At 44.1% G+C, this 72,089-nt stretch overlaps 2 protein-coding genes across 2 annotated transcripts; both read left to right on the plus strand.

Moving 5' to 3' along the window:
* The first annotated feature begins 2,132 nt into the window (after nucleotides 1-2,132).
* Nucleotides 2,133-4,924, plus strand: LOC147849130 (RPM1-interacting protein 4-like). The gene is made up of 4 exons (XM_087337762.1): nucleotides 2,133-2,268; nucleotides 3,562-4,089; nucleotides 4,188-4,418; nucleotides 4,733-4,924. Exons 1-4 carry the CDS (start codon nucleotides 2,263-2,265, stop codon nucleotides 4,775-4,777), a joined length of 810 nt encoding a protein of 269 aa, XP_087193888.1. The 5' UTR covers nucleotides 2,133-2,262; the 3' UTR covers nucleotides 4,778-4,924.
* A 28,993-nt stretch (nucleotides 4,925-33,917) lies between these two features.
* Nucleotides 33,918-39,676, plus strand: LOC147849131 (uncharacterized). The gene is made up of 8 exons (XM_087337761.1): nucleotides 33,918-34,226; nucleotides 34,909-35,360; nucleotides 35,529-35,601; nucleotides 36,805-36,885; nucleotides 36,973-37,036; nucleotides 37,562-37,649; nucleotides 39,316-39,400; nucleotides 39,487-39,676. Exons 1-8 carry the CDS (start codon nucleotides 34,122-34,124, stop codon nucleotides 39,520-39,522), a joined length of 984 nt encoding a protein of 327 aa, XP_087193887.1. The 5' UTR covers nucleotides 33,918-34,121; the 3' UTR covers nucleotides 39,523-39,676.
* The last annotated feature ends 32,413 nt before the right edge of the window (nucleotides 39,677-72,089 follow it).

The following is a 72,089-nucleotide window of genomic DNA, read 5'->3' on the forward strand; positions in this document are numbered from 1 at the left end:
GTACAACGGGATAAAACTAGCTAAATCTTTGATAAATACTCCACATTTATGAGTTGTAGGTCATTTAATGAACCTATATGTATGACATGTCTTCCAATGGAATGGTGCAAAAGGAGTATGCATTTGACCCCATTCCTTGTTTGCTTGTGTCTCAACCTAATGGGAGCCCACCAATCATGATTCTCCATATTAATACCTTTGTGCAAATTTGTAAATGGGAATGTTAACCACATTACATTATTTGCCACCTCTCTCTCTCTCTCTCATCATCATCATCATCATCTCTCACACCACTTTTCATGTGTTCATTTATTCGTCATTATTTGTTAAATGTTAATGCCAAGAAATGTACATATTCAAAGCTATTTCCTTTATTCAAGATGTCTATCTTGCACATCTACGGTGCCATATTCTTAAGAATTGATCTCATCTTTCATTCAATTATCTTCACTGCTCGTAGTAATCATTTGTTACAATGGGATGGTTGAGTCAAGAACAAACAAGACATTACATGTTGATCATATGCATGATTTTTGAAACAAGCTTACATATTTTTGTTTTATAAGCAGTATTCCCCAACAAAGTTGTCTAATTATGTTATGTAAGTACAAAAACCCAACAAGTTTCACAAAATGAGTTTAATTACCGAACCATAATTCAATTATGAAGTGTAAGGTTTTACAATAAAGGTTCAAAGAGGCATCACAAATAAACAATAGACTAGCCTTGTTCATAAAAAAAAAACAGAGCATAATTGCAACCAACAACTACGTGAAGGAAATGACTGGCCATTAACTAATCTAGCAAAATAAGTGGTGGTGGTAAAAAGAGCAAATAGCTTTTCAAACTAATCTTCTTTAGAAAATAGTAGAATTCCCTCGTGAATATACTTTGGACATGAAAAAAAAGGAATGAAGTATGTGTAGTTCCCAATAGCAACCAACATCATGACAACGACAACAACACGTCTACAAACGTGTAATTATGGTCTTTGGTCAACGAACTAATCCAACGAAAGAATTGCTAAGGGTAAAAGAAGACGCATTTCACAACATATGATGGTCCCTAGGTTGCCCGAAACCTACAAAATGTTTGTTGGTGCGACTTAATGTGATACAAAACAAAGTGCAACCCAACATAAACTTACAACACATGGGCCAAATGACCAAATTGATGTACATAGGAGCAAAAAAATGACGACAAGAAGAAGAGGAAGAAGCAACACGTGAAGAGAAGGAACAGAGTTCAACAACGAGTGTAATAGATGAGGTTGAGGATTCAAGAGACAAACATGAGCACCTCACCACACCGCACAACCTGCCACCACTACCAGCCATCGGGGACACTTGTACATATATGGACCAGGGAGATAAAAACAACGGCCACAACAACAGGTGTGTGTAAATGAATGGCACTCTAGTGTGGTTCCCATGAAAGAAGGCCTTAAAAAGGTAAAGAGAAGGAAGGGGTGATAACTCTAAGTGCGTATGTATGTATATATTTATTATGTATGCATGTATGCATGTATGTGTATTGGCCAATGGCCATTGTATGTATGGGTGGGTGGGTGTTCACAAGAGAGAAAAGACAAGCCATTTAACACACACCCCCCCCCCCCCCCCCCCCCCCCAAAAAAAAAAAAAAAAAAAAAAAAACAAACAAATAAATAAATTTGGGTGGTTTTCATTTCAAGCGGTTTTCTATACTCCCCTACCCAAAAAGACACAAAAGGTTGTTTTTTTTGGAAGGTGGTTTCTGCCCTGCCCTGTTTGTTATTGGTATGTATGTATGTATGTATGTATGTACATACATACTTCAAAGCCCCCCCCCCCCGCACGTGCGGACCTCCCTCTCTGCTTGCTCCTCCTGCTCTTTTCTGGTTTTGCTCTTCTTCTTCATCTTCATTCCAGTGAAGTGGGTCGCCTCTGTGAAGTAGTAGAAGACGTGAGAGAGATATGGCTATGGCTATGGCTATGGCTATGCCTACCCTCCCCACCTCCTCTGTATTATTCATCCCGCCCTACTACAAACCTCCTCATCACAAATCGCCTTAAGTTCCATCCTTCATCGCCACCACCACTTCGTCTCTCATCCATCATCCATCATCCATCATCCATCATCCTTCATCCTTTCATTATCTTCATCCTTCATCCTTCGTCAATCAGCATCATTATCATCGATTTGCTAATCAATCATCCATTGCCGATCATCTTCTCTCTCCTTCATCACAACCTCCGTTTTCAGTAACAGCGCAAGCCAGCCATGCCGGTGAGTTTTAGTTTGATGGCCTTAGAAAATTAGCATTTTGACCCCTTAGTGTTGCTTTCTTTTTGTAGCCCTGTTTCTGCTCTACTCTAATCTTAATTTCTGTATGTTTTATACGATATGCTCACCCTCGTTTCTTTGGATTTAATTTAAGACAATCTAAGCGACTTTCACATGTACAAGAAGGCATGCAAGAACGCTATCTTTGTGTCAGTTTTTGGAAGTATTGTGATCAAAGAGTGAGTGACACAGACTATCGCAAAGTAGTAATGAAGACGCTTGAGTACTTTGTTTTGTGTCGGATTCTGGTTGTATATGATCAAAGAGTGTGTGAATCAGGAACCATCAGAATCATGAGCTGCTTAAGAAGGAACAAGATGTCATTGCATCGTTTTGGACAGAGCATTTTCAAGTGGAAAATCAATCTTTTTTGTGGTGACAATGGTCTGTTGTGATCAGTATGTAATAGGAGGCCATTATAATCATTCACTAAATTCGGAGCTTTTTGGGAGCATGTGGACTTATAAATATCTATGGGTTTTTTTAGTGAGTTGAAGAACAGGCTCACGAACTCTTGGCAATGCTTTTAACAAGGCTAAATATGAGTCTTAAAAGAACAATGTCAATCATTCGACTCTCTTTTAGGACGTGTTCGAAGTCCGGTATTGTTGTGTGGTGCGAGATGTGAAAATGAGCCAATTTGATGGAAAGTAATTCGTGATGAAGATAAGAGTATCCATCCATAGGTTTCTCTGTCATATGTAGCTCTCGACAAACATAATGGATGTACTACTATATCGACCATTCGGGGCATGCATCCCTAGCAATTTGTCTGTGCCGTTGTTTCAATGGTGTTTGCACAAGGGAAGAAATTTTGGTACCACCATCTGAAGAATATAAGTTTGTGATAACATGGCTTTTGACTAGTTTTTCCCTCACATTTCATCATCATCTTTTTTGTGAACTTGGAAATATGCCATACGAAAGAGCTTTTCTTGGACATTCCATTTGTATCATTTGCAATCTTTTCCCAAGGTAGTGTGTTGTCAGCATGGAATCTTGTGACACATCACATAAAGGCAAGACCCATTGCCTAACTAACGTTTTACTTATTTTCTTTTCTCATTGAGTATGGCCCTGGATTATGTCCTGTATGTGTTCTTGCATTTAGATCACTTCTGGTTGCATACATATATAGTTAGTGGCAGTACATATAACTTGAAAGTGCTTGTTTCTGTGAGAGTGACATGCCAAATTTTTTGATTTGTTTTTCCTTCTTCCTTTGTCACATAGCAGTGGCCAGATGTCACAGTCCCAAAGTTCGGGAACTGGGATGAAAATGGTGACTACAGCATTGTTTTCGATAAAGCCCGAGCTGATAAAGAGAGGTTTTTTCCTACGTACAAAGAAGATCACAAAGATGCTTCAACACATCAACAACATAAAGTTGATGTTCCTGACCCAACAGCTGCAAGAGTACTACATCAAGCATCATCACATAATAAGACTCGAACTACTACAGAACATGGATATAATGCGGTTGATATGCCATCTGGTGGAAAAAAAATATTAGGAGATCATCATAGAATCAATAACATTCATGGAAATCACTGGCCCTCGTTGGGTAATGGGTCTACTTACAATAATAATATACCGATCTCGTCTTTGGATCAACAACAGCCTAGAACAAGAGGGATACAACATACAAAACCAGCGATTTTATTTGGAACTGGAAGACAGCATTTTGTTGATGGGATTCCATCATCTGCAACGATCTCTAGATCGCAACGAAGCCATGAAGGATCAGGAAGAGCTAGTGATCCGGTAGAGAAGATTTACTTATACAAAAAAATTGAGTGAAAACAAATCAAAAGAACAGATTCTAATAGCTCATTTTATTCCTTCTTTATTTTGTAAAAAAGGTTCCTTTCCAGCCTGAGAAAGGTTCTGTTTTGCCGAAATTTGGTGATTGGGATGCTTCTAATGCAACATCTGGGGAAGGTTTTACAGTGATTTTTAACCGAGCACGTGACGAGAAGAAGTCACAATTCACACCAGAAAGCACATCAAAACCTGTCTCTCCTTTACGAGGACAAGGAGACGAAGATTTATACCAAAACCGAAGATCTCCCAACGTGAAGAAAAAAGGAAAGGTAAGAAATGGTAAAATACCAAATCATATTTGTTTTGATCGAAATGACATTGTGTTACTATAAAGAAGCTATAGATAATTCTTTTCCCTCAGATTTTATATAAAACTCGGAAGAAATCAGTTAATTCTTCTCTCTTAGATTTAATATAAGAAGTCGGAAGAAATTGAGATATTGCCACTAGCGACATAACATCCAGACCTTTTTTTTTGCTGAGCGTCTCACCTAAATTCATACTCTAACTCGGCGTATTTTTGCTGTCGTTGATTGTATCAAGAGACACATGAAACTGATGGATTCTTCTTTGGATTTTGTAGGGATGGTTTAACACCTTTTGTTGCATTGATCCCACTCAGCAATGACAGGATCCATCTACCATTTTTTCACTTATTTATTTCGTGTTCACGAAATATGTTGTTACAAATATGCCTTTCCCACATGTTTTTTCATGTTCATGAGATGTGTTATAAATATGATATCATTATCAATATGATCTGTCTTCCTTTTTACATGCTTTTTCATGTTCATGAGTTTTGTTGTTTGAAAACAGAGTTCCCTTGATTAATTGATTTGAAACAACAGCAGGTATTGCAGTTACAACCTTCACAAGGAATGAATTTATGAGAGCAATGTTAAAAGTAATTCTCTTTTCTCCCCCTTCCATATCAATGTCAAACCTTGTTATTTTCAATCGGAGCCTTTTTCTTTTCTTTTTGAATGATGTGAATTGCAATATTCAGCAAATGATTAATTTTCTCTCTCAGAGTGTTGATGCTATAGAACATAAGAGCTAAGTTAATATTTTCCTCTCTAAGAAGTTTATATGGTTATTGAGGCTGGGGATAATGTTGTTTCACTAAGTTTGCTATGGGTGCTTTCCCCGGATGATTGAGAATGATCGTTGAAAATCAACTGCTATCGCTACATGGAATTTAGTTACTTCAATGTACACATTGGCATAATTTCTGGCATTTTTTACTTTTTATAGGATTTTGATTAGGAGCATTCATCTGCTTTGACCTTTCATAGTGGAGGAAGTTTTATGGCTATTGTAGGGAGTGAGTGCCATTTGAAGGGAAATGGTTTATCAAAAGGTGTCATTATCTCTTCTCATCGTGTTGGGGATATGCCGTAGGACTATGGTTGTATTTGAGCCACCAGAGCATGTAGATATGGTAATTTGCTTCACATACAATTGTCTCTCTCTCTCTCTCTCTCCATATATATATATATATATATATATATTCCTCATTGGCACAGGAATATGGTATTTTGTAAACGCTACTACTATGGCCATTAAACATCTAGAAAACCCATGAAGGGCTCTACTCTCCAGACACTATTTTTTGTTTTAAGCACGTGAAAACAACCAAAGGAAATGAAAGCCTCTTGTGTTTAAAACTACTTCACATACTAGTACATTGAGAGGTGAAGAGATATTGTGTGTTATAAAAGGCATTCCATTGTACTAGTCCTCGCAGTAGAGCGTGAGAGAACGATGAGCTGAGCCATAGGTTGTAATAGATATTATGAATCAGTCGATCACCCCATTCCACAATAGCCTCTATGAATGGAGAATGAGAACAATGTTTGTGATTCTTGGGGATCTTGTTTGTCATAATGTTGCTAAAGCAGAAGTGAAGTACATAAGTGCTTAGTTCACTATGGCAATGATTGGGTCAATGAGCTCTCGATTATATGGTGAGAGGGCCAAGGAGATAATTTTAATGTACATGCATTAAACCATGACAATCCCCAAGCATCAAGGTAATTGAACCCATGATATGAAACATAGATACATGAGTAATGGGAAGATGTTGAGAGTATGGACATGTCTATTGCCTTCCAAAAATGAAAATGCTAACGTAAAGTTTACATTGGAAAGTTATGGGGTCTAATCTAATTTAAGGAAAGGAATTTATATTCAATAGGGAATTACTATCCCAAGACAACTTTATTGTGTGAATGCATGCCAATTTTATTCTCATTGTAGCATGAAAGTTGTGCATGCCAAAGACCCGCAAAAAAGAACAACTAAGGTTGGTAGAAGGTGTGAGAACAAAATATGATGTGGTGTAGTGTAAAAAGGGAAAGGTGAACAAGAAAGAGTGTGAAGTGGATATCATTTCGAGTTTTTAATGAAATATTGAACATAATATCATGTCTTGTTAAATGTAGACATGACAATTCTGTGTTAAATGTATGTGCAATCCCTTTTTCCATGACAATGATATTAAACTTGTCAATTACCATCACATAGTATTTGTATATAATCATAAGACAATGAAAACATAGTGACATGGAAAAAAAAATATGGTGAGTATATGGTGTCAACAATGATTGAAAGGTGTCCAATAGTATTTTTAATATATAGGTAAAGTTAGAGAGAGAGAAATAAACCACACATATGGGGATCATTTAGATTAGGGAATTGATCATACGAGGATCTTCACCTTTATTTTGTAAATTAGATAATAGATTCTGGAATTTGTCATACAACAACAAACTTCACCTTTGTTGTGTTTGTTATAAACAATGTTGACTTGGAGGATATTTGCAAAAGATCATATAAAGAATTTCCTTCTATTGGGTCATCACAGTGTGTTATGCTAGCGAAAAGTTTCGTCTTCGACTACTTGAACTACCCATTTGAACATTGGCATGCATACCCAAGACCATGATATTTTGAAGGGGAATTTGAACTAGAACTAGAAAGTTTTAAAGCCCACGTTTTACTACTTAGCCATCATGTGAATGACAAAATTTCCATTATTATTAAAACACATGAAAAAACATGACCTCATTTGATGCAAAAGTCCATATTTTCAAGGAAATTACATCGCAAGAACAATCGTATTTAGAATGCTATTTATCTCAACCACTTGTTATAATGTGTTAGCCACGGGCTCATTTATTCTATAAAGATTAAAATTGTTTGCTCTACACAAAAACATAGAGAGTTGAAAGATGCCGCAATAGAATTATACAAAACCAAATAATGGAAACATTGAATTACGAATATTAATTATCAAGAGAGTAAACGGATGTTTCCAAGTAATGCTCCACACATACACACTTATGATTGTGCCAACAAGCAATCAAATGGTAAATTGGTATCATGTACGATGTCCTTCTCAACTTCAAGACGAGATCACTATATAAACAAACTTCACAAAATCATATAAAAGATGAAGTGATATGGAGGCAAAGTTCAAACACACTACTCATATGATACCCTTACAACTTTAAAATATGTGGCAAAGTTCAAAAGAATATTTGCGGAAGTGAAGACACCACACAATGAACAAAGAGGTGTTTTTTTGGAAAAAAAAGAAGAAAAAAAGAAGAAAAAAGAGATGTGTAATAGCTAAAATATTGCTTTAAAGTAGCTTGATGTTAAAGCATACCAAACATATGTTGGATAGAAATATTTACTTAAGAAAATGCCAAATTAGATACCAATGTCGGAAACAGGTATGATCTATTTCACAATAACAAAGCACCAACTTGCAACATATTATAAGGAACAAACATGATAAAAAGAAAACAGGATTACAGGTTGAAAATAAATACAAATCGGAGACATAGATTCTTCCCTTGACTCCATAAAATAGCTTGATGTTAAAGCATACCAAACATAGGTTGGATAGAAAAATTTACTTAAAAAAGTGCCCAATTAGATACCAATGTCGAAAACACCTATGATCTATTTCACAATAACAATGCACCAATTTGCAACATAATATACGGATTCAGGAACAAACAGGATAAAAAGAAAACGATGGATTACAAGTTGAAAATAAATACGAATCAAAGACATAGATTCTTCCCTTGACTACATAAAATTGAAGACCGAGAACACAAAGATACTACATCAAGTCGATATATCATCTCAAGGAAAGAAATGGTCCTAGATTTATTGATATTATGAGTAGCAAGTTATCCCATATCTTTTATTTCTCTCTCTCATTTTCTCTAAGGAGAAGATCTCTCTCTCTCTCTCTCTCTCTCTCTCTTTCATCGTAATTAGCTTACCCTAGTTGTAAGTCGATAACACTACAAGCACTGTGTCTTGCGTTCGAAACCCAATTTCTTGAGCTACACCCATCTGGGCACTCTCTCTCTCTCTCTCTCTCTCTCTCTCTTCAAGTTTATTTTAGCCATTACTTTGTCATACAAGGTTCGATTTTGACAAACTATGGCTTGAATCGAAGCTCACAACAAGATCTATGATATGATCTAAGAACTTTAGTTTTGTAATCAACTAAAGCTAACAGGTTTCAAAGGTATTCTTCTCGTAGGGTTTGGTCCTACAATGGCAAACACTCGTAAGGCAGCCACAAAGTTTGGGAGTATGATCGATAATGAGCCACAATCACCAACGATTCTTGATGCCAATGCAATAAACTCAATCACAATGGACAAAATGCTTATGAGTCACTTGATTTCTCTTCAAGAAACTAAAAATAACTAAGGCAAAGAGATTAGGACACTAATGAAAGAGAATGCTAAGCTCCAAATTGTTCATTGAGAATGAAAGTCTTAAGAAAATGGTTGCAAGATTCCAGAATGTAAGAGAACTTCTTTCGAAATAAATGAGTGCCTTAACAAAATTGAGTTAAAGGAAGCATTAAAAGAAGAAAAATTGGACAAGATTTAGCGAGATGTAAGTGAGATGAAAAATATATGCATGATGAAGTCATGGGCTAATGTATGTGGTATCCAACTCATATATTATGCATGTGATGAGTCAAGAGAAGAATATAGAAAGTATAGATGTCTGAGAATGGAAAGAACGTGAACGACGATCAAAGAACATTGTTATCCGTGGGATTAAAGGGGGAGAGTATAAAAACACCTGTATCCCTCGGAAAGGCCATTGGTGAATTCTTTAGCATACATTATGGTATGTCGGATGTCAATGTATATGGGGCACACAGAGTTGGGAAACATGGTGTTACTCGCTCCGGAGAAAGGACTATTGTATGCACAATGACGGATGATACAAAGAGGAGGATCATACAAGAAAATAGTTGGGTATACCTCAAAGGTATACAATGCTTTGTGAGTGAAGATCGTACTATATCACAACAAAATGGTCGTTGTAAAACATATGAAGAAAATTTGAGAAATAAGGTTAAGGATGTGCCTAAAGACGAAAATGTAGGCAAATAGGGACACATTGTCGTGAAGTTGACACTTCACGATGTGAAAACAATGTCAAAAATCTATAGAAGTACATTTCCCATCTGGAGCTTATGACAAGGAGCATGAAGGAATTTTCGGTTCGTGAATCAGAGTTCAGAAGCCCAAGATACAAGCTTTGGAAGGATTAATGTTACTTGGGACAAAAATGTAATTATGTTAAAAGGGGGAGTCAAAATTAAATAAGGGCTATTTCTATAATTTCTTAAATATAGAACTATAAAATTGAATTGTAGCATCAATAAATAAAGAAAAGAAAAGAAAATAAAATAAAAATAAAAATAAAAATACAACCGCCTTGCATGAGGCGGTTTGTCAAACGCCTGAAGAGGGTGGTAGGACGGTTGACCACCCTATATAAGCCACGCCTATGGTGGCTAAAGGGAAGGGAGGAGGAGAAGGAGAAGGAAGAGAAGGAAAAGCGAGTGAAGAAGCTCGCGTGGGTATGGGATGCAGAGGTCGCCAAAGAAGATGGTGGCCTGCATAAATCAAGACAAGAGTTAAAGAAAAGAAAGGGGATACAAGAAAAGGAAGAAGTTAAAGTGGTGTATCTCAAACGCCTCTTTGTAAACAAAAGGTTGTGAGTTTGAATCCTCTTCAAATAATTTCTTTTGGTAATCAAATTTTGTAATATAAATTTAGTATATATAAAGTGAAAGAGAAAGACAAATAAATAGAAACTAGAGAGATTGAAGTGGTCTGTCTCAAACGCTTCTTCTCAAATAGAGTTTGTGAGTTCAAATCTTGCCAAGTAACTTTTGGCAAATAAATATTGTAAGTGGTTGTTTTATGTTGAGAGACAAGCTCAACATCGGCCGGATCGGCTGAAGAAGCCGAGGACCGGATCGGTTGGGACCAATCGGTTAGGCCGAATAATTAAACCGGTACGCAGACCGGTGCGTAGGTAGGGCCGGATCGGTGCGTAAACCGGGAGGCCGTTAGGAAAGATATTCCGTGAGAAATATATTTGGGAGTTAGTGTAGGAGCTCTTAGTGAGCATTGAAGTACTGTCAGTACTTCGGTCAGTCCTTCTAGGATATTCCGTGAGAAATATATTTGGGAGTTAGTGTAGGAGCTCTTAGTGAGCATTGAAGTACTGTCAGTACTTTGGTCAGTCCTTCTAGGACTTGTATAAAAGTGTTCATTGAACACACATATGTATAGAGAATAGTGAATAGAGTTTTTTGAATATAGTTCTTGTATTTTCTCTCTGTCACTCTCTCTGTCTCTCTGTCTCTCCTGCGTATACTGCGTAAGCTCAAGCTCTCCATTAAACCTGTGTTTTCTTCCTTTTGTTCTGTCTTCATACTTGCTTCCGCACGTTACTTTTTACATGGTATCAGAGCGCGAGGGTTGAGAACCTCTCTGCAGCCGACACAGCTTGACGAAGAAGAACAAGAAGAACGATGGATAGAGGCATGGCGAGCTCGCTTCCAACAGAGAAGCTCGACAGAACCAACTACGCGTCTTGGTCCTACAAGATGCACCAGTACCTGCTCGGGCACGACTACTGGAGTTATGTCGAAGGAGCTAATGACGCGGCACCCGAATCGACACACAGAGACTTCCCGTCGTGGGAGCAATCGGCGAGCAGGGTATTATACTACTTCGCGTCGTGTGTGGGCGAACAGCTATTGAGCTATGTTCGGGATGCAAAGACGCCGAAGGGTGCGTGGGAAAATCTGAAGAAGATTTTCGCCCCGAGCACCACAGCCAGGAAGCTTCAGCTCCGACAGGAGTTGAACAACCTACGACAATGCGACTTGTCGGTGGCGGACTATACCTCGAAGATCAAGGATATCTGCGACTCCCTCGCCTCCATAGAGGTGAACATCGAGGAGAGCGAGATGGTCCAGATCTGTCTCGGAGGTTTGGCGTCGAAGTTCGGAGCGTTCCGAACGACTGTGTGTACCCGAGAGAATACACCGTCCTTTTTCGACTTACAGTCAATGCTCCTGGTAGAGGAGAACCACGCGGGTGCGTCTACAAGCAAGCACACTGACATCAAAATGTTGTACACGGAGGGAGATAGGCCCCATGGACGTGGAGGACGAGGCGAGTCGGTGCGCAATGGAGGCGGCCGACGAGATCAAGGAAGAAGGCACCGAAGTGATGCCGACAGCAACTCCGGATCCTCCGGAAACAGGGGGAGTCGAAGCGATGAGAACCGGCAAGGGAAGGCCATCGCGGAGTGCTGGTACTGTGGCAAGAAAGGCCACAGGGAAAGTGAGTGTTGGAAGAAGCACGCCGATTTGGAGAGAACCGGTTCCGGAAACGGCTCCGGACATACCGACAAGGGAATTCGGCAGCGATCACACTACGCCGAAGACTCCGGGAGAGCCGGAGAAGGGTCTGTCTTCGTGACGAGACACGAAGCAAACTCAATGAAATGGACCACCCCAAGATCGGACGAGGTGTGGTACGTAGACTCCGGCGCGTCGAACCACATGACGAGTCATAAGGAGTGGTTCTCGTACCTTGAAAAACCGATACAACCTGGAGTAGTCGCCACTGGAGACGACACTCCGCATCCGATCGCGAATGTCGGAGAAGTTCCCCTTAGCCATGTCGGGCAGAAAGGGAAACTCATGAACGTGATGCACGTTCCGACAATCACGAAGAACTTGGTCTCGGTCGGACAGATCGTCGACCAAGGAATGGAGGTTCGGTTTACACACCTCGGGTGCTTCATTGAGGAAGAAGGCCGTGTGATTGCGCAAGGGCGCAGAGACGGGAGGATGTTCATCCTCGATTCCACTGACGGCGGCACCGCAATGTTTGCGAAGGGACAAAAATCCGAGTCGGACATCGACTTGTGGCACAAGCGGATAGGCCACGTCAACTACCAGCGGCTTCAAGATCTGCAATCGAAACAGGTAGTGTTAGGATTGCCCAAATTTAGTGGCCGAAAGGCACAAATTTGTGAAGCCTGCCAGCTTGGGAAGCAACACCGACTTCCTTTCCCCAACGAGCGAAACCGGAGCCGGAACAAGCTCGACCTTATACACTCCGATGTATGGGGGCCGGCACAAAACGTTAGTCTTGGCGGGAGCCGATATTTCATCTCCTTCATCGACGACCACACGCGGCACACGTGGATCTACCTCATTGAGAGGAAGAGCGAAGTCTTCGACTGTTTCCGGGACCTCAAAGGGTTCGTGGAAACGGAAACGGGACGAAAGATCCAGTGCCTGCGGTCGGATGGCGGGAAAGAGTACTTTTCTGGTCAATTCAACGATTATCTACAACAAATGGGAATTCAGCGCGAATTCAGTTGTAGATACACGCCGGAGCAGAACGGCGTGGCCGAGAGGAAAAATCGGTCGATTGTGGAAGCGGCACGGGCAATGCTGGAGGAGAAGAGCTTGCCCAAGTTCTACTGGGCCGAGGCGGTAAGGACCACGGTATACATCCAGAACCGGATCGGAGACAAAGTGTCGACGCACGAGCTATATTTCGGAACGAAGCTGAACTTGCGACACTTGAGGGTGTTCGGTAGCATTGCGTATGTGCATGTACCGAAGGAGAAAAGGAGGAAGCTGGACGCAAAGGCCGAGAAATGCATCTTGGTCGGTTACTCGGACGAGCAGAAGGGTTATAAGTGCTATAACCCTCGCACCAAACAAGCGCGTCGCGTGTCAGCCGCTACGTTGTGTTTGACGAGTCCGCGTCCTGGTACCAGCCCCCGACTCCGAACCCCGACTCCAATCCGAGCTCTGACGATGAGGTCAGAGAGGCCGAGATGCCTCCGAATGAGCCCGAAATCGAGACCCGCGAAGAGAGTCCGATTTCACTCCGTTTAAGTGGACCGAGTGGACCGATTGGACGACTGAGTCAATATGACCAGTCCGATGAAGAGTCGGCGAGTAGTGGAGACTCGGCTGTGCATTCCCCACGCAGGAAGCCGAGGAGACGGCTTACGCGCAAAGAGAAAGGGAAGAAGAAGGTGTCGGATTCCGGCACGGATAGGAACGAGTCAGACCGACGCGAGTCCAACTCCGAGGGAACCGGTGACGGGTCTTTAAAGGTGAAGTCCGCGTCGACCGAGAAGGCCTCGACATCGGCTAATGCTAGATTACGCCGATCTACCGGCCATAAGAACCCAGTTTTGCGGTTTGGATACAACGAGTACATGGCGCATCATTATGCGTACATGACCCGTGTAGCGGAAGTGCGTGAGCCGGAGAGCTACGCAGAAGCGGCTAAGAGGCGAATTGGCATGCCGCGATGGAGGAAGAGATGCACGCATTGGCGGAGAACGAGACCTGGGACCTGGTTGGCGCACCAACAGGGGTAAAACCAATCGGGTGTAGGTGGGTGTACAAGGTCAAGTACAACACCGATGGCTCGGTCAACCGGTACAAGGCTCGGCTAGTGGCAAAGAGCTACGCGCAGAAACACGACATCGACTACAATGAGACATTTGCGCCGGTCGCGAAAATGACGACCGTCCGTGTTTTGCTCGCAGTAGCTGCGGCGAAGGGGTGGCACTTACATCAAATGGATGTAAAGAATGCGTTCCTGCAAGGTGACCTTGAGGAACAGGTGTACATGGTACAACCCCCCGGATTTCACTCCGGAACGAACTCCTCGGCAGTATGCCGACTGAAGAAGTCCCTTTACGGACTGAAGCAAGCCCCGCGTGCCTGGAACGCGAAGATCACGCAACAACTGCGTCGAATGGGCTTCGTCACGTCAAAATCGGACTCTTCCCTGTTCATCCGGAAAGGTCGACTCGGACTGGTTAGTATTTTACTATATGTTGATGACTTGGTCATCACCGGCGCCGACCTCGGTGAAATCGATCGCGTGAAGCTCCAGCTTGCGGCATCGTTCGACATGAAGGATCTGGGGGACCTTCATTACTTCCTCGGGATCGAAGTGATCCATACCCCCGAAGGCATATTGATCAGCCAACGTCATTACGTGCTGAGTATGCTCTTCAAATTCGGGATGGCCGACTGTAAGTCCGTCTCGACTCCTCTGGACAGAACCGTCCAGCTTTGTCCCGATACGGGAAAGGTATGCGACCCGACGAGGTTTATTCAAATTGTCGGAAGCCTCATATACTTGACCATCACCCGACCCGACCTCAGTTATCCGGTCGGAGTGATCAGTCAGTTCATGGCGCGACCTACCGAGGAGCACCTTCAGTGTGCGCAACGCATACTTCGGTATGTCAACGACACTAAGGACCGGGGACTGCTATATCGGACCGGTGCAGCCGTGCAGTTAGTCGGCTACACCGATGCTGATTGGGCTGGCAACGCCACTGATCGCCGATCCACGTCTGGATACGCGTTCTCCCTCGGGAGTGCCGCGATCACGTGGAGCAGTAAGAAGCAGCCGACAGTTGCACTGTCGACCACCGAAGCTGAGTACCGAGGAGCGGCTGTCGCAACATGCGAAGCCATATGGTTGAAGCGGCTAATTAAGGACCTGCAAGAGGTGTCTGATCCAACGACGATCTACTGCGACAACCTCACCAACATCCAACTCGCGAAGAACCCCGTCTTCCACGCACGGACCAAGCACATTGAGGTGCACTACCATTTCGTCCGTGAGCGTGTCCTTTCCGGTGAAGTCTTACTTTAGTACGTTCCGACGGATCGACAGACTGCCGACATCTTCACCAAGCCTCTTGGTCTGGACAAGTTGCAGCAATTCTCAGGTGCGCTCGGATTGCGTCACCTCAACGTGCCAAACTTGAGGGGGAGAACAGTCTCGAACGACCAAGCAAGGCAATAGGAAAGGAGCGGAGACTGCGACACCACCGAGTCGGTTGACTCGGTTGTCGAGTTCGACTTCGGATCGGCTGCAAAAGCCGAGGGCGGACCCGCGGAAAAGTTCGGAAGAGGACAGAAGGGGAGCAACCGAAGGAGAGATTCGAAGCCAACCACGCATGGGGAAGATGACGCCACCGAGGGCGAGAAGACTGAAGACGAGTTGGAGGCAGCCAACTCGGACAAGAGCGAAAACCGATCGGAGGTAGCCGAGTCGGTTCGGATGTTTGATTCAGACACGCTAAATCAACCGAGGCCCAAGCGGAAGAAAAGGCAGCAAAAGAAGCGTCAACACCGCAACAACAGAAGAGCTGATGAGGGCCACATGAGCAAACAAGCCGACCGGAAGGGTCGAAGTGCGCGGAGTCGAACAGGTCGTGGAGCGCGAGCGAGGCGTGAAGCCAGGAGGAACCGGAGCTGTGAGCCCGAAGATCCCGAAGAGCCTCAAGTTGATCTTGAGGGGGAGTGTTGAGAGACAAGCTCAACATCGGCTGGATCGGCTGAAGAAGCCGAGGACCGGATCGGTTGGGACCGATCAGTTAGGCCGATTGCGTAAACCGGTACGCAGACCGGTGCGTAGGTAGGGCCGGATCGGTGCGTAAACCGGGAGGCCGTTAGAAAAGATATTCCGTGAGGAATATATTTGGGAGTTAGTGTAGGAGCTCTTAGTGAGCATTGAAGTACTCTGCGTTAGTACTTCGGAAAGAACACCAAAGGCGAAGGCACTCTGCGTTAGTACTTCGGTCAGTCCTTCTAGGACTTGTATAAAAGTGTTCATTGAACACACATATGTATAGAGAATAGTGAATAGAGTTTTTTGAATATAGTTCTTGTATTTTCTCTCTATCACTCTCTCTGTCTCTCTGTCTCTCCCGCGTATACTGCGTAAGCTCAAGCTCTCCATTAAACCTGTGTTTTCTTCCTTTTGTTCGGTCTTCATACTTGCTTCCGCACGTTACTTTTTACATTTTACAAGTAAAATTCTTTTCACGACAACATCGCATTTATCTTGCCTTATTGGCTTCTTGTCATCGCATCGTTTGCGATTACGCTTTTTCACCCCGATCATCCCTGAGTCACAGAACCCCGGCGGTTGCGACACACAACTACAATCTTAGCAACAACGTGACCTATGAGACTAAACCACGTCTTCTACAATTATGCTTTTGGAATTGATATGGATGCCCATGGAATGTGTGATTTGGCATAGAGGAGTTCATTGATGACTCGGATATCACACTTCTTGTTGAAACATGGGAGCAGGATACCCAAAGGATTCAAGGTTTATGAAACTATAATATACACTCTTTGATATGGGAGAAAAATCCAAGATAAAGAAGAGGACAAGGATGGGTTGCATGTTTGATTAAGACGGAAACAGAGAAATTTGTGTCAATCATAAAAAATGATGAACATAAATGCTACATATGGCTCAAAATAGAAACACCTAATGATTTGCCCACTTTTGTAGTTGGATATTACATCCCTCATCAAGTTTGTAACTTTTATGTACTTGATAACTTTTATGCTTGTTTGGATAAACATCAACCTTTTGCAAATCTAGAAGATGATATTGCTTATTTCAAATCCAAAGGGGAAGTTATTGTCTTTCCAGTCACATGAATGCCCGTACAAGAAGTTTCCAACTTAATGCACACCAATCTTTCATGCCACATATCTCAAGGATGTAAGAGGGTATACAAATGTATAACCATTCTTCTAATGATGAAAAAGTTTTGAACCGATTCATGAAGTTACTCCTACAAATGTGCAATAGTACCGAATTGCTTATTGCAAATGGTATCTCCTTATGGCCCAACACTAATGGTTTTACATGTAGAAGTCACAATGGAACTAGTGTAATTGACTATGTGCTCCTTTTAAAGGTATTTTGGATTGTATACATAAGTTCTCACTTGGTGAATGGACACCGGAATCCGATCATAGGGCTTTATGTATTGACCTCAAATGTATGCATAGGTTTGATTGTGAGAAGGCCATTGACGATAATTAACAACCCCACTTGACGATGAACCTTAAATGAGCACCCATGTATTCCAAGATGTTTGAGCCTTGAGGATATGTTACAAATGACAAAGATACAATATGGTGCCACACTAGAATGTAAATGGGAAGATTTTAAGAAAGTCATTCTCTCATGCACAAATGAATGTTTTTCAACCAAGCATACATCTTGGAAATGCATCCAGAAATGTAGTTCAAAGAAAAATTATGATGTCATGAAGCCCGAAAGTGCCTTATGATTTTGGATGTAGTTAAGGATAAGGAAAATTACCAAAAGCATTTGCATGACTATAAAAGGCTTATTTAAAGAAAGAGAAGAATATTGGAAGTTACTCAACGAGTTCTCCAAATGCAAGAGAAAGCACATGCATACATGTACTATATTTCGGGGGAATCTAAAGGAGAAACGTGTTAAGAGTTATGGTGACTTAACTCTTCTTGACTTGTCTATGCATTGTAAGAATTTGAAAAAGAATATGTGAGAAAGTGTATGCGAAAAGACAGAGAACAAAGTTAGCTGTCCGGAGGCAAATAGTTAGGTATACACAGAGAATATGGGGGGAGAGAGAGAGAGACGGAGTGAGCAAACAACAATGACTTCTACTACAAAATGACTCAGTACTCAGTACATACAATGTGCTCACAGAGCACTTTTTATATGTCAAGCCCTCTGACAGGGCTGACATGAAGTACTGAAAGGTACTTCAATGCTCATTAACTAAGCCTGACACTAGTTAGCCTATAATAGGCCTATTCACTAAAATAGGCATCTAGGCTCCCTAACGACCTGTTGGATTCCATCTGACTTGGCCAACTGATTCGGACCAAGCCGATCGGCCTTCGCTCGATCCAACTCTCGGCTTCTTCAGTTGATCCGGCCCATGTTGAGCTTGTTCACTCAACAGAATCTATATGAGCTATTTCTTGTTGGAAAAATGATGTGTTATGGTTCTCTTTCATATATGTCTCACTTCTTTATAATCAAAGATATATGCATAGGACTTAAGAAATTGGCCTCTCAAAAGGCAAGCGATCTTCAATGTATAAAGGCTAAAATGCTCAAATGGATGGGAAAGGAAACACATGCCTAGATAAGAGATATGTTTAATCATGCATTGCAACATGCTATACCATATGATTGGACTACAAATTGGATCAAACCTGTTGAGCGAGCAAGCTCAACGTGGGCCGGATTGGCTGAACAAGCCAAGAGTCAGATCGGATGAAGACCGATCAGCTAGGCCCGGATCGGATCGGTAAGCCAGATCCACGTGTGAGCCAGTAGACCGTTAGAGGCCTACAAACCTAGATTAGTAGGTAATCATAGGTTTTGGAGTTAGTGTCAGTAGCTCAGGTGTGAGCATTGAAGTACTAGTTAGTACTTTTGACCGTCCTTTATGGACTTGGATAAAAGTGCTCACAGAGCAGATTTTTACATACGGACGGAGTATTATTTTTGAAATTGAGCTTTCAGTGTTCTGTTCTCTCTCTCTCTGTGGAAAGCTTCCAATATCTTGGCCTTGAAGTTCCTTCAAATCAGAGATGGAATGAATGTGCTACACGCCGCTTACAGGCGGGTAAGCGAGCATACTATGCATTTGAGAACACATGCAATCTTGGAGATATTAAGTGTTGGGTCCTCAAGAAATATCTTTTCGACACTTTGGTGACACCGGTTCTTCTCTATGGGGTGGAAGTATGGGGCGGTAGCATCCCTAAATCTATGCGGAAAGAGTTTGAAAATGTCTAAAAACATTTTCTTACAAAGTTTCTACAAGTTAAGAAACAAACGCCCTACACCCTCCTCCTTGAGATGGGATCGCTTCCCATTGAGATCATGGCCATGGAAAGGGTTGTTGAATACATGCTTAAGGTTCAAAAAAGTCCCTCACATCGACTTCCTAGAATTGCATGGGAAGCAAGCAAAAAGATCCAAAAGACGCATAAAAGCAAAATTTTGTGTTCTAGTTGGATGCAAGATATAGAAAAATGGTTTGGTAGATGGGATGCGAGACACTTGCTTCATGATGCATCATTAGATTCCTCTGTAAATGAGGCATTTTTGCAACGCCAATGTATCAGGACATGGGACAAATGTGGAGGCTCACACTTCACACATTATACTACACATGTTGCAGCTAACTACAAAACCATATTCTTTGCAGAACGGGGAAATCGTACACATCGATACATGTTAGAGCCCATACCGTTATCTGCCATTTGAACCATTGCTTCCATGCAACTTAGCTCACATGCATTGTGATGTGAGACAGGGTGGTGGGGCACAAGTGATGAGAGTGGTCGGCTATGCACACTTTGCCCTAAACAAGTTCGCGAGTCTGAGTATCACACTTTGATAAAATGCTCTACCTTTGGTCATATTCGAGCATGCTTTCCACATCTCTTCGACCGAGCCCAATCCTTGCATGAATTCCTCTCACAACCACAATGTGCACTCTCGATTGCAACATTCATTGGTAAAGTTCTTGAACATTCATTGGTATCACGTGAAATGTAATATTTTTGGTCTCATAGGTCATATTTGACCTCCGAAGACAATAATATAATCTCTCTCTCTCTCTCTCTCCCCCCCCCCACATACTCTCTCTCTCTAGTAACGACTCTTTCTGCCGTTGCCATCACCGTCTACTGCCTCCATCGTCTGCAGCCGCTGTTTGCTGCCGTCATGGCCTGTTGTCCTCTCTCTCCCTCTCTCTAGTAACGGCTCTGTCTGTTGTTGCCGTCGCCGTCTCCTACCGTTGTCTATTGTCATCGTCGCTTGCTGCCACCATCGTCGTCTTCCGACTGTCGCCATCACCGTCACCATCGTCTGACGTTTGTCGCCGTCGTCGTTGTCACCATCTTCGTAGTTCTTAGCTGTCGCCGCCGTTATCGTGTGTAGTTGTTGGCGATGTCGGTGCCGCCGCAGTTGTCATGTATAGTCATTGGCGTTGTTGTCATTGTCCATCCCTGCTATCACCTACGCTTCTAACGACGTAATCGGCTGAAGCATACCTGTCCTTCTACACTCGAACCTAGCGCGCAAGGCATTGATGCTTGACTAAGTTTTTTCTATCCTCTTTGACTTTTCTTTCTTTTATCTTTTGATTTACAACATGACTTCTAGACTGTTGTCTGCCAGAATAGTAACCGACGGACAAGAGCGCAGGAATAGGGAATAGTATAAGATTGTAACGCATGTAACGGTTCACGCGGGAAGCGTGAACGGCTAAAAGACCATGCGTATATAAAGGGCAGAAAACCTTTGATAGAGGTAGCGTGTAATTTTGGGAATGTAAAGAAGCGTATCGTAATAGAATTCTATCTTCTCTAATATTTATGTATAGCTACGGTTAATCTACTGTGTGTCTGTAATACCTGAGAGTGTAGAAGTAAGAGATGTGAGTGTGTAGCCACTATTAAGGAGTTCGGTTGTAGCCGTCTCCCTTATACGCTGCTAGGTTACGGGGAACATTCCCCTACGTATTACGCACAGACGTCACCGTTTGTTGTCTCATAGTCACTTGGAGGTCTAGGTCGAAGGACTGACCGTAGCTTGTGTTCCTAATCGGTAACACTTTTGGCACGCTTCGTGATCTGTGTCTTCTCACAGCCGAACAACAACGAATGGATGTTTAGCCGCAGACGCCCTAGAGAACCAACACGACCAAACCGGCCAATCACAAGGTCCATCACACACCAGGTAGAGGACCGCGCACGGCAGAAACCTCGCCTCAACGACCTCAACACTACCTGCCGTGATCACAAAGGTGATTTTCCACTCTCCAACTACCTCGACGATACGTGGGGAGCACGCTCACCACAACAACATTGTGGTCTTTCCCGACCTGCCGTAGCCCCCAGCATGGCCTTTGCCTATCCCCGCTTTAACGGCGAAACCGACGCTGCAACTCATATTCTCATGTTCCTTAATGTCTGGAATGCAAACCACATGGCGCAGAGCCTTTCTGAGGCAGTAGCGCATGTTTAGAAGAAAGCTCAACATGGTATGTGATGCTTATTGGGAAATAAGCTATAGTAGCTATTTAGCTACTAGTGAACATAAAGGAGAAACAACTAATTAGCTACTGACAGCTAATTAGCTATAGGCAGCTAATTAGCTGCATATGTAAGTAACTTATTACTTAGGTAAAAAGTAAGAGAGTAGGTAAGTAAGAAATATACAAGAAGTAGAACTCTGAGAGAGAGAGAGTGAGGATAGAGAGGAAGAACTCGGAGAGTGAGAGTAGAAGAGAGAAACAGACGAGAGCAAGTAGAGCTATGCGTGTAATGAAATAGAAGAAGTTTTGGCTGCTACAGAGGTAAGTCTCCTTCTCCCTTTCCTTCTGTGTTTGAGCACCAAACGATCCAGCACACCACAATCCGCCGCGCACATAAGAAGAGCCCGAGTGCCTTCTTCATGTTTTCTTAACATGGTATCAGAGCTTTGTTGCTCATAAAGAAGAGTACAGAAGTGCATAGATCTGAGAAAGGTATTTCTCTGTTTGCTGATCTGAATCAGAAAGTTACTTGTTGAAGTAATCGTATCAGAAACCCTAGTTTGGAAGAGATAATGGCTGCAGAGAATGCGGGCCAAATAGTTACAAAGAAACTAGATAAAAACAATTTCCCGGCGTGGAAATTTAGAATGACAAATTTCCTGATGGGGAAAGGATACTGGGATTACATTGAAGGAGACCTAGAAGAGGCTCCGGAGATCCCAGAAGAAAATGCCACAGCAGCACAGATTAAAGCATTCAAAGATTGGAATCAAGGGGCAAGGAAGGTAATGCATTGGCTCTCACTTAGCATCTCAGATTCGATGCTTGGGCACATACAGGATGCTATGCTCCCAATAGAAGCTTGGGACAGTTTGGTAAAACTGTTTGCAATAAACACAAAAGCTAGAAATCTACAGTTGAAGATTGACCTAAATACCTTAGAAAAAGGTAAGATGTCAATAAATGAGTATACTTTGAAAATAAAGAGCATATGTGAATCACTTGCTTCTATCAATGTAAAGATAGAAGATGATGATAAGGTAGAAATATGCTTGAGAGGCTTAGGACCTCAATACAAAAGCTTTAAAACCTCTATGCTTACAAGGGATAGTATCCCAAGTTTTCCAGATCTGGTTTCAATGCTTGTAGTAAAAGAAAGGAATCAGATGGATTATGTAAATAAAGGAAATCTTGAGAATGAGGGGCAAGCCCTATATAATAGTGCTGGAAGAGGTCGAGGAAGAGGCCATGAAAGATTTGGCTCAGCAAAAACCAACAATAATGGTTATCAAGGAAGAGGACAACAAACCATTAGAGGAAGAAACAACAACAGAGGCAGGGGGAGAAACCAAGGTAGAGGTAAGCAAACATATGTAAATGATGATGGTTGTTGGTATTGTGGAAAACCAGGCCACACACAGGCTGAATGTTACAAGAAGCAAAATGATGAGCAAAGAGGAAAGAGACAGCAGAATAACTATGCCCAAACTAGTGAAGATTGTGAAAAAGATGGTGCATTTGTGGTACAACATGAGATAGCAACAGCGGCTGAAAGCTCACAGAAATGTAATGAAGAGTTTACATGGCATGTAGACTCGGGGGCATCTAACCATATGACTAGACATGCAAACTGGTTTGAAAGGTTAAGAGAACCAGAGATTCTTGGCTATGTACAAACGGGTGATAATAGTACTCACCAAATAGAACATGTTGGAGATATCCCATTGTGGGAAGAAAAAGGAAAGACTAAGTATATGTTGAATGTAATGCATGTTCCAAATCTTGCTAAGAATCTGATTTCTGTTGGACAGATAGTAGAGCAAGGTATGCAAGTAAAGTTTAAGCAAAGTGGATGCTATATAGAAAAGAATGGGAAGCTCATTGCAAAAGGAAAACGACAAGGAAGAATGTTTATTTTGGATGTTGACATGCCTAGACAGATTTCAGCTATGTTTGCAAATGGAATGAGTGTAGTCTCAGATGTGGAAATGTGGCATAAAAGGATTGGCCACATAATATGTTGAGAAAAGATGCAGTGGTTGGACTGCCAAAACTGAAAAATTGTGAAATGGGAAAGATATGTGAAGCATGTCAATATGGAAAGCAAAATAGGTTGCCATTCCCTCATGAAAGACATGTAAGTAAAAATTTGTTGAATTTGGTACATACGGATGTATGGGGACCAACTAAGAATGCATCTATCGGTGGTTGCAGATTCTATGTAACTTTTATTGATGATTGCTCAAGGAAAACATGGGTGTACTTCATGAAAGAGAAAAGTGAAGTGTTTGAATGTTTTCGTAAGTTTAAATGCATGGTAGAAAAGCATGCAGGTACAAGAATAAAATGTTTAAGATCTTATGGAGGAGGAGAGTATTTCTCCAATGAATTTTCTGATTTTCTATGTAATCAGGGAATAAGAAGACAGTTCAAATGTAGATATACTCCACAACAAAATGGATTTGCTGAGAGGAAAAACAGAACATTGGTGAACATTGCAAGGGCTTTGATGACAGAGAAGAATATGCCATTGTACTATTGGGCAGAAGCTGTAAATACAACAAATTATATTCTAAATAGATGTATAACATCGGGAGTACATGAAGCAACTCCTGAAGAGTGTTTATGTGGAAGGAAACCTAGTTTAGAACACTTAAAAAGTGTTTGGATGCCTTGCATATGTACATGTGCCTGCAGAAGTAAGAAGTAAGTTGGATCCAAAAGCAGAAAAATGTATTTTTGTTGGTTATTCAGAAGAACAAAAAGGGTATAGATGTTATAACCCTGTAACAAAGAAGATTGTGACAAGTAGGGATGTAATCTTTGATGAGTTAGCCAACTGGTACAGTCCAAAACAGAATCCAGAGACTGATGAAGACAATGAGATTGAAGACAAAGACAAATCTGAAAATGTAGAAGACTGCCACAGAGATGGAAGCAAGGTTGGACAACAAAGTCCAACATCAACAGAATGTTCTGGACCATCAAAAAGCTCAGATGGTAAATCTGATTCGAATTCTTGGAGTGGAAAAAGTGGAGGACACAAAAAATGTGATGATAAAAAAGGAAAACAGAAAATGCCAGAGTATGAAATGTTGGATGACTTGTCTAAAAACATGGAAGATGAGGATTCAGATATGTGATTGGATAATTTTCTTGGTATAAGAGGATTGAAAATCCCTGGTATGGAAAAAGCATTGAAGGATGCAAATCAGAAACTGAGAAGATCAGATAGAGAGAAAAAAAATGTTGAAAGATTTGGTTATGATACATATATGGCTATGCATTATGCATATATGTCTAAGGTGGTACAGATCCCTGATCCAAGTAGTTTTGATGAGGCTAAAACTGAAAAGAAATGGGTGGATGCAATGCAAGAAGAGATTGATGCATTAGCTGAAAACATAACATGGGATTTCGTGAAGTTACCAAAAGGAAAAAATGTGGTAGGTTGCAAATGGGTCTACAAGACAAAGCATGATTCCAGTGGGAATGTAAGTAGACATAAAGCAAGATTGGTTGCAAAGGGATATGCCCAAATGCAAGGAAATGATTATGATGAGACATTTGCATCGGTTGCAAAGATGGCAACATTGAGGACATTACTGGCTATAGGTGCAGCCAGAAGATGGTTTCTTCATCATATGGATGTAAAAAATGCCTTTTTACATGGTAACTTGGAAGAAGAAGTGTATATGTGTCAACCACTAGGTTTTGAAGATAGGAAGCATCTAGATTATGTATGTAAGCTGAAAAAGGCTCTCTATGGACTGAAACAGGCACCAAGAGCATGGCACAAAGAACTTTCAGATTATCTGAAAAAACTTGACTTCAAAATGTCAAAGGCTGATTCATCATTGTATGTTAAAAGGAAAGATGATTGTATTGTTGTGATTTTGATTTATGTTGATGATCTCATCATTGAGGTGATTCCATGGATGAAATAAGTAAGCTGAAAAGAAATTTGGAAATGCAGTTTCATATGAAAGATTTGGGAGATCTGAGATATTTTTTGGGTATTGAAATCATCAGATCTGAAAGTGGTATATATGTGTTGCAAAGACAATATGCAACAACTATGTTGAAAAAGTATGGTATGCTTGGATGCAAACCTAGTGGAGTACCACTAGATAAAAACTGCAAATTGAGGGTTGATTTGGGAGCCAAAATAGAAGATGTAAACATGTACAGGTCTATGGTGGGCATCCTTATTTATTTGACCATAACAAGACCTGATTTGAGTTATGCAGTTGGATTAGTCAGCCAATTTATGCAACAGCCAACAAAGCCGCATTTGGACTGCATTAGAAGAATTCTGAGGTATGTAAAAGCTACTCAGTACTATGGATTGTTTTACAGGGCTGATTTGGACATAAATCTGGAAGGATATACAGATGTTGATTGGGCTGGAAGCCAAACAGATAGAAGATCCACAAGTGGATATATGTTTACATTGGGAAGTGCAGGTATTTCATGGAGTAGCAAGAAACAAGCTACTGTTGCATTGTCTAGTACTGAAGTTGAGTACAGAGGAGTTACCATAGCCACTTGTGAAGAGGTATGGATTAGAAGATTGCTTGCTGATTTGGGAGAGTATATAGATGGTACTGTCACAATCTGGTGTGACAATATGAGCAGCATTCAACTTGCAAAAAACCCAGTGTTCCATGCAAGAACAAAGCACATTGAAGTGCATTATCACTTTGTTAGAGAAAAAGTGATTGAAGGAGAAGTTGATCTGGTGTATGTGAATACAAATCAGCAGGTTGCTGATATTCTCATAAAGGGATTGAGTGTGGAAAAGCATACACAGTTTCGGAACATGATGGGAGTTGTAGACACTGATATGATGGCTGAAAAGCATCATGGAAAAGAAGTTGTAGATAACCCCAAGAGAGGATAAGTTGAGCTTGAGGGGGAGTGTTGAGAAGCAAGCTCAACATGGTATGTGATTCTTATTGGGAAATAAGCTATAGTAGCTATTTAGCTACTTGTGAACATAAAGGAGAAACAACTAATTAGCTACTGACAACTAATTAGCGACTGACAACTAATTAGCTGCATATGTAAGTAACTTATTACTTAGGTAAAAAGTAAGAGAGTAGGTAAGTAAGAAATATACAGGAAGTAGAACTCTGAGAGAGAGAGAGAGTGAGGATAGAGAGGAAGAACTCTGAGAGTGAGAGTAGAAGAGAGAAACAGACGAGAGCAAGTAGAGCTCTGCGTGTAATGAAATAGAAGAAGTTTTGGCTGCTACAGAGGTAAGTCTCCTTCTCCCTTCCCTTCTGTGTTTGAGCACCAAACGATCCAGCACACCACGATCCGCCGTGCACATAAGAAGAGCTTGAGTGCCTTCTTCACGTTTTCTTAACAGCGCACCAGTCCAAAATGACGGAGTTCGGGTTAACATTGGATGGGCGGGCGGCATTTTGGCATTCCCTGATGGATTTCCTCGCAATCACGACCTTCGATCAGCTCCAGTCCACCTTTTTGCAGTTCTTCCATCGGAGGGTTCCACAACGCGAAATCCTCGGACAATTCTACACAATTAAGCAACTGCCGACCGAGACGATCGCAGACTTCAGCTTACGTTTCCAAAATTTACGGCGGAAACTAGAATGGAGCCCCGCGGAGGATGAGGCTCGGGAGACATTTCTGGCAGCATTACGCCGACCCATATGGACAACACTCAACAACAATAGTGTGAAAGGGGAAACGACGAATATGGTCATTGAACGAGCGTTACAACTCGAGCTGGACAAGGAGGAGGAAAGGTTTTCTATGTCCTCATTACGACAAGTGTTACCCCAAGACGAGGAACGACAGTTTCGTCAAGCAATCTAGTGCACAATTTGCTTGAACTCGGGGCATTCCGTAGTGGAGTGCAACATGCAAATCCGTTGCCCAATCTGCCACTTGAAGGCTCACACAGTCAAACAGTGCGAATACAATATGCTGAACAGAGCTGCTCCCATAGTACGCAGCATGGACACACAGCGTTCCCCACGGCATACTGAACAAAGGAGGCAAGAAGACTGATCACGGTATGTGGATCACAACCCACGTGACAACCGGCAGCACTGGAATCGCCAGACTCACAACGATTCTGAGGAAGACGAGCCAGAGGATGAGGATTACCGTGGTCCCCCGAGTTATGCTAAAGGGGGGCGACGCTATGAGAATCACCGGCCGACAAACAAACGTGGCGGCTTCAATGGTTATCGTGGGAAGCAGCGGCAATATCAAGACCACCGGCGATATGATGAAAGCTCGGGCGATGAGCGACACCAAGAACCACGTCGGGACCAACAGCAACCACCACGTACGTTCCGACAAACGAAGCCGGACCGTGAGGAGCAAGTCGCACCAGGGGATCGGCACACACCACCAGGAGCCGAGAAGGGCGAATCGAGCATCCATTTTTTTTGTTTGTCAGCATCCCGGACATTATGCCACGCAATGCCCAGCCCGCAAGGGCAAGGGACCCGCCGTCAATACGATTACGACGGAAGTGCAACAAGTCACGACATGCCAGCAAACAAAAACGGTTGATTGGGCAGCGCAAGATGAGATACGACGGCAAGCCCAGGCATGGGTTGAAAAAGCAAACGCGACAAATACAGAGTGCATGCGGAAGGAGTCCGCGAATACGACGGAGCGAGTGGAGGACGAAGGACCGGCCCCGGACCCCATTTGGCAAGCGTTAGCGGGCTACGAGATAACGTTAACCATGGAGAAGCTGTTGCAACTAGTCCCACGCTTCCGCCAGACTATGGAAGAACGGGTGACGGGCATACCCGGGGGGTGAGCGTCGCTACGAACCTTACGGACGTTAGTGACAGACCGCCTGTAGTGGATCACCACAACCTGGCTATTACATTGATATTACACGGACAAGAAATTCCAGGATGCGTAATCGATGGCGTCTCGGGCGTTAATGTGATTAGCGCGAAAACATGCGAGTAGTTAGGCATTTCAGAATGGGAGGCTTGCCCATTCTGGCTCTGTATGGTAGATACCCACTCATTACGACCATTGGGGTTGATACGCAAGATAGGCATTATCGTGGGCGGACATCGCTTCGACATCTCAGCGGTAGTTCTCGCCTTGGACACCCCAGGGGCATATCCTGTGCTGTTGGGCAGACCGTGGCTTTGGGTAGCAAATATCAAGCAGAGCTGGCAACACAAGTGTATCAGTTTCCAACACATACGCACTAAGGTTCGCGTACCTACGGAGGGAAGCACGACACAATCCAAGGGTATAACACCATTATACGCAGAAGATATTAATATGCTGGCTGGGGTGGAGGATGCAGAATTAGAGGCATACCTAGACGAGCACCCTCGGATCATTCCGCTGTTCGAGATCGACGTCATCGCAACCGCGGCAGAATATGCCACGGCCACTATTCTCCACGATGAGGCTTACGAACCAAACCCGGAGTCCATATTGGAACTAAGCAGAGCACGGGCAGCATTCAAGAGGGAAATGGAAATTTCACAACGAGTCACTGCCTCTGCCCTAGAAGAAGTAAACGTGGGTACGGAGTCCGAACCTCGTTTTCTCTCCATTGCAAAGGAATTAAGGCCAGACCAGAGAGACACGATGATCAAACTACTCAAGAAATATAAAGATGTGTTCGCTTGGGCTCATGAGGACATGAAGGGGTTAGATCCGAAGTTCTATCAACATAAGATCAATTTAGCAACCGACGCAAAACCCGTCCAGCAGCGCCGCTACTGCATGAACCCGAACTACGTGACCTGCGTAAAAGAAGAAATTGACAAACTCCTAAATGCGGGATTCATACGGCCAGTTAAACAAGCCACATGGTTAAGTCCGATAGTAGTCGTTCCAAATAAAAACGGCAAAATACGCAAATTCGATAGGGCACCTCAAAACCGAACAAGGATTGGTACATCGACTCCAAAGCGTTGAATCAAACGAGCCACGAAGGGTGGTTCCCATACCTGGAGAAACCGGAACAACTAGGAGTCGTCAAAACCAGTGATGAAACCGCGCATTTTATCAAATATGTCGACGAAGTCCCCTGAGTCATGTTGGAAAGAAGGGGAGACTGATGAACGTCTTGCACGTCACGACAATCACCAAGAACTTGGTGTCGGTCGTACAGATCATCGACCAAGGAATGCAAGTCCAGTTCACCCATCTCGAGTGCTTCATTGAAGAAGAAGGCCAGATCATCGCATAAGGGCATGGAGAAGGGAGGATGTTCATCCTTGATACAAATGATGTCGGCATTGCATTGTTAAATTGGAGGAAAGAATCTCGCCGAGATTAACGAAGTTAAATCACTTCTTTCCAGTAGATTCGAAATGAAGGACTTGCACAAACTTCATTACTTTCTAGATATTGAAGTAATTCGGACACCGGTCAGGATCATGATCTCACAACGGCACTACATTCTCAACTTACTCTACAAGTTCGGAATGACAGAGTGCAAACCTGTGACTACCCCTCTTGAACGTAATCTCAAGATCGATGCCAGCTCTGGCACGGCCGCGAGCGAGTCGACTCAGTATCGTCAATTGATCGGCAGTCTAATCTACCTAACCATTACGTGACCCAACCTCAGTTATTCGGTCGGCCTACTTAGCCAATTCATGCAGAATCCAAGAAACCTTCACCTTGATTGCGCTAAGAGGATACTACGGTATGTCAGCACAACAGTGGACTATGGCATCTTGTTTAAATCGAATACGACCATTCGACTTGAAGGATACACAAACGCGGATTGGGCAGGATACAAAGCGGATAGACAATCCACATCTGGATTCGTCTTCTCCCTCGGCAACGGAGCGATCTCCTGGAGCAGCAAGAAACAACCGACAGTCGCACTGTCGAGCACGGAAGTCGAATACAGGGGCGCAGCAGTCGCCGCATGCGAAGCTGTATGGCTTAAGCGTATACTAAAAGATCTAGGCGTATCCATCAAAGATCCAATATGCCTGTACTGCGACAACATGAGTAGTATCTACCTCGCGTGTAACCCCGTATTTCACGCGCGGACTAAACACATCGAAGTGCACTACCACTTCATCCGCAAGCGCGTTTAGGCCGGAGAAATTGACCTCCAACACATCAGCACGCACCTACAAGTCGCTGATATCTTTACAAAGGCCTTAGGCATCCACAAGCTCAAGCAATTTGCATCAGATCTTGGTCTCACGTCGTCCACATTGCCGAGCTTGAGGGCGAGTACGCAGACGCAGCACGGATAGGCTACGCAATACGCAACACAGGCGACTAGACAAGTCGAAGTACGAACCGAACGACTTTCCGACAGATGGAAGTTGTGTTCAAAGGGGTGTGTTGAGAATCGAACTCAACTTCCCATAGATAGGTTTCACACTAGCTCATGGATATTCCATGCTAGTTTTGTAAATAGTAGAAAGGGCGCTTGCCCTAGCTTAGTTGGTATATAAACCAACTCATTGTAACTTAGTTAATGTTGGATGTATTTTGTTTCGTTAATATAATATACTCTTTTGTCTATCTCTAAGCTCTCTCTCTCTCTCTCTCTCTCTCTCTCTCTCTCTCTCTCTCTCTCTCTCTCTCTCTCTCTCTCTCTCTGTGTTATTACACATACACACACCTACGTTCACCTTCCGCTGCATTGCAATCACCACAGACTTCATTTCCTAACAAAGGCGAGCTAGAGTGTTATGATGAAGCCATTGCCGATGAGAACAGAGAGAAATGGTTGAACACGATGCAAGATGAGAGGGACTCCTTGCACGAAAACTACACCTACTACTTGGTAGAACTACCGAAAGGTAAGAGAGCACTCAGGAATAAATGGGTCTACAAGGTGAAGACTGAAGAAGTCGACAATGCTCCTAGGTATAAAGCCCCCATTGTTGTGAAGGATTTCCAACAAAAAAAGGGCATCGAATTTGACGAATTATTCGCTCCAGTCGTGAAGATGACATTCATTAGAACTGTTCTGAGCATAACTGCTAGCATGGATCTGGAGATCGAACAGTTGGATGTCAAGACGACATTCTTGCACAGGGAGTTGGATGAAGAGATCTACATGTAGCAACCCGAAGGCTTTGTGGAGAAAGGGAAAGAGAATCTCGTGTGTTGACTGAAGAAAAGCTTGTACGGCCTAAAACAAGCTCCACGCCAACGGTACAAGAAGTTCGAGTCATTCATGGTGGAACATGGGTTCCAGAAAACACAAGTTGATCACTGTGTGTTCGTCAAAAGGTACGATGAAAGTGACTTCTTGATTCTCTTATTATATGTTGATGACATGTTGATAGTCGTTCAAGATACAAGGAAGATCGGAAGCTTGAAGAAAGCTTTAGGTAAGTCGTTTGCCATGAAGGATCTTGGTCTGGCTAAAAAGATCTTAGGGATGCACATAGTTCGGGACAGAACTAAGAAAGTGTTGTGGTTGTCACAAGAGAAATACGTGATGAAGATCCAAGAAAGATTCAACATGACAGAAGCAAAGCCGATCGACTCTACATTACCGACTAACTGCAAGTTAAATGCAAGGAAATGCCCGAGAAGGGAGGAAGAAAAGGCTGAGATGAGGAAAGTGCCATATGCCTCGGTCATTGGCAGTCTAATGTATGTTATGGTCTGCACGAGACCAGACATGGCCTTTATTGTGGGAACAATAAGCCGATACATGAGTAATCTAGGAAGATAACACTAGGGAGCGGTGAAGTGGATACTTAGGTACTTGAAAGGCACCTCGAGGGTATGCCTAAGGTATGGTGTCGAAAAACCCATGCTCGAAGGGTTTACCGACTCGAACATGTCGGGGGAGGTAGATTCAAGCTGATCCACGTCAATGGATCCGACATGCTGACAAAGAACCTACCGATGGACGGACTCATAGTCTATCAACTGAAGACAGGACTAACTAACTCCCTCCCACATGAGTGACGGGGGAGTTTGTTGGGAATATATCCCTCCCGTGGGAGAAGCCGACTGTCTAGAAGTAGCCGACAATCGAAGACAAGGTAGAGCTGATTGTCTGGAAGTAGCTGACAGTCGAAGACAAGGAAGAGCCAACTGTTCGGGCCGAGGAGAGCCGACAGTCAAAGAGTTAACAAATAGGGAGTCGGCTGATTAACTGTTGACTATTATTATTAGAGTTATAATAATAGTATCGATGTGTAGTAGGGGCTACACTTGTAATTAGCCCATATGATGTATTAGTATAAATACGCCTAGGGCAAATGTATAGAAGTGAGTGTGATCCTCTGTTGTAGTGAAAAGACAGAGAAGAGTGTGAACGGGGTGAGAGACTGTGTGAGCGGTGCCATAGATGTGTTCTGTAAGAGCCATGCGTGGTTGATACACTTAGATGAAAGAGTGTTGTACTCTAATCCCATCCTTGTACCATTATATATAGAGAAGCTCCATTCTCTATGGTTTTCTCCCACTTTATGGTTTCCACGTAAAAACAGTGCACATTGTCTTTTGTGTTTCCCAATAGTGTATTTCAGCGCATTCCTTTTATTGTGGATTGACGATCCGTTTCTCGACACAATTGTCTTTTGGCACACATGTTACATACGATGCATGACATTTATGTTACTCATTTGAGTCAGCATGTATAGAATATACTTGGTGCTTGATATAAAAGGTTATAGGTTCAAGCCTCACAAATGTCACTTGATATAACATTTGAATTTGTTTTTATATCATGAAGTAACTGCTTCACGACAACGCATGTTGAAGACGACAACGATCTGCAACACTTTTGCTATTGCTTGTTGTAAATGACTTGTTTAATCATTCATTGCAACATGAATGTAAATAAAACAAAAGATGTAAATTTATAAATAATTATCGAATCATCATGGTTGGCTCACTAATGGCAAAAGTATTTGAATGTATGATAGAACCAAAGGTAAGTGCAGCAAAATTGGTAAGAGAGCTTATGGACAAACTTACTTTTGAAAACACCGTAGTGCCATCGATTACCTTGTCACCCTTCGAGTATCAATGGAAGAAAGTCGCTTGAAGAGTAAGGGTTTATATTGTTGCTCCAGTTGGTGTCTCAATGGGTATGCTCATGAATTAACATCTCATAAATATCTTAGTACCATACAATTTTAGCTTCTTTTAAAAGGCGTCGAATCATAAATATACCATGGAATCCTTTCTTTGGGTACTACCAAGCAGAAGTTTCCAATCGAGAAAAATGCACATATGTTATGTTTATTAAGTAGAATTGGAATCCACACACTAAAAGAGGTGTGATGGCATCAAACGAGGAGCGGAGAACGTTATCTATATGATCCCGAAATCCGGACAAGGTGTGATGGCAGTCATCGAACCCGTGGAAATGGATTGTGTGTATGTCTGTGTGCGTGTGTGTGTATTTTATATGTGGGGTCAATGTTAATAATTTCACAAAGCTATTATTATTATGGATGGGGGTCATAAGATTTTCACAAGCAAAGAAGAAACCGATAGACCCCTCAAACAAAGATAACAAAAATCGAATCAAATATCAAGACTTGAAGAACCCACCCACATCAGGAAACTCGAAGCTCCTCTCTCTCTCTCACAGACAGAGGTCCGCAGATCGAAGCGCTGCAGCCCTATGGGCCTTCAAAAAGCTTTTTTGTTTTCTCACCATTAAATCTGTGGTCCTCCTCCTCCTTCGTCATCATCTCTTCTTCTGCGCTCAAGTCTCCATGGGGTGGAAAGGAAAGCTCGTTAATAAAGCTGGGCACTATCTTTCTCAGTCATTGGAATTTCCTCTCAAGCAGCTCCACAAATATGCATCATCCCCCACCACGGTATTTTATTTGCATAATTTCATATGCGTCTGTTTTTTTCTACATCAATTTGCATTAAGTGATGATGGTGGCTCATAAGGATTGATGAACACGATGGGAAACAAAAGGATTGATGAATGATTTGAAACATACGGGTTTATAATGACATGTTAAGATTTAATGAGCGATGTAGCATAAGGATTAGTGATGGTACATAAGTGATTAACGATGAAACATAAAGAGTAACTGCGATGCATACAGGTCAATAATAAAAAAATAAGGATTAGTTATGGGCATGAAGATCAATGTTAAAACGCAAGCATTATGATGAATTGTGCCAGCTGCATATGAATAATGTTAACCTCAAATCATTGAACCTTTAAGTAATTTCTGCAAAAGAAGGAATCTGTTTCTACTGGCTATGTCTAGAATAATGTTCGAAAAAGGAAAATGGTTTCATGGCCATATCTGGAAAATAATGTTTTGGAAAATAAATGTGTCCATTGGCCACATCTGGACTAAACGTTGTATTGAGTGAATATGTTTTCATTGGCCATACATCTGGAATTGACTTTGGCAAAATGAGCAATTCATTTCTCCATTTTTATCAAAATAATGATTTTTAGGAAAACAAACACGTTTACAATTGGATATATATATCTGGAATGATGATTGTATCTGTTTCATTATCGTAAAAATGGAGGTGGGTGATGATGGCGAAGGTCATGAACATCAACATATTCCAGATGGTAATTTTGAAGAAAAAGATGGAGAGGATGGATATGGACCCGATACATCATCTCTGACAGCATTTCTTTTGTCATTACTATCCACTTCAGAGACGAGCAATGCAAGGAATGATAATCTCGATGCCTCAGAAGGTAATGATAGTGGATCTACCTCATGTTCATCAAGGCAGCCACATAATAATATCAGTGATGATGAACAAAATCCGAGCATACAAAGATCTTCACATGATAATTCATTGCGGAATAATTCATTCTTATCTATGTCACAACCAACTTCACCAGCTACACCTATTAGACTTCCACCTTTGTCTGACAAATCAGTGCTTCTTTCTGAGGGCTTTCGCGCTTTCATATATTTAGCACTGCCGAATATTGTAAAGGATCGGCATTGGGTTTTGTTATATAGGTATTTATCTGGCTTTTCTTTCTATATATGATAGGATGGTAAGAATTAGTAGGGTTGTGTTAAGATCAAGAATTTTCTGAAAAGGGTGGATGATGACAATCAATTTCTGTTGTTCTTGTTTTCACGCACAGATAAAATTTTCATGTTTGCTATTTTTTTGAAGGGCAGCACTGCGAAGCATGGTATTTCATTACAAACACTCTATCGGAGAAGCTCTGCTCTTTCTGAACCCTTTTTACTGGTACATTTTACCATGTTTGTATCAATAATTTGATATGATTTCAATGTCACCAATGATTCATAATTGTGGAAGTTTTCTTATATGTTAGCTTCTCTCTTGGCTATCAGTTTTGTGGCTGGAACATATTTATCTGTCTATTTTCATGAAGGGAAATACTATTTGGCTAGATACTTCTTTTTCCAATGTGAAATTGTAATTGGTAAGTAGCTGAGATGTCATATGCTACTTAGAGCAGCATTTTATAATTAGAAAGTTAGGGACAAACGCAGAACAGATCAATATGAATTTGCTTATGCAGGAGTATATTTCTATAACAGAAAATGTAAAGTACCACTTACTCACTCGAAAAATAAAGAAATGAGATGTCTATGAGAAAAGGATTTTCGGGCATTTACTTCTATGTAAAGTATGTGTGAAAAGTCATACAAAATATTTGCCGAGTATATTCACGATCAAGAGTCAAGACCTCAATTCATTTCAAGATTTAAGAACATCTATGATGCCAATTACAGGATATTATGGATACATAATAAAATCAGGATGCTTACTATAGAAGCATTTATCACTCTGCGCTTAGCTGGTTTCACTCTCTAAATAAATGGCACCACATGGATGGTCATTCAACACACACCATAGTACAAAGGAAAGATGTACCCAAAAAGGGCACTCAAGAAAAACAGAGCTTCGTTTAAAAATGTTTTTGTCGTCAGATCTTTGACTGAATCAAAGGTGTATATATTGATGAATGAATAAAGATATGAAAGTGATATCTTATTACGCACTACTATGGATCTTTGATACTCGATTCTTTCTCTTGGAGTTGTAAGGAGGGCCAAGAAGTGACTGATGCAAGGAAGTCTTTTGATGAATGAAAAATGATCGATGATCTTTAGTTATTGATTGATGGAGCACAGGTTACTGATATGGAATAATAAAATTTTGTACAGATGGAAACCATGCAGTTAGTTGGAGTTCGAAGCTGAAGGAAATGAAAAACATGAAAAACAATGAGTCCATCTTGTCTGAATAATCAGTGTTTAAAGTTCAAATGCCTATAAAGAGAATTTAGTATATATTGAACCAAAACATATATATATATATAGTATAGAATATATCTTCCACAGAATATTTAGGAAGTCATAGAAAGTTATAACTTATACTTCGTCCACTTTCTGAATAAATTTGAGACTTTGATCATCGCAGGTAACTGGGGATTTTCATGGAGCTACATTTGGTGGGCTTTTGACTGCACCTCTGATACCCACATCCAAAAAGAAATACTTGGCAAGTACCTCAATCCATTATTAAGATCTATGCAGTTCCTCATTTGATGTCTATAATTCTACTTATCGCAATGTACTGATCATGTAGGGAACTAATGACATGTTTGTTTTCACAAATGTCAATGAAAAAATGCAAATCTTCAGGGCCACCGGTAATGTGTTATCCAAACCAAATATGTCATATGGTTAATTATATCAGCAATTGAATTCTGCAACAACTTAGATCTGAATTTAATTGTTATTTGCTATTTGTACTTGACATATGTGTGTGTATTAAGTTGCATCCATATGTAAATATGATATTACTAATTGTCTGTCATTTCCACTTGACAGGAAGTATATGTGTACACATTGTTTAGATACTTATTCCCGTTGGATGACAGTCCAACCTTTTTTTTTGTAAATGCTAGTCTTGAGAGTTTTCTGCCTTCTTGTATTCTTATAAGTTTATAACTGTTGCCATTTAAGGAAATGGAATGGAACTCTGATGATATATTATGGAGGACAGTATCTAGCTAGTTCTGAATGATTGAGGCAGAACTATGTGAAATTGTTCTTTTATGTTTTATCAGTTACAGAAATGTACCCGCAAATCAGTTAATAATTAACCAAATTCTTGTCACAGAAGATTTCTCTGGTTAACAATACTGGCTGATATACTCTCAATTTGGCTGTAGGTGCAAACAGGTACTTCCTTTTGTGCATGAATGATGCAATTTCTTTGGGAGGTGGTGGCCATTTTGCACTTCATCTTGATGAGGATCTGTAAGTTTGCAAGTTCTATTTTAAATGGTAGACAGTGAAAATTTATCGCAGTGTTATAGAAAGAAAGATATATTAACGTCTTTTAAGAGTAGAGAAGCCCATTAATATTTTGTAATCGGAAATAGTAGTGAAAATGCATTGCTCTGTTGATTCGATATTATGCTGCATTGCTCTGTAATCTTTTTTGAGATAATGAGATCTACAAATAAAACCCCATTTGCTATGTTTTTTTCCCATGAAGTTTGAGTTTTTTACTTGGTTAGTTGGGAGCTGTTTAAAGGCTTTGTATGGTTGGTTCATCCATCATAGCAAGCCTAGTGAAGCCATGGGCATGAAATTTTAGTTCTTTGATAGGTCGTTTACTTTGTCCATTTTATCTGCATTATAGCTGTGTGGTACTTTCATTCGTTCTGCTTAAAAGGGAAACTGGACAGGAACGAGCAGACTGAAATATGGTTGTCCCTTTGTGGCTGCTTGTCTTTATTTTATTAGGGCAGGCTCCATTTTTACCTATTTATTATATGTGCTATGACATGTTCAACTTGTTGTAGTTGCTAGAAAAATTCCTCATTTTCCCATATTTGCATATACCGTTCCTCTCTTTATGAGAGAGGTTAGTCTTGATAATTTTACCATCTCCATTGTGGATTATTCTTCCTTGGTTTGCGTCATTCCTTAATGCATGCTCTAAAGCAAGCACTTGGGATAGTCAGGCTTGAAGTTTCCTACTTATAGATAAATGGGGAAAGTATGCATGTATCTGCATCAGCATCTCTACAAAGTGCTGAAGCATACAAACAAGTAATATAGTAATGTGAAACAGAAGAATCAATCACATACAGTGGATGCCCTTCCCTCTTCTGCACTAAGAGCAAAGTGCTGCCACTTGAGATTATGATTGGCAGAGGTAAAGCAAAGTTAGTAGATCTGACTCCCAAATTTTCAGATATTTGGCGATCTAAATCTTATGCAAATTTTGCATGGCTGTTAGTGGCATCGAAGTCCAATCAATGTATAGCTACATGGCTTGAAATATATGATGTGCCCATTAAGATGTATGAATTCTGAGCTTGATAACCAAGTTCCCAAATACAAAAGAACTTTAATTGCCATATCGAGTCCAGAAGAATGGTCAACAGCCGTGTTGGAGGAACATTTTAAACTCTAGACACCAACTTTATTTTCACCTTTAATATCCTTGTAAGAAGTTAGATTCTTGATCCATTCAGATTCAGTGCAGAAGAATAGGGATGGAAGCAGAAGTTGTATGTATATATATATATATATATATATATATTGGTCCCATAGGTCATGTATCACTAAGTACAAGGAGCTGATCTTCCCACACCAAGTATCATATATATATATATATATATATATATCACTCAATTCAACTGAAAATGTTTCACTTTTGATCCCATAGGTCATATATCACTAAGTACAAGTAGCTGATGTTCCCACACCAAGTATCATATATCTATCTATCTATCTATATATGACCTATGGAACCAAAATTGAAACATTTTCAGTGGAATTGAGTGGTGATGATTCTTGATTATCAAAAATGTTACTCTAGATCGTTGCGATTGATTAGAGACACATTAGAGACACGTAGAGAGAGAGAGAGAGAGAGAGAGAGAGAGAGAGAGAGAGAGATTTTATACAGGTTAAATGGCTCTAGTGGTGCTTGTTACACGTTTGGCAACGAGTGTTTAGCGACTTCCTCAAATTTCTCAGTTGCAAATGTCGAAGTAAGATTCTTGTAATTTAACTATTTAGACATGAGATTTAATCATTAAACTTCATATTATCTTTGGTTTTTTATTCTCTTTCACAGTTGTGGGGATTTACCCATGTATCCAAGTATGCATAAGCGGGATGGATCATGATACCAACTTTTACTTTGCTGTTTTATGTATAATACTTCAAACTTCAGTCTGTAAAAAGGGATTTATGATTGAGGTTAATTGTAAATGCATTCTACATATGTGTTTCAGCAATTTAATATAAAGATGTGTTTTCCCATACATCACCCCCATTTGACTCTATAAGAATTTTAAAAACGAGAATGATTGGTTGTATGCGCAGCCTCAAGTTTTTTACTTAAGCAGTTTTTTTTTCTTGCGAGTAATTCTTGGTGTGAATCATAGACTGATGTACAATGATTACATCCGTCTTATCATTCTTCTTGCGTTTGATAGTTTTGTGTATATATCTTTCTTGGTCTGTCTTGTGAGGTCATTGATGTTTTTAATAGCTGGAAGATTTTGCTGGATTCTATACATAACAGATTTTCATTGGTTTCCCTTAATTTCAAACATGTAAAAAGTTCAACATTCAGGAGCTATATATTACGAGTGAACTGGTATAAAAAGTAGTCAGAGTTGGTGGAGCAAGTAATGTTTCATCCTCAATTTAACACCAACTAGTGCCTATGCATCATGGCCTAGGTGAGTCTTTATGGGATATTTAAGTGTCACCGTGGACTTCGATGTCTTGATTAAAAATCCAATGATGTGAGTGTTTATTGACAGTAGTACCACACACTTTGTTAACTGAATAATAAGAGTAAACATTTTGAAAGCACATCAAAAAACATTCATAGCGTACTACTACACAACACACTGCTTCTGAACTAGATTGAATTTAAGCTTTGCCTAGAAAAAATATCCTAAAGGCACTTTCAAAATACACGAGTTGGGAAATCTCTGGAGCATTATACTATCAGCAACAAAATTTGAGCCAAGAAGATAAATCAGCACAACCATTCTGTACACATCATGAAAATCACAATATTCAAATCACATATGCAGGCATATAATGTGTAATCATCATAAACATGATGACCATTCAATCTTCTAAAACACAGGAAACTCAAAAACTACACGCTGAGTTGCGTATTGCATTTCTTTCTTGTATATATGCTCCAAATGGTAGGCCAAAATAAAATGAAATATATCAATTTACCTGTGCATTATTGTTATGATTATCGAACACATCAAATTTATCTCAGCTTCCAATATCATTGAATTATGCACAGACAAGACAATTCCCAGCAATATTTATAGGTCTAGCTCAAATTACGCTCAGCATTCTTAATTGATACACAGATCACAAATCAGTAATCATGACATTAATGCATTGAATTGTAGCATCAGAACAGTATATTGTCCAACCATGCAAAAAGAGCCCAGCCATGAAACTAGTAGTATGAGCTCATTCACTGTATAACTGACACTATCAAGAAACCCTGAAAGCAACTTGCATGCCTTGCATTTCTAGAACCACGTTAAACCCCGAGAACAAAATATTGAATACTAACTGAAACAATGACCCCTTCCAATGCCACCAGACAATATCCTACCACTATCTGGATTGCATCCTAAACATAACTCACAAGATTATGACAACACAAAATTGTAGGAACACAATAGAAAACCGTCCGTAGCTGCAAATTAAATTAAAAATTAGTTACATACCAGGTGTCAGGAACCATAAGATATAACAAAACAGGCGCATCACAATACAAGGTTGTTTGTTATGATTGCATCAGACTGCAAGCAAAACTTTCTAATGGAAGTGGTTTAGGGTTATATTTACAACCATAAATCTATGAGCACAAAACAGACGCATCACAATACAAGGTTGTTTAATGGAAGTGGTATAGGTATAACAAACAGTATATTTATCTATGAGCACAACAAGATTGTGCAAAGACATTTCATTTGAGACACCAGGTGAGTATACCTTCTTCAAATTGCAAAATTGTATTTTAAACTTGAAAACAGTTTTTTTTTTCTACATCTTTCTAAAGAGAGAGAGAGAGAGGTGAGCATCCTCAAACATAAGAAACATGACAAAATCCCATTCGTGAAAGAACACAAAAAAGGGGATGCAAGAAAGGAGAGAGAAATAGATCATAAGAAGAAGGGAAGAGAGTTACAGAGAAAAAGGAGCATCAATGAGGAGATTTCCAAATCCACATAAAAGAGGGAGGGAGGGAGGGAGGGAGGGAAACAAGTATTGTATTGAAGAGGCAAGCAGATATGTGTAGAAGTTGCAGTAAATATCAGAAAAGGAGAAGACGAAGGGATGTAGGAACCTTGTGCGTGTAGGTAGATAAGCTCTGTAGTGTAGGTATTGAGGTTTTTTCTTCTTCTTCTTCTTCTTCTTCTTCTTCAAGAGGAAGTATTCTTGTCGAAAGGGATGTCTGCGTTGAGGGGAGGGATGGAACCCCAGTCGGCTTCATCCGCGGCGGGCTCCGGGGGTTCATTCAAGCTACCGAAGCCACCTCCGGCTCCACCAAATCCACCGGCTCGGGAGGGAGGCGGGCGAGCAGAGGCCCTGTCCACGCGAATGGCCCTGCCGTCAAGGTTATGGCCCTGCAGCTTCGACAGTGCAGTCTCGGCGTCCGACTCGTTGTAGTATGTGACGAAGCCGAAGCCCCTGGATCTCCCAGTCTCCCTGTCCGTGATGATCCGCACGTCGCTCACCTCGCCGTGCACCGCGAAGGCGTCGCGCAGACCGTCCTCCGTCGTGCGGAAAGACAGACCCCCCACGAAGATCTTCGCCTCGGAGAAGGCGCGCCTCCACGACAGCATGGGCGAAGGAACAAGGCTCTGTCGCAAAGTAGCCGGGCTAGGGCTAGGGCTAGGGTTCGATCTCAGGATTCCGTGAGACAGGCTGCGAAACAGAGCCCGCGCCATGGCGGAGATGGTGGAGGGGAGGGAGGGGGCACAGGAGAGATGAGAGAGAGAGAGAGAAAGAAAGATGGGAACAGGGGAGGAGGAATGAAGAAGGGGGGAGAGGAGGAGAACAAACAAGAGAGGGAGGGGATCAGAGAGAGAGGTGCGTGTGTGTGTGTGTGTGTTTCTTTCCTTCTAGAAGGAGAGAGAGAGAGAGAGAGAGAGAGATTCGTGAGTCAGGGAGGGCCAATAGTGTGTTAATAATTTCTGAGTGAGAGAGAGAGTAGAATGACTGCGTTTGGTTCTTTGAGGGGCTTTTAGGGTTTTAGAAGAAAATGTAGACAGGGGAAACATTGAAATCTTTTCCGGTTTTATTGAAATTACATGTGTACATTACTAAAAGCACACTCTTCTCTATAGAGAGAGAGAGAGACGTGAGAGGGTATAATACATATCGGGATATTTGATCGGCAACAACTTGGAGACGGGTAAGAGAGACGAGGAGCCGGTCACCTCCTCTCACTCTCTCTTGGACTTCCTACCTAAAAAAACACGCTATTCTATTGTCATCGCTTGCCTAGGAATTGGCAACAAATAGGCGCAAGCTTAAACCGAACTGTTAAACGGTTTAGCAGTTCAGTTTAGGCTTGACCTTCCTTAACCGGGTTGAGCTCGGTTTGGGATGGTTCAAGCCAAACTTAACCGATTTGGGCCAAACTAGTTTCCAAGCCGGTTAATGCTTGATTGGCTTGGCTAAATCGGTTTAGGAACCGGTTCGGTTTAGGTTTGGAAACTCCTAAACCGGTTTAGGCTTAACCGGTTTGGAAACCAAACCGTTGTCAATTCCTACACTCTCCCACATCTCAATCCTCTCTCTCTCTCTCTCTCTCTCATAGGTCATATTTGACCTCCGAATACAATAATATAATCTATCTATCTCTCTCTATTGTTACGAGCATAGTCGTATGAACCGTAGGTCTCTAACCTTGAGGTTAGTATGAATGGGCTAATTCATAAGGAATAATCGAGTGTAAGGATTGAGTTGTTCTCAATCTTATGGTAGGAGATAACTTTAGAGTGTTTCATCATTTGACTGCTTCTAATGAAGGAGTAAAGAGTAAGTGGAGCCTATAAAAGAAGGGTAACTACCTTCGTGAAGGCAATCATTATATTACATGGAGATTTTGAGAGTGTGGCTAAATATTCATCCAGGATCTCTGTGGATGGGTTCTCAATCGACTGGAGTCCCCCGATGAAAGCTCGATTGCCGCTTACACCGTCGCTTCTAAGGTGCCTTCCACATCGATCGTCTTCACGGCCTTGTCTAGTTCTTTATGTGGTGGCGCATTGGCTACCCGGATGAATCCTATTACCCGTAGGAGTGTACGGGGTTGTTTAAGGGTGGAACATGATAATGTCGTTGATGTGTATGTGTAATGTATATGAGTGTGTGAGGATGAGCATGTGTATGAACACGTGCACATTTATGTGCATGTGTAACAGTCATATTATGTAACAGTTACATTTGAGGTACTAAATAAACCCCTTATGGGGTATGTAATGAATATAGATTTTTCCGCTCTCATTTTGCGACATTCTTTGTTTCTTCTCTCTCATTCTCTCTCTCTCTCTCTCTCTCTCACACACACACACACACACACACACACACACACAAACCCCCTTGGGAGGGGGTTGGATCCATTCATGGCTTCACCCCTCACCCATAAACAAATCCTTTGAACCCGTTCTTCTGGAACCAGTCCTTTGCTTCTGATGTGAGCGCCATGGGTTCTGCATTTGGATCACTCCGGACAAGAGTTGTTTGTGCTTTGACGGTATTTTGAGTTGCTCTCACTCTATGCTCTCAAAAGTTTTCTGTCTCTAAATGAGATCCCTTCTTGCTTCCGGTATCCTTGTATGCCCATCTCTCTCTGCATCCTCTGTCCATGCGTCACCACCTATTTTTGGTTCCCACGCTTGCACGTCGTGGATAAATATAGCATGATTAGGACGTTTGATGTTCATTAAATAGCCAGTTGACATGTCTTTCAACTCTCTTCTCCATCATTGACATTTGAAATCTTGTATTTTAATTTATTTTTTTCCTCTCATACATTCAGTGTACAACGTAATCACTTGCTGCCTCCTGCTACCGTAGATTCCTCCGACTCCGACTGGTTCTGCTGGCTTTCCGGCCCGGTGTTGCCTGGTTCCTTGCCAATAGCATCGCCTCTCCGGATGGTCGGAGCATCCGGTTGGCCTCCGGTGTCTCCTGTCTCGGTCTCTTGGTTTTCACCGTACTGCTCCGGAATGGCCGACTCAGCCATATGTCTCAAGCCGGACTTGATCGGCTAATGGCAATCGACTACATCTTGAATCTCCAGTCGAAGACGGACTTCTGCGAGCATTGTCGTTACAGGAAACAGACCCAAAGTCCGCACTCTCTCCATTACGAGACGATATGATGCAAGCACAACAACCTATATCCAGTAATGACAATCAATCTAGAGGGCACAATGAACATAGTCGAATCGCTAGATTCGAACTTATGGCATGGCCGAGCCGACCATATGTCTTAAATCGGACTTGATTGGCTAATGGTGATCGGCTACATCCTGAATCTCCAGTCGAAGATGGACTTCTGTGAGCATTTTCATTAAAGAATATAGACCCGAAGTCCACACTCTCTCCATTACGAGATGATAAGATAGCCCCTAGAACTGGTCCACACATATATACATGGGCCGATGCCCGGAATGTCACTAGAAGGCTCCTGGTACTTCATCACATTCGTAGATGACTGTACACAGAAGATCTGGGCCTACTCGATTAGTCAAAAGATGAAGCACTCGAGGTCTTCTCTCGGTGGTTATCCGAAGTGGAGAATCGATCAGAGTAAAGACACTCTGGTTTGACAATGGAGGTGAATACATCTCCCCAACCTTCAAACAGTACCTGCCCGACAAAGGGATCCGGCATCAAAAGAATGTGCCCTATACCCCCATACATAATAGCGTGGCGGAAAGGATCAACCGAATGATTCAAGAGAGAGTGTCCGCAATGCTCCAACAATCCAGATTGAAGCTAGATTTATGGGCTGAAGCATTGCATATGGCAGTGTACTTGATAATTTTGTCGCCGTCGAGAATAATACGACTTGAAGTGCCACATGCACTATGGTTAGGCAAACAACCGACCTACAACAGGCTTCGTATATTCAGATGCAAAGCCTATGCATTCATCCCCAGGGATAAAAGGACCACGTTGGCACCCCATGCACTTAAATGTATATTTCTCGGTTATGGAACCAATGGGGACTTTGGATATCGGTTATGGGACCTAGAGAACCGTAAATTGATCTGGAGTAGTGATGTTGTCTTTGTCGAATACAAGTGTATAATGGACATATTCACACTATCCCTTTGTATAGATCAAGTTTGGGCCATTTGTGTAATTAGCATAAATGGTAGTTGCCCTAAGTCGGTCACTATATATATTGACCTTGTAACCTTTTGTAAGGTTGGTTGTATTGTTGTTTTTCTATTGAATAGAAAGACTCTTTTGTGCCTCTCTCTCTCTCTCTCTCTGTGCACGATCTTAGAGACTGTCATACGCAGGTACTCAACACGAATCGAATGCTATCAGATCTTCCGCATTGACGGCCTTTGTCTTCAACATCTGGTATCAGAGCCTGCACAGTATTCGGTCCCTCAACCCGCTGTCGGCCGTCGTCTCAGCCTGCACAACATTCGGTTTCTAGCGTCATTCGAAGAAGAGAGAAGAAGAAGAAAAACGAGGCTTGCATCTCATCGCGTTAGATCATCTTCGCTTGGAGTAAGCCAGCCGGTTGTACTCTGTTCCTTGTGATCGTAACCGCTCGAGGTGAAATCCCCTTGTGCAACATTGACACGATCGTGCTCCACTCGGTTAAACGGCATCCGAAGAGGTCATCAAACGCTGCTCGCAGCTCATTGTTACCACTCGGTGCAGATCGGTCTCAAGACAACAACCCAAATTCGTGCTTCATCCGGCTGATCGACATTCGGGAGGATCAGTTGGATCTGTCTCTCTCGTCGCTGCAGTCACCCGAAGCAGAATCGGTCCAGACAATCGGGTTCAATAATCGGTATTTGGCATATATATTCGGAAGCGAACCGGGCTCACTCCGACTCGGCAACATTCGGGAAGACCAGTCGGTTCTGTCCCTCAAGTTACCGGAGTCAATTCGAGCAAGTTCAACAATACATATATCCGAAGCCGAACCGACTCGGGTTCAAATCCGACTAGAACGATATCGGGTGAGCCAACCGGCTGCACTCCAACAAGGTTCATAGTCAACTCCGAACCGAGCTTCGTCAACCGAAACCAAATTTGATGGCATCAACATCCGGCTCGTCAGAAATGAGTCTACGAAAGTTCGATGGATCGAACTTCAACTTCTGGAAGGAGCAAATGCAGGACTATCTCATAGTCAAGGGGCAAATCGATCCCATCGAAAATGAAGAACCTCCAGAAGGATACAAACCAATTGAGTGGCAGAAGCTGGACAGAATCGTCCGCGCCACGATTCGGATGCACCTATCGGAATCGGTATACTTTACGGTGCAATCGTGTACGACAGCATTCGAACTGTGGAAAACACTGTCGGACACTTACGAAAAGAAGGTCGCTGCAACAAAGATGTTTCTGATCCGGCGCCTCTACAACTTGCGGATGAAAGAATCAGATTCGGTTCAAGCACATCTCAATGAGTACGAAAGCATAAGCTCCCAAATCTCATCTCAGGGGACGGCAATCGAGGATGAACTCAGAGCAATGATACTCATGAGCAGCCTTCCCTCATCATGGGAAACTTTCGTCACAACCGTGTGCAACGCGTCAACCACGGCTGTTAAATACTCCGAAGTCACGAGCGCAATCCTGACCGAAGCAGCTCGGAGAAAGTCTTTCGCCAAAGACTCAACAGACGGCGCTTATGTAGTACAAGGTTCGACAGACCGATCGAACATACGAGGAAGAGATTCCTCACGGCAGCCGAACAATCAGCGAAGACGGAGCCAGTCACGGGATAATCGAATCTGCAACTATTGCAAGAAACCCGGACACGTCAAAGCCGACTGCCGCGCACTCAAGAACAAGAACGACAAGTCTCAGAAATCAGACAAGAAGAGTGGCCGGCATGAGGAGATCAATTACGTCAGCTTCTCAGCTGATGTGCTACCAAACGACCCGAATATACTATCAATCGAAAATCCAGTCGGATCAGAAGTTCTGCTCACGACTGAAGAATCGAGCACATGGCTCTTAGATTCGGGCGCGTCATTTCACGTGACTCCTCATCGATCCCAATTTCGGCAATATACGATCCGTCACTCCGACTCAGTTCGAGTCGGCAACTCGCAACACTGTGACATCATTGGAATCGGCACAGTAGAGCTCAACCTTGCAAGTGGCTCTACACTTGTACTTCACAATGTCCGACATGTACCCGAGCTCTCAAGGCCATTGATCTCAGTCGGACAACTAGATGAAGACGGCATTCGTGCCGGTTTTTCTTCGGGAGGGTGGACACTCCACAGGGGGAACCTCCTGCTTGCTAGAGGACCCAAGATACACTCACTGTATCCGTTACATGTTACGCTCAGAGAGGGTAACCTGTTTTTGGTGGATATTCCTGTGTCATCACTATGGCACAGAAGATTAGGACACCTCAGCAAGGCCGGCATTACGCACCTATCTAGAGCCGGATACATCCCTAAACTCTCCTTCTCGGACCATCAATTCTGCGAACATTGCCAGTATGGCAAACAAGCAGCCGCATCACACCCGACATCAGCACCAAGAGAAACGAGACCTCTCGATTTAGTCCACTCGGACGTCTGTGGCCCGATGCCGCATCAGTCTCTCGGTGGTGCCTCTTACTTCGTCAGTTTTATTGACGATTCGACTCGAAAGGTGTGGGCTTATCCAATTCGCACCAAAGATCGTGTCTTCTCGATCTTCTCCGATTGGCTCGCTATGGTAGAAAATCAAACTGACCGAAAACTGAAATGCTTTTGGACCGACAATGGGGGAGAGTTCAAATCAGAAGAATTCGTCAAATTCTGCCGACAACGCGGCATCCGACGTGAATTTACGGCACCACACAGTCCGGAGCAAAACGGGATTGCAGAACGCATGAATCGGACAATCCAAGAACGGATAGTTTCCATGCTCCAACACTCCGGACTGTCGGATGGCTTCTGGGCAGAGGCTCTACTCACGGCAGTACACATAATCAATATGTCGCCAAGCAGACCTCTAGGACTTCAAATTCCTCAGGAACTATGGATCGGCAGTAAGCCGAATTACGACAAGCTGAGGATCTTCGGATGCGAGGCATACGCCCTTATTCCGAGAGATGATCGCCGAAAACTTGCACCTCGGTCCAGGAAATGCATTTTCCTTGGATATGGATCAGACGGCAAAATGGGATACCGACTTTGGGACCCCGAACGCAGACAAATCGTTCGAAGTTCGGACGTTGTGTTCAACGAGTCGGCTATGAATCCATCAGTCGAAAAACCGATCGAAGTCCGAAGGGTAACATTTTCCGATGTGCCGACCCTTCAAGAAGGCCCCGCTCTTGACACACGGTCAGCTTCACGGGTAGCTGAACCTTACACCACCGACTCGGACAACTCCGACTCGGCACAACAGAATAATTCGCTTTCGGACCATCCGACCTCGATACCCGATGCGACCAGTGCAATCATACCTCGACGATCCGAGAGACTGTCGCAACCTCCGGAGAGGTATTCTCCTAGAATTTTCTTCACCGACGCCGGCGAACCGACGTCTTACGAAGAAGCATCGACATCTGTTGATTCAGCCACCTGGCATCTGGCGATGGAGTCGGAAATGCACTCCATTCGGGCAAACAAGACCTGGGATCTGGTCGAACCACCTAAGAATCGACGTGCTCTTCCTTGCAAGTGGGTTTATCGACTAAAAGAGACGTCTGATTCGACCACCCCAAAGTACAAGGCCAGATTAGTTGCGAAGGGCTTCCGACAAGAATATGGCGTCGACTTCGACGAGATTTTTTCACCAGTGGTGAAAATGACAACCCTTCGTTTTCTGCTCGGCGTAGTGGCAGCCGACAACTTGGAGCTGATTCAGCTAGATGTCAAAACAGCCTTCCTCCATGGTGATCTTGAAGAGGAAATTTATATGGAACAGCCAAAAGGCTTCGTGGCAACTGGCTAAGAACATCTAGTCTGCCGACTCAGGAAGAGTCTATACGGCCTCAAACAGGCACCGCGACAATGGTACAAGAAGTTCGACGACTTCATCCAATCGATCGGCTTCTCAAAAAGCGATGAGGACCATTGTCTTTTTACCAACACAGCTCAAGATGGATCACCCATCTTCCTCATCATTTACGTGGACGACATGCTAATTTCTGGACGCCACGCGGGCGAACTTGCCGATCTCATTCGGCAACTGCGGTTGAAGTTTGCCATGAAGGACCTCGGTCCGGCACGACACATACTTGGCATGAAGATTAGTCGGCATCGTGATAAACGACATCTTTTTTTGTCTCAGACCGACTATATCGGACGTGTCTTGGAACGCTTCAACATGCAATCAGCCAAATCTGCTTCAACCCCGCTCCCCATGAATCTTCGGCTCTCTCAGCGAGACTGCCCGACATCCGGTCCGGAGGGGGAAGATATGAAGTCGGTACCGTATGCACCGGCAGTCGGCTCCCTTATGTACCTGATGGTCACGACACGGCCTGATATTTCTCATGCCGTAGGAGTTGTTAGCAGATTTATGCACAATCCTGGCCGATCGCATTGGAACGCAGTCAAGCATGTGTTCAAATATCTGGCTGGCACAAAAGATCACGACATTCTTTTCGGTCCGAACTCAACCTCAGGCGTAGTCGGTTACACCGACTCGGACTTTGCCGGCTGTATAGACAGTCGGAAATCAACAACCGGATACTGCTTCAAATTCGGCAATGGAGCAATTTCGTGGAAGTCGAAACTTCAGGAGTGCACAACGACCTCAACGACCGAAGCAGAATATGTAGCTGCGTCCGACGCTGCAAAAGAAGCTTTGTGGCTCGGCCGACTGGCGCACACGTTTCGACAAGTCGACCATGACTCGGCCCCAGTTGTCTATAGCGACAGTCAAGGTGCTGTTGCCTTGTCGAAAAATCCGGTTCACCACAACGCCTCCAAACATATCGACGTTCGATATCACTTCGTTCGGGACTGCGTCATTTCAGGGAAAATCGGTCTAAAGAAAATATCCACAACCGACAATGTCGCAGATGGAATGACCAAGTGTCTTTCGGCAGACCGCTTTCGGTCCCTTCGGCATCAGATGGGCGTAACGACAAACCAGTCCGGTTAGAGCCGGACACAGCGCAGGATGGTTTCAGACAACCGACATCAGTTCCCTAATGATCGGCTTCAACTCTTCCGACCCGACCAGTCCGGTCTTCTGCCTTCGGACCCTGCCGACTCGAACAAAACTGATATGTCCGAGAACCTAGGTTTATACCTGTAATCTTAGATAACCCATGTATACGCCCATTACGGGGGAGTGTCGAATACAAGTGTATAATGGACGTATTCACACTATCCCTTTGTATAGATCAAGTTTGGGCCATTTGTGTAATTAGCATAAATGGTAGTTGCCCTAAGTCGGTCACTATATATATTGACCTTGTAACCTTTTTGTAAGGTTGGTTGTATTGTTGTTTTTCTATTGAATAGAAAGACTCTTTTGTGCCTCTCTCTCTCTCTCTCTCTCTGTGCACGATCTTAGAGACTGTCATACGCAGGTACTCAACACGAATCGAATGCTATCAGATCTTCCGCAATGACGGCCTTTGTCTTCAACAGTCTTCAATGAAGACTCAATTCTCTCTGAATGAAACCAACTGAAAAAGGTCGGCAAAAAGGTCTCCGTCGACATTGACAGAGATGTCGTAGAAGGACCGACCCACCGGGCTGAATAAGAATGAGGTCCACTAGTCGAAATTGTTTCGATTAGAAGATTGACAAGAATTGAAAAGGACAAAGTTGAATTGACCAACTTGCCAAAATAGGCTAAGGTACCGAAAGACTGAACGAACTGAGCAAGGCACCAACCCCTCAGTCAATCGATTTCGAAGACGGGGATGAAATCCTATTTAAGGGGCAAGTCATCCAAAATGACTCCTGAAGATGGTTCAAGAAATACCAATCAACCGACAGAGATGATAGAAGAATCCGAGCCAAACCACTCGGCACCTAGGAGATCCAGACGAGTCCAAAGGCTGACAAAGTTTTATCAACCGGGCATCGACTACGTTAACTACACGGATGCAGGTGTACCCAACTCCTATGAGGATGTTGTGGTTGCACCGGATGTCAAGACATGGCTACAAGACATGAGATCCGAGATGGACTCGATCAAGGAAAATAAGACATGGGAGTTGGTCAAATTACCAGCCGGGAAGGAAGCCGTTACTATGAAAATGGGTCTACTGATATAGGTATGTATCCGGTTCGGAATGACCCAAATATAAAGTTCGGCTCGTTGCCAAAGGTTTCAAACAGGAACATGGGGTCGACTATGATGAAATCTTTTCACTTGTAGTCAAGATGACTACCCTTCAACTCCTACTCGAGTTGTGGCAACAAAAGACCTACACCTCAAGCAACTAAACGTAAAGACGACATTCCTACATGGAGACTTGGAAGAAGACATCTATTTGTCTCAACCCGCAGGTTTCATGACGACGGGGGATGAAGGTCACCTCGTATGCCGACTAAAGAAAAGCCTTTATGGCTTAAAACAAGCGATGCATGAGGATGTGGTACCAGAAGTTCGACTCCTACGTTAGGCAGTTTGGTTACAGTTGGTCCGACTCCGACCCGTGTATGTATATTCAGAAATTGGGCGATGAGTCCTGGATATACCTGATCCTATATGTCGACGACATGCTCATTGCCGGAAGCAAATCAAGAAGAGATAGGAGAACTAAAGTGGAGCCTTCATGACAAGTTTGTGATGAAGGAACTCAGACAAGCCCGACGCATACTGGGCATGAGGATAGAGCGAAGTCGGACAGCAAAGACCCTCCTCCGGCTCTCTCAGTCCGACTACATCCAAAAGGTACTAAGGTGCTTCAATATGGAGAATGCGAAGCCAGCACCAAAACCGCTCCTGACATCGCACTGAATATCGGACATAAACTCTCCATCCACAAAAGATGAGAGAAAGCTCATGAGTAGAATACCCTATGCATCAGCCGCAGGAACTATCATGTACACAATGGTGGTGACCCGGCCCGACCTTACATATGTCATAGTGATCATCAATTGCTACATGTCAAAACTTGGACGAAAGCACAAGGAGGTTGTAAAGAACTGTTGATAATCACACTCAACTTCTCGTGAGTGGGAACACACTCTAGGATACTCAAGTGTGTGAACACCCCACCTCCTTGTATAGTAACTAGTGTGTCATAGAAGTTAATGTCCTATGACACATATTCTTTAAGTAGTTAAGATACGACCTCTTTCCCAAGAGGCGGTACTCTAGTGAGAGAACTTAGAGAGAAGGTGACTACATGAGCACCCTCTCTCTCTCTCTCTCTTTGTAACGTTGTTGGTCATTCTTGCTTTTTGTGTAATACAATTTTCTAATTCTCTGTAATCGTGAGCTCTCTCTCTCTCTCTCTCTCTCTCTCTCTCTCTCTCTACACAGACACACACACACAATTCTTCCGTTGCACAGAATCCATTCGATTCTTTACATGGTATTAGAGCATGGTTGCTTGATTGAAGCTCATCGCCTCTGCGCGTTCAGCAAGAACCGACTGATCGTTGTAGCAACAATCTACACAATTCGCATCAAGAAGAAGAAGAAGAAGCTCGACATGAACACACATATGGGAAGCGCTCTTCCTACCGAAAAGCTCGACAGAAACAACTTTGCATCTTGGGAGTATAAGATGCACCAATACCTTGTCGGCCAAGGCTATTGGAGTTATGTCGAAGGGCCAAACGAAAATCAACTCAACCCAACACATGCCGACTACCCAGCTTGGGAGCAAGCGGCGAGTCATGTGTTGTAATGTCTTGCATCATGCGTCCATGATCACATGCGTCCATGATCACATGCTCGGCTACATCCGAGAGGCCAAAATGCCGGAGGTGTGGGGGAACCTCAAGAAGATTTTCGCGGCCAACACGACCGCAAGAAAGCTTCAACTCCGTCAAGAGTTGAATGGTATACAATAGAGGGACATGTCAATCGGCAACTACACTTTGAAGATCAAGGAGTTGTGTGATGCCCTTGGGTCGATCAATGTTAGCATTGATGATGATGAAATGGTGCAGATTTGCCTCGGTTCGGTTCGGAGCCATTCGGTCAACTATGCCTTGCGAGGGAGAATCCTCCCTCCTTCGATCTCCAGTCGATGTTGCTGGTTGAGGAGAATCATGTTCGAACAAGAAGCAATGCGCAAGATGGACAAATGCTCTATTCGAACTTCGATGGAGGAAGAGGACAAGGTCAGGGAAGAAGAGGTTGATTCGGTCAAGGCCGAGACAACCAAGAGCAACCCCGAGAACATAACTTCTATTACCGACAAGTGTTGAACGTGTGAGGCGGAGCGTCCGGAAGAAGGGGGAGTGATCAAGCCGGACCCAACCGACAAAACAATCCCGCTCAATGTGGATACTGTAGTAAATTCGGCCACTATGAGGCAGAGTGTCGGAAAAAGAAGAGTGAGTCGGCCTCCACAAACCGACGACTCACAAACTACGCCTCCAACTCCGACTACGACAATTGTGGTGGAATGTTTGTGATGAGGCACAAAGCAAACTCAATGATAGCCTCCAACCCAACCAACTCAACATACCTGGATCTACCCTATGCGGCGGAAGAGAGAAGTGTTCAAACACTTTCAAAGGTTCAAAAATGAAGTCGAAAAGGCAACCGGTCAGCATGTCAGATGCCTTCAATCGGACGGAGGCAAAGAGTACTTCTCTAACGCCTTTACAGCATACCTTCGACAAGAAGGAATTCGGTGAGAGTTTACCTGCTGACACACACCTTAGCAGAATGCAGTAGCCAAACGCAAGAATCGGCACATACTCGGGGTGGCAAGGGCAATGATGAACGAGAAACATCTGCCAAAATCATATTGGGTTGAAGCGGCGAATACGACCCTTTATCTTATGAATTGTTGCACAACATCAGAAGTGCACAAAGTTACCCCCTGCGAAAAGATCTATGGGAGGAAACTGGACCTATCTCATGTCAGGATATTTGGTTCAATTGCATATGTAATATTCCCAACGAGAAGCGGCAGAAGGTCAATCCCAAGTCAGAGAAATGTATACTCGTAGGGTACTCACTTGAGCAAAAAGGGTACAAGTGCTTCAACCCTTCCACCAAGAAGGTAAGAGTGAGTAGTGATGTAGTATTCGACGAGTCAACATCTAGGTATACAGTCGAATCAACTCCATCCTCCACAGTCGAAACTGAGTTCGACACAGATGCAGAGGAAAATGATCGATTGAGGCCCACATCAGAGGAAAGTCCAATCTCAACTAGTTTGAGTGGACCACAAGAGCCTCCAAGCGACCAAAGTATGTCGTGGCCGAGTCCGAGTCCGAAACAGGACAAAGGAAAGGCCAAAATTCATGAGTACAAAGACTTAATTGGAAATGAATTGACTCACTTATCCGAAAGTGAGTTTGGTAGATTGGATGTGCCCATCATGAGGACACCAAGAGAACCACGTTGATCCACCCGAGAAAAGAACGTAGTCAGCCAATTCGGCTACAACGACTACATGGCATATCATTATGCATTCATGATGGTGTCGATAGTCCGAGAACCGGAAAACTATTCCGAAGCCACGACAGACCCTAGATGGGTCAAAGCGATGAATGAGGAGATGCAAGCACTCTCCAAGAACGAGACATGGGATCTCCTCCCTTCTTCACACCACTAAAAGGCAATTGGATGTCGGTGGATCTTCAAAGTGAAGCACAACGCCGACGACACTGTCAAACAGTACAAAGCCCGGCTTGTGGCGAAGGGCTACGCACAGATGCACGGTGTCAACTGCAAAGAGACCTTTGCCCTGGTGGCAAAGATGATTACAATTCGAACCATGATCGCGCTTGCAACAACAAAAGGGTGGCATCTCCACCAAATGGACGTAAAGATCGCCTTTCTACAAGGCGAGTTAGACGAAGAGTTCTACATGGTTCAACCACCCGAATTCGTGTCGACTACGCAACAATTGTCTGCTGACTCAAAAATCCTCTTTATGGCCTCAAGTAGGCACCTAAAGCTTGGCACTCGAACATAACCCAATATCTTCATCAAATCGGTTTCAACATGTCCAAGTTCGACAACTCTCTGTTCATCCGGAGCGACTCCAGAGGACAGGTATTTATTATTTATGTGGATGACTTGGTCTTAGGAGGAGAGCATTTAGCGGATATTGAGCACATCAAGAAGCTCCTCTCCAAACGATTCGAAATGACCGATATGAAGGAAGTTAGGAACTCTATTACTTTCTAGGAATAGAAGTAATTCAGATAGCATCATGCTTTCTCAAAAGCACTATATCCTCAATCTTCTTTACAAGTTTGGGATGACACAGTGTAAGCCTGTCACCACTCCTCCCGATCGAAATCTAAAGCTAGATGTTGACTCAAGCACTAGAGAGTGTGAGCCAACGCATTATTGTCAACTAGTTGGAAGCCTCATCTACCTCACAATTACTAGACGTGACCTGAGTTACCCGGTGGGCCTCCTTAGCTAGTTCATGCAAACTCCATGAGATATCCATCTTGACTATGCTAGGCAAGTCCTAAGGTATGTGAATGGAACCATGGAGTTCGGCATCCTTTACAAATTGGCCACACAGATACGACTCCAAAGATATACTAATGTTGATTGGGCCGACTACAGAGCCGACCGACGATCGACATCCAATTTTTTTTTCTCTCTCGGGGGTGACGCCATAACGTGGAGTAGTAAGAAACAACCGACAATCGCACTATCGAGCACTGAAGCCGAATACAGGGGCGCGGCCTTAGCCGCATGTGAAGCCGTTTGGCTCAAGAGAATCCTAAAGGATCCGAGTGTTCCCATCAAGGATTCAATTCTCCTCTATTGTGACAACATGAGCAGTATCCACCTCGCTCAAATCCCAGTCTTCCATGCTCGGACTAAGCACATCGAAGTGCACTATCACTTCATCCGAGAGTGTGTTCTGGCCGGGGATGTCGACCTACAACATATCAACACAAACCTACAGATAACTGACATCTTCACCAAGGCCCTAGGAGTCGACAAGCTACGACAGTTCACGACGAACCTGGGTCTTTCGACCATTGACCAACCAAGCTTGAGGGGGAGTAAGGAGCAGGGGTGTATTGGGCAGGAGTGAACCGGTCATCCGAAGCCGGAGTCGACTCAAAGCCGACCTGAAGACCAGTCTGAATGAACCATCCAATGATCGGAAGTTGTGTTTGAAGGGGCATGTTGAGAATCAAACTCAACTTCTCGTGAGTGGGAACACACTCTAGGATACTCAAGTGTGTGAACACCCCACCTCCTTGTATAGTAAGGAGTGTTTCATAGAAGTTAATGTCCTATTACACATATTCTTGAAGTAGTTAAGACACGACCTACTAGTGAGAGAACTTAGAGAGAAGGCAACTACATAAGCACTCTCTCTCTTTGTAACGTTATTGGTCATTCTTGCTTTTTGTGTAATACAATTTTCTGATTCTCTGTAATCGTGAGATCTCTCTCTCTTTGTAACGTTGTTGGTCATTCTTGATATCTATGTAATACAGTTTTCTGGTTCTCTGTAATTGTGAGCTCTCTCTCTACACACACACACACAATTCTTCCATTACATAGAATCCATCCGATTCTCCACTTCAAGAGATTTGAACACCCTATGTACTCTCTATTGTTCGACTTTCAACGGCAACATGCACCTGAGCGGAATCGGTGCACCGGAGCGTAGGAACCGTCCACAAGCGGAATTGGTGCACCGGAGCGTAGGAACCGGCTCTTCATGCACGTACGGCTTATGTTGTACATAGAAGATCCTAGGTAGGTAGATTCGGTAGGTAGGAAGTTAATGGGAAACGGCTCCTTCCTTGCCTATAAAAGGAGGGAGACGAGGAAGGGGGAACGGATCGCGGAATCAGAGAGGACGAAGTGCTGTCGGGTTGTCGGTCGAAGGCTTCTCTCTTTTCAATACTCCGTAGCTTCTTTCTGTGCAGGATTTCAGGAGGCTCGCGCTGCTCTGAGGAATGCCCGAGTGCTTCCGGCAGCACCTCCAACCTACTTCTTTCCTTTTGAGCGTTTACGAACAGGCATCGGCATCTGTTCGCCGGCCTGTTTGGTTGTAACTGACTTCGTGCTTCTTGTTGTTTGTCTCTGTTAATATATACATACATACTTTTGTGCCTCTCTGTGTTGGTTTCCTCGCTCGCGTCTTCGTGTCGAAGGGCCGTGTCCTTGTGGATCTACGCTCGCACGTAGTGGGTCCCTTCCCTTCTCCTTTCTCTCTTGCTCTTCGGTACAAGACCCCCGAGGTCCCGCCTCATTCCACGCATCCGCGAGGAATACCTCGACATCTTGGTGAACCCGACGTGAAAGAGGCGGCAGAAGAGCAGAAGATGAAGGGGTCGGATCTTGCGGAGGCCATGGCTTCGGCCATGGATCGGATATTGAGCGCGCGCGAGGGCACCGGCGCCCTCGACAGAGCCATTGAGGTGGTCGTCGGTACGATCGGCCGATTCAGCGGAAAGGATGCTACGAAGTATTTGGCGTCCTACGGGGCAGAAATGTTGATGCGGGACATTCCGGAAGAGAGGCGTCTTGCCGGGTTCCCTCGAGTGGCGATGCCGAGCATCCATGCGGAGGTGCTCGAGGTACGGGCAGAGAGCTGTACCTGGGAGGAATTCGAAGGCCGACTCCTAGAAAAATACGGGCTGGACGACGCGCTCCGGCTTTCGAAACGGGACTTCATGGAATGGGTGGAGTCCCCCGGCAAGGGAAGAAACGTGTCGGCACTCCTCCGGGAGTTTGAGGAACGCTTTGCGCGCCTTTCGGCGCTTGACCGAACCGTTTTGGATACGAGCCGGGTCCTACTGTTCGTCAAGTTGGTGGACGAGCGGGATCGGGATCAAGTCGGCTCCTTGCTAGAAACCGAAGACGGGCTGACGACCGACTGGGCTGCGGTTAAGAGAGTCTGTGGCCGTTTCGACAAACGGCGAGAATGGGCTGACAACGGGGCGACCGAAGCGGGCTCTGTCACAGCAAGGAGGCTTGAACCGACACCACAAGGGCGAAGGGCAGAGACCCGGGAGTGGCTCGAAACCGGTTCGGCTTCGACCAGCATGGTCAATGACTCGTCCGGAGGAGCAGTGCTGGAGGAGTTGACGCGGGCGATAAAGGATCTCTAGATCGCCCAGACTCGAAGGGAAGGCGGCGAACCGGCTCATGACCGACGACCGGCAGTAGGGAACAGGTGCATGTGGTGCGACGAGGTCGGCCACATTCGGAAGGACTGCGGCGATTTCGCAGAGGCGTTGAGGAACCGGGTGGTGTACCTGTGGGAAGGCCGGGTGCATGCCGGCGATACCAGAAGGGCCCTAAACCGAAACGACGGGCGAGGAGGTATGAAGAGACTGATGGAAGAGGTAGTGGCCCGACACGTGGAGGCCATCCACTACTCGGCGTCGGCCGGTATTCGGGTCGGGGACAGCGAGGCCCGAAAGGAGAGCAAAGACGGATTCTGATCGGCAATGCTGGAAGGCCTCGCCGGCGCACGACTGAGGGAAGATGAAGCGGACCGCGCTGAGAGACGGGTCTGGGAAATAACCGGGTGGAGCGACCTGGTCGAGGAGAAGACGGGCTTCGTAGAAGCCGCCTGCCAGAACTACGAGGCTCTGGTGGAAGACAAACGAGTGGGGAAAGCCGGAGCGGCCGGGCCCTCACAACGATACGAGACCCGATTCGGGCAACGACGGAACGATGTCGGTGGGTCCAGCGCGCAAGATAACCCCAGGAAGGGCGGATACCGACTGGGGACGGAAATAGAAAAGACCACGAACCTACGAAAGGTCCTAGAAGAGCGGATCCTCGACAGCAAAGTGGAGCTGTCATTGCGGGAGGTGCTAGGGATTGCTAAGAAGGAGTTCCACGACTCCATTGTGGACTTGGTGAAGCGGAAGAGGCTGTCGACGGAGACAGAACCGGAGAGACCGGTGGAGGTGCGGGTGACGCACATCGACGACTTGGCGCTGGAAGATGAGTGGGCGGAGAGCCACTATTCGAGGCCACACTGGGCCCGAGCGACCACGGAGACCCCGGTAAAGATCGGAGATGTTCAGGAACCGGTGGTGGCACTGGTGGACCACGGTTCGGAAATAAACCTGATGTCCATGGACTTCTATAAGAAGGGAAAGTGGCCGATCAACACCAAGCACGGGTGGAAGATACGGGCGGCGACGCGCGCCATCGAGGAACTGCATGGGGCCTGCCCGAACGTGCGAGACAAGATCGACGACGTCGAGATTGACCAGCACTTCTTCGTACAGGAGACGTCCTCGCACCCGATCATATTAGGGGAGCCATACATCACGGCGGCGTGGATGGAGACCAAGGTGCTGGACAACGGTTCGGCCTACGCGAGGGTCAAAAGCCAGGACGGGCTCCATTCGGTCCAATTTCTGATGGTGCGACCGAACCACGAGCGAAACCGCGAATCCCTCGGTGGCGAGAACCGGGAGGATTTTTAGAGAGGGCTGCCAAGGCGTGGGGCCGAGACAGTCCGGACACTCGGGAAAGACCCCACAGCTGTACGATAGGTAAAATTTTTTGCTTCTCCAACAACGGAGGGTGTATGACAGTCGGCATCGTTGGCCAAGAAAAGGCAAGGGCGGAAGTGCGACTTCGAGCGTGCAGAGTTCTTGGCCCGGACGAGGAAATCAGCGGAGCCGTGGAGGTGGTCTCCTTCGACGACACCTTGGGAATGCTGAGGAAGGTAGCCGGAGAAGACCTTAACGAAGACCGGACGATACCGGTATGTTCCGAAGAGATGTACGAAGTCATCGCGAACTTCAGTCAGGGGCTGGGGTCGGATCGGACGGCCCGAGTTAGCACGAAGTACAAGACTATGGACCGGAAGGTAAGGCCAGTTGTGGCACCCTTACCGGAGGGCAGCGAATCCCGAATCAGAGGGGTTGCGTCGGACCCCAGTTTACGAGATCCGGTCTGCATAGGACACACCTTCACTGACGGGATGCTCCGGGAGCTCAAAATCGGTGGGGGCGGGTTCCTACTGCCGGCGGAAGAAGACCGGTTTCGGAAAATGCTCGGAAGGCACGGGAAAGCCTTCGCATTCTCACCGGGAGAGATCGGGTGCGTAGACCCGACAATCGTGGAGCCGATGGTGATATTCATGGTACCGCATGTGCCGTGGAATCTCAAGCCGATTCCAGTACCGAGAGCTCACATCCCGAAGTTGATGGAGCTATTGAGGCAGAAAGTCGATATGGGCATTCTCGAACCGTCAAGTGCCCCATACTCGAACCGATGGTTTACCGTACTAAAGAAAAACGGAACATTGCGCTTCATTCAAGAACTGCAGCCGGTCAACAGAGTGACCATTCGGAACGCAGAAATCGGACCGACCATAGACGAGTTCGCGGAGGCCTTCGCCGGAAGGTCGATTTATTCGGTCGGTGATCTGTACTCGGGGTACGACCAGTTCCAGCTAGCCGTGGAGAGCAGAGACATTACGACGATGCGAACTCCCCTCAGCCTAGTGCGAATGTGTACCCTGCCACAAGGAGGGACCAACTCGGTGGCCCACATGGTGAATGCAATGAACAAGGTACTGAGGGATTGCATCCCGGACATCACCATGCCATTTCTAGACGACATCCCGATAAAGGGGTGCCCGGTGGAAGAGAAGGACGAGACACTCGGGCCGGACGGATGCCGGCGATTCGTGGCAACACACATCGACGACTGCGAGAGGGTGCTACAAAGGCTAGAGGGTGCGAGGCTCACCTTCTCCGGGGAGAAATCGGCCTTCGGGCAATAAGAAATCCTGGTGGTCGGACACCTATGTGGACCATATGGCCGGAAGCCGTCTCCGGCAAAGGTAGAAGCCATCTCCGCGATGAAGACCGACTGTAGCTCGGTTACGGAAGTTCGGAGGTTCTTGGGGGCATGCGCATTCTACCACATATGGATCCCGCATTATGCCCACGTTGCGGAACCGCTATACGGGTTGCTGAAGAAGGGGCGAAAATTCGAGTGGCGGGACGAGCACACGGAGTCGGTCCGAAAGCTGAAGGAAGCTCTTGCGGCAGCACTGGCGCTCCGGAAGGCTGTCTACGAGAAGGGTACCCCGGTATACATAACGGTGGATACGAGTCCGACCGGGATCGGATGGGTTGTCAACCAAGAAAACGAGGACGGCATTCGGTTCCCGATCCGATTCAGCGCAAAGGTCCTCAGTGAGCGACAGCGAGGGTACGCCCAGGTTAAACGCGAACTCTGGGGTATCGTTTCGGCAGTAAAGGCCAACAAAGACTACCTGATCGGGACAGAAGTGATTATCGAGACGGATTGCCTTCCAATTCTCGGCATGGTTTCCGGATGCGCGACACCGGACCAGGCGATGCTCAGGTGGATAGCGTACATCAAGTCCCTGGACCCGGAAATACGACACATTTCCGGAAAAGACAACGCCATGGCCGACATGCTTTCGAGGGCGAGGTTTGATGACAAGGGCGACATGGTTTCGGAGGACGAAGAAGTCAGCGTGGACTTCTTCGGAGCAGCGTACGTGACGACCGATGGGACGAGCACTCCGACACTTAACGACTTCGACGAGAGCAAGTACGACGGCGAGTGGCTACAGATCGGTGGTTTCTTGAGGACAATGACGCCGGATGCGTCATGGGCGAGAGACGAGGCCAACCGGATCCGGAAGAAAGCATACCGATTCTTTCTCCGGGACGGATACTTATGGAAGCACTCGAAGAAGAGGAACGGCGTCCCGCTCCGGGTGGTGGCCATGAAGGAAGAACAGGAGGAGCTGCTGACGGCCTACCACGACAGCCCTTGGGCTGGACACCGAGGAACGTGGGCCACGTTCGAGAAGATAAAGGGGAAGTACTGGTGGCCGGGACTGTACCGGGACGTGCATCGGTTCGTGACAACTTGCGAGAGCTGTCAGATGCACTCCGTAGTCCGACATCGGGACGAGCTTCACCCTACGTACCCTCCGACCATCCACTTCAAATAAATGGTAGACATGGTGACGATGCCAATGGGAGTAGGACAGATGTGGTATCTGGTCCTGGCTCGGGAAGATCTGACGAACCAGGTAGAAGGCCGAGCCCTTCAGAACAAAACAACCGCGGTCGTATATCGGTTCCTGATTGAGGACGTGATATGCCAGTACGGGTGCGTCGGGAAGATCGTGGCTAATCGCGAGGAGTTGGACGCCGAAGAGGCCGAGGAGCTGTTCGACCGGCTAGGAGTCAAGCTCTCGCTTACCACTGCGTACAATCCGGAGGCGAATGGGAAGGTGGAGCGCGGACACGGACCGATCGTCAAGGCGTTAGTTCGGGCATGCGGAGGTCAAGTCGGGAACTGGCCGAGGCTGCTGCCTTACGCGTTGTGGGCGGACCGAACTACGCACAGTTCGGTAACCGGATTCATGCCGGCAGAGCTCATGTTTGGGCAGAAGCCGATCATGCCAATGGAACGTACGATCTCCTCATGGGCAACCGTGGACTGGAGAGACGAGATGAGCCGGGAGGAACTATTGGCGGCGTGCATACGTCAGCTCGAGCGAAGGCCGGAGGACGTGGAGCAAGCTGCGGGAAAGCTTCGGGATGCAAGGATGAGGAACAAAGCCCGGTTCGACCGAACGCACCGGCTCCAACCGGAGAAGATCGAGGAAGGCGACTGGGTGCTAGTTTACGACAGCAGCCTCGACAACCAGCACTGAGCGACACGGAAGTTCGCAAGAAGGTGGTTCGGGCCTTACGTGGTCCAAAGCGCCAACGACAACGGGACGTACCTTCTGGCGGAACTCGACGGCACGAGAATGGCGATACCGGTAGCTGGGAAGTGGATCAAAGCGTTCAAGAAGCGTCACGACGACGAGCCGGATACGGTTAACCTAGACCGCGACGACGAACGATCCGAAACCGAGGAAGAACCGAGGAAGAACCGAGGAAGAACCGAATGAAGGCTGGACGGGTTTTCTCCGTCCCAACTTAATTTGGCGCATGCTGGTGGATGCGCGGTTAGGTGGGGGCGGATGTCGTGAAGAAAACCTTCCACAAGTGGAAACGGTGCACCGGAGCGTAGGAACCGGCTCTTCATGCACGTGAGCCTTATGTTGTACATAAGAGAGAATTAGGTACATAGAAGATCCTGGGTAGGTAGATTCGGAAGAAAGGAAGTTAATGGGAAACGGCTCCTTTCTTGCCTATAAAAGGGGGGAGACGAGGAGGAGGACGGGATAGCGGAGTAAGAGAGGACGAAGTGCTGTTGGGTTGTTGGGGGAAGGCTTCTCTCTCTTCCAATACTCCGTAGCTTCTTTCTGTGCAGGTTTTCGGGAGGCTCGCGCTGCTCTGAGGAATGCCCGAGTGCTTCCGGCAGCACCTCCAACCTACCCCTTTTCTTTCTGAGCGTTTGTGAACAGGCATCGGCATCTGTTCGCCGGCCTGTTCGGTTGTAACCGACTTCGTGCTTGTTGTTGTTTGTCTCTGTTAATATATACATACATACCTTCGTGCCTCTCTGTGTTGGTTTCCCCGCTCGCGTCTTCGTGTCGAAGGGCACTGTCCCTGTGGATCTACGCTCGCACGTAGTGGGTCCCTTCCCTTCTCCTTTCTCTCTTGCTCTTCGGTACAAGACCCCCGAGGTCCCGCCTCATTCCACGCATCCGCGAGGAATACCTCGACACCGTCTCAATCCCTTCGCTCGGGGGTGGTCGGGTGGATCGGGCACCCTTCTTTCTCTCTCTCCTTTCTTTCTATCTACCTAGATCTATCCTTATCTAATGGTTACTTTAGTACATGTCTCTAATATTTGGTATCCGAGCCTATGTACTAATGTTTCTTTTGTTGGTCTTGTCTTCTCGATGGATGGCGATCGATCGTTGTGCGGTTGGCCTTCATGCAGACAAGGATCAACAAGGAACTTCGGTAATCTTTCTTGTTATTTTTTGTCTATTTTTTCTTCTCCCATCTAATCATGTGTATGGTTAATATGTAGATTATTTTCATTAATTAAATGATGTTGTAGTGGTATTTAATTGGTTATTTAAAACATTTACATATGTGCACGAGGTCAATACCTCGTTTGACATATAAATATGTGATGAGTGTTGTATGTGTACGACGTTAATACCTCAATTACGTATTACGTTCACGAACATATGTTACGTTTGCGTATGAGGTCAACAATTCGATTTTGTTGTAAATGATATGCGTTTGGTCTCATATGCGTAAGAGGTCAATACCTCAATTGCGTATTACGTTGAACCCTTATTTTTGGATATCTTGTGTGCGTAGAGGTATATGCCTCGATTAAGTCATTTTTGGCTATTTAATATAACGATTTCTTTAATATAGGCATATGTGGTCACGTGTATACGTAGTTGATCGTATATATGTGATAATATACATATGTGTATATAAGTTATTACGTGATTTTAAATCCAATGTATTCCTTGCCGGGGAAAGGTTCTTGGTGGCTGTCCTCACATTTTTGTGAGAATCGTGTTGTCACCATCCCTTTTCTCAACAATTTTTTATTGTTGAAATCCCCGTTGGTGGCTTTGATATTTCGTTACGTAAAGAAACGTTAATAGCCATAACGATGTTGAGTACGTAGGGTTTGACCCACTTCATGTGAGGTCACTCTTATGACACACGTATCCAACATCCCTCCCTCATTACATGGATACGATGCCACCATGAGATCATTCTTACGAGAGGCATTCGTAATGAGGTGACCATGTGATGAGCCACGTGGGCCTACTACGAAAAGAGGGCTCATTTGGCTTGACCATTAGGTTGCACTTTGGTGTATGCCATCGTAATTACGAGACTTGAGGTTAGGTAACGTACCAACATAGTTGTAGTAAATGAGGGCGAAATAAGGACTCTTGACATATATGTTTCTTTTAAAAAAACATATATGCGCAAATGCCTCGCATATCTCTTATACGCATGAAACATTAAATATTCAAGAAGAGCAACATACTTGTTTGGCTCAAGTGTTTAATGCATTTGTTCTTGAGGTCTCGAGTTCAAATATAACCAAGACCATACAACATCGTTGATACATATGACTATAACACATGTTTAGACTTGAGGTCTAAGTGCACTTCGGGGTCCTCGTAATAGGACTTAAAGAGCCGAGACCACATATGTGGGCACAGAAACATAGTTTATTGTTAACATTTTTTTCGTTTATAAACTATTCATGATGCGAACATACATGGTTGAGCCTCGGGGAGCCACCATGAAAAAATCGATATAGAGATCAGGGAAAGACATTTATTTGTCACCCCCATGGTTTTTAAAACACCTTTGTGTTACCATAGTAACCTGATCTTGAACCTTATCTCATACGTCTAGAGGGGTATTGATGTGAGATAATGATATTGATTAATGCTCGCCCATGATATGTTTACATCACGACATGATGTTATGACTATCTCTCTGACCTTATCCAATTTCTTTTCCAGAAATAATCATTTAATGGCTCAAAATAATGACCCGATGTCATCCGCTCAAGCGGAAGGAACTCAAGGGAATCCTCCTGGACAAATGTCCATTGAGATGTATTTTTCGCAAATAACCCAATGCCTTAGTTTCACCGCTCAACAGATGACCGAACTTCGGCAATCTCAAAGTGCTCTCGAGGCACGTGTCATTAGTCTACAATGTGAGACTAATAGACCTGATGAGCGATAGGGTGAACCATCGTTTGTTGTTAAGCCATTTACGGGAGACAAAAAGGAAAGAACCGAAGAAGCAGTCTGCACGTGGCTGGGCCGATGGGAGTCTCATTTTGAGTTCTATCCCATGCCAGATAGTACGAAGATTGCATATGTCGACCGAGAACTAGGGGGTAAGGCTGTCGCCTGGTGGCGTGGGTTCCGTACGTTTGGGAAATTGCCCGATACCTGGATAGATTTTGTCACAGTTTTCAAGGGAGAATATCTGCAACCTCCCTCTCGAACCGAGGCAGCACAAGCTTTAATGAACCTCTCTAGTCGGAAATTTTCCTCACTAGAAGACTATGTCCACCATGCTAGAACCCAAATCCAAAAATCGGGTTTAGAAGGGGACAACTGGTTAATAACTTGTTTTGTCAATGGCATCCCCAATTCGGACTATCATTGGATACTGCATGATAAGGATCCAAAATCCTTCGAAGAGGCCGTTGAAATAGTTCTTCGCTATCAACGCACTTCGAAGAAGGACCACAACAAACCCAACGAAGCGCCCGGGACTAAGCAGTCGCAATTCGCTGGGAAACGCAAGACACCCAACGAATTCATGGATCGCGATTGTAAGCGACAACATCCTTTTTGCGTATTCTGCAAAAAGAAGGGTCATACAAAAGATCAATGTCGAAAGCCCCAACGGAAAGAGCACGACAACAAAGCTAAAGCTGCAGACCATAAAGGTCAGATTCCTAATGTCCTTCAGGTCTATACACATCATTTAAGTAATTGTCAATGTTCTTTCCCTCACTATGTATTGGGTCCCAATGATTTACTACGTGCAAACGGGTATATCAATGGATCTCCCGTACAATTTTTATTTGATTCGGGAAGCTCACACAATTTTGTGAATGATCGTTTGGTTCAGATATGGGGAATCCAACCCACCGTAAGTGATCACACCTACACGGTGCACTTGGCTGATGGAAGAGTACAATACATCAACGGGGTGATTCATTCATTAGGAATTTCTATTGATACTTATATAGAGGAAGTAGACTTCCATGTAATGAATCTTTGTACCACTGATGTAATACTGGGTTATCCCTGGTTTTATAATAAAAAATCTTCTTTATCTATTGATTGGGTTCATCATTCAATTACATTTGTACTGAACGATTGTACTCATTTTATTCAATGTGTAAAAAAATAATCCCTCTCGATTGTTTCCTCGTGTCCATCAATATCTGAGTTGTCTTGTTCTACTCTATTTTATTGTGTACTTGATCCGGACATTCACGTTTACAATATCGATAATATCTCGGTTCAATTAACATATTTTGAACAACAACAACTTGATGAAATCTTAAATGATTTTTGTGATGTTTTTCCGAGTGAACTACCAGATGGCTTACCTCCTAAACGTAATATAGACCATCGTAAAGATATTGTACCTGGTGTTGCACCAAAAGGTATACCTCCTTATCGCTTAAGTCGATCTGAAGAGGATGAGGTATCTAAGCAAGTCAAGGACTATTTACGAATGGGTTATATACGTTATTGTAAATCTCCATGGGGTGCACCAGTTCTCTTGGTTAAAAAGAAAGAGGGCACATGGCGTATGTGTATTAATTACCAACGCTTGAATAAAGTGACGATCAAGAATTCGTATCCACTGCCCCGGGTTGACGATCTAATTGACTGTCTCCAGGGAGCTCGGTATTTTACGAAACTTGATCTCCGTACTGGCTACCATCAAATTTGTATAAGTGAGGACGATGTTCCTAAAACAACATTTCGTACGCGCTATGGCCATTATGAGTTTTTGGTTATGCCTTTTGGTTTGACCAATGCTCCGGCTACATTTCAACAAGAAATGAATGGAAAATTTGTCGTTATTTTCTTGGATGATATTTTAGTTTATAGCCGTACATTACAAGAACATGCTAAACATGTCCACTTGGTTTTACAAACATTGCGTGACAAACAGTTTTACGCGAAGATCTCAAAATGTGAGTTCTTCAAGAAATCAATTACTTATCTTGGACATCTCATAACCGAATGAGTTGAAATTGATCCTTCTCGCATCGAGAAAATCAAGCTTTGGCCCACTCTTCGGAATATTCGAGAAGTTCGATCATTCCTTGGTTTTGTCGGGTTTTTGCGAAAATCCCTTCGTAATTACTCCCAATTGACGATGTCGTTTACTGATCTTCTAAAAGTTCAAACACATAAGTCTACAAAACCTATTGCGTGGAATGCTACACTAGACCTCGCTTTTAAGGAAATCAAGGACCTGGTATGCAAGGCTCCTTCAGTGCTTTTACCCGATCCTTCAAAACCTTTTGAGGTTGAAACCGATTCAAGCGATTTAACTATAGGTGTTGTCTTATATCAAGATGGTAAACCAATAGCATTCGAGAGTAAGAAACTTGATTCTACTCAATGTCGGTATACCGTTCAAGAAAAGGAATTATTTGCAGTTATACATGCGCTCAAAACATGGCGCCATTATCTTTATGGAAATCGCATTGTGGTAACTACGAACCACGAGTCCTTGAAATATTTTTGTGACTAACAAACAAGACCTGAAAGGTCGTAAGGCACGCTGGGCTCATCTCATCCAGGACTTTGATTTTTCCATACGATATCGTAAAGGTTCCATGAATACTGTCGTTGATGCACTAAGTCGCATCCGTGAAGTTAACATGATTAGCTTCACTGAAATAACATCAGATCTTTATGATCACCTTCGAGGAAAGTATCCTGATGACAGTTATTTTGCAAAATACTGGGCAAGAGTTGAGTCTAGAACAGACACCACCACATCCTCGAAGGAATACTTCCACATTGCTAACGGTCTGCTCTACCATAATGGGAACGTTTGTGTTCCAGATTTACCCGAGGTCAAAAAGAGGATTCTTTTTGAATGCCATGATGTACCCTCAGCAGGGCACCCTGGAATACATCGTACACTTGTTCTCATCTCCACTCAATTTTATTGGCCTAAGATGCGCCCTGACATACATAGCTATGTGACTAAATATCACCAATGTCAGGTTAACAAAGCCGAGCCACTTAAAGCCGCAGGACTTTTACATCCCTTGGACATTCCCAATAATAAGTGGGAAAGTATATCCATGGATTTTATTGTTAGCCTTCCTCGCACCCAAAAAGGCCATGATGCCATCTAGGTTGTGGTTGATCGACTAACTAAAATGGCCAGATTTATTGCTACTAAAACCACGGTAACAACTCCTGAATTGGCTTACCAATTCGTGGACGAGTTATTTCATTTTTATGGGCTACCGATGGATATTGTGAGTGATCGAGATCCAAAGTTTACTAGTGACTTCTGGACGCAAGTCTTCAAGAAGTTAGAAACTACGTTGAGCATGAGCTCCACAGATCATCCTCAATCCGATGGACAAACATAACGAGTAAATCAAATTATTGAGGACATGCTTCGAGCATATGTTGGTATAAAACCGACAAAATGGGAACGTTATCTCCCAATTTTGGAGTTTGCATATAACAACTCCAAGCATACGTCGACGGGATATAGTCCTTTTATGTTGATGTATGGTTTTCAGCCACGAGCCCCGATTGATGTTAATATACATCATGATGAGTTGCGAAGTACGCAAAACTTTCTTCGGGATATGCAAGATATGTTGCATATTGCACGAGATAATATAAAAACAGCTCAAGATAGAGCGCGTTTTTATGTCGACCATCAAAGGCAACCTTGTGTATTCAACCCTAGACAGCTTAGGTATTTTTACGTGTACCTCACAATTCTATGACATTGTCTACGGGTAAGTGCACTAAGTTAGCCCCACGATTTTGTGGATCTTTTACAGTCCTCAAACGCATTGGGTCATCAGCCTATCGTCTCGCTCTTCCTGATGGTGTTGGAATTCATCCAGTCTTTCAAGTGAGTCGTCTAAAAGAACTTCAAGGTTCTGGCGACAATACAGTTACAACTGAAACTCTGGTTACTTCTGAAGAATTATCTTCTAAACCACATGTACCAGAAAGAATTCTTGATGTTAAAACAAAAAAATTACGTACTAAAGAAATCCGAGAATTTAAAATAAAATGGATGGATAAATCAATCAAAGATGCCACATGGGAACGCGAAAATACTCTAAGAACTAACTTCCTTAACTTTCCATTGCAAGAGTGCAATGTTTTAAAGAGGGGGGAGTATGTTACGGGCATGACCATATAATATCCCGTGGTGAGAATTTACCATAGTATTCTATACACGTGGATAAGTGTGAGGGTTAAACAAGAGTGTAAAGAAGGGGAGGATTACTTTTAAATCCTTGGGATTGAGACAACCCATTAGGCCAAGTGTGAACATGGCTGGGGCCTTGGGTATCACTATAAATAGAGGCCTAGCTACCCTCATTTCATTATCTTGTTGACTACGTCAAGACTCTATCTTGTGGTGGGTCAACTCTTGTAGCGAGCGCGCCAGCACCAGGTACGACTCGACGCCACGACGGTAGTGTGGGACGTTGATCCAGGCTCGAGTCCGTCTCGATCCCTTCGCTTGAGGGTGGTCAGGTGGATCGGCACCCTTCTTTCTTTGTCTCCTTTCTTGCTATCTACCTAGATCTATCCTTATCTAATGCTTACTTTAGTACATGTCTCAAATAGCCGATATTCCTCATGTTGGATCCCTAGCTCTCCGATGTAGTCCTTCATCTAGATTATCTCCTTGTCAGCTTCCACAGTTGCCACGTACTCCGCCTCCGTGGTTGACAGCGCAACTGTCTTCTGCAGCCTCGATTGCCACGAAACAGCTCCCCCTGCATAAGTCATGCCATAACCAGATGTAGATCGGCTGGTATCCGCATCAGCTGATATATCCGAATCCGTGAATCCTTCAAGTTGGGTATTACTGGAGCCGAACTGGAGGGACATACTCGAGGTGCCTTTCAAATACCGGAGTAACCACTTGACCGCGTTCCAATGCTCTCTTCCGAAATTGCTCATGAATCGGCTTACCACTCTGACTACATATCTGATATCCGGTCGGGTACATACCATCGTGTACATCAAGCTTCTGACGATAGAGGCATACGGTATCTTCATAATATCTTTCTTCTCCGCCTTTGTCCTCGGACTTTTGTTTTCCGGATAGCTTGCAGTTTGCCGGAAGTGTCGATCCGACCTGCTTCGCCTCCGACATGTTGAACCGTTGGAGCACCTTTGTCACGTACTTCTCCTATGACAACCACAACAACTTCTTTGACCGGTCCCGGATGATGTGCATTCCCAATATCTGTCTTGCTGACCCGAAGTCTTTCATTGAGAAGGTCCGTTTCAGAGCCTTCTTTAGCATCCGTATCTTGATTTGGTCTTGTCCAACGATCAACATATCATCCATCATATAGGAGAAATATCAGGAAATCTCGTCTGTCAAATTTCTTCACAAACACACAGTGATCGGCCTGTATTTTGTGGTACCCTTGGTCGGCCATGGAGGAGTTCAACTTTCGGTACCATTGCCAGGGAGCTTGCTTCAGTCTGTATAGGCTCTTTTTCAGCCGACACACCAGGTGCACCTTCCGTTTCTTCTCAAATCCTTCCGGTTGATGCATGTAGATCTCTTCTTCGAGGTCGCTAGTAGGAATGTCATCTTGACATCCAATTCCTCTACCTCGATGTCCATGCTTGTCGTTATGCCCAATACCGTCCAGATGGATG

Source organism: Azolla caroliniana, unplaced genomic scaffold (genome assembly GCF_043228905.1).
Source record: "Azolla caroliniana isolate FFs.n. ecotype wild unplaced genomic scaffold, voAzoCaro1.0.p SCAF_121, whole genome shotgun sequence".
Lineage (NCBI taxonomy): Eukaryota > Viridiplantae > Streptophyta > Polypodiopsida > Salviniales > Salviniaceae > Azolla > Azolla caroliniana.

Bases quoted from the DNA above. Each gene is read 5' to 3' on its own strand.
- LOC147849130 (XM_087337762.1), top strand. The intron at 4,090-4,187 runs GTAGAGAAGATT...TTTGTAAAAAAG, and splicing joins CAGGAAGAGCTAGTGATCCG to GTTCCTTTCCAGCCTGAGAA. The intron at 4,419-4,732 runs GTAAGAAATGGT...TGGATTTTGTAG, and splicing joins ACGTGAAGAAAAAAGGAAAG to GGATGGTTTAACACCTTTTG.
- LOC147849131 (XM_087337761.1), top strand. From the start codon at position 34,122: ATGGGGTGGAAAGGAAAGCTCGTTAATAAAGCTGGGCACTATCTTTCT. The intron at 37,037-37,561 runs GTAATGTGTTAT...ATTTGGCTGTAG, and splicing joins GCAAATCTTCAGGGCCACCG to GTGCAAACAGGTACTTCCTT. The intron at 39,401-39,486 runs GTAAGATTCTTG...TCTCTTTCACAG, and splicing joins TCTCAGTTGCAAATGTCGAA to TTGTGGGGATTTACCCATGT.